The sequence below is a fragment of the Nelumbo lutea genome, chromosome 6, assembly GCF_056320005.1.
Source record: "Nelumbo lutea isolate HS-2025 chromosome 6, American lotus-T2T, whole genome shotgun sequence".
In the NCBI taxonomy this organism is placed as follows: domain Eukaryota; kingdom Viridiplantae; phylum Streptophyta; class Magnoliopsida; order Proteales; family Nelumbonaceae; genus Nelumbo; species Nelumbo lutea.
Window position 1 is genome coordinate 70,401,075 of NC_142689.1, and position 72,089 is coordinate 70,473,163.

General features: G+C 36.8%; 2 protein-coding genes, 1 long non-coding RNA gene and 1 pseudogene across 4 annotated transcripts; 2 read left to right on the top strand and 2 right to left on the bottom strand.

Moving 5' to 3' along the window:
- Positions 1 to 5,510: 5,510 nt before the first annotated feature.
- On the top strand, positions 5,511 to 8,773 carry LOC148849536 (protein FAR1-RELATED SEQUENCE 9-like; annotated as a pseudogene).
- A 1,343-nt stretch (positions 8,774 to 10,116) lies between these two features.
- On the bottom strand, positions 10,117 to 12,043 carry LOC148849537 (uncharacterized). Of its 2 annotated transcripts, XR_016100341.1 has the most exons (3): positions 11,725 to 12,043; positions 11,441 to 11,497; positions 10,117 to 10,465 (listed from the first exon to the last, which is right to left on the bottom strand). It is a non-coding gene; the product is annotated as an uncharacterized LOC148849537 (long non-coding RNA). The 2 variants fall into 2 exon arrangements; XR_016100342.1 differs by lacking the exon at positions 11,441 to 11,497.
- Positions 12,044 to 12,202: 159 nt separating this feature from the next.
- Positions 12,203 to 46,167, top strand: LPA3 (Low PSII Accumulation 3). Its single transcript, XM_088949378.1, has 12 exons — positions 12,203 to 12,680; positions 13,710 to 13,740; positions 26,711 to 26,803; positions 26,885 to 26,947; positions 27,153 to 27,264; positions 36,946 to 37,031; positions 42,747 to 42,805; positions 42,906 to 43,008; positions 43,082 to 43,142; positions 44,243 to 44,325; positions 44,424 to 44,504; positions 45,727 to 46,167. The coding sequence occupies exons 1-12, from the start codon at positions 12,343 to 12,345 to the stop codon at positions 45,784 to 45,786; spliced, it is 1,170 nt and encodes a 389-aa protein (XP_088805504.1). The 5' UTR covers positions 12,203 to 12,342; the 3' UTR covers positions 45,787 to 46,167.
- Positions 46,168 to 50,138: 3,971 nt separating this feature from the next.
- On the bottom strand, positions 50,139 to 54,373 carry LOC148849539 (putative protein phosphatase 2C 27). Its single transcript, XM_088949379.1, has 4 exons — positions 52,885 to 54,373; positions 52,538 to 52,732; positions 51,917 to 52,122; positions 50,139 to 50,920 (listed from the first exon to the last, which is right to left on the bottom strand). The coding sequence occupies exons 1-4, from the start codon at positions 53,080 to 53,082 to the stop codon at positions 50,362 to 50,364; spliced, it is 1,158 nt and encodes a 385-aa protein (XP_088805505.1). The 5' UTR covers positions 53,083 to 54,373; the 3' UTR covers positions 50,139 to 50,361.
- Between the last annotated feature and the right edge of the window lie 17,716 nt (positions 54,374 to 72,089).

Below are 72,089 nucleotides of genomic sequence, written 5' to 3' on the forward strand. Positions count from 1 at the left end.
TTGATACATCTTGAGTGGGTCGGTTTTCACAAAAGGTTAATCAGTTTCATCTGATCAACTACCTAACCTGACCAGGTCAATTTGGTTAGCCAAATAGCCTACGACTGAACTAAACCAACTCATGAACACTCATAATTTTAGATAAATTAATAGTTTCATCTCTGATAAATAACAATAGTTTAATCTCCAATAAATATTGAAAATTTATTATGAAAATACACAATTATTAAAAAATATATTGATAATGAAAAATACAATAATTATAGAAATTACAAAAATATAATAAGTACTAAAAGTATATTAACTTAGATAATAAATAGTATAATCTCAAGTAATATTTTATTCTCTAATAAATATTAATCAATAATTTATAACAAAAACACAATAAATTAAATTTAAAATTTTTAATAATAGTAATTCAATCTCCAATAATTATTGAAAGTTTTCTGTTAAATAACAAAACAAAATAAATTTATAAATAATCATTGAAAATACATTTATCACCATAATTATTTTATGGCGATAAATGATTATACATAATCATTGAAAATAACAAAACAATAAATAACTACTAAAATACAATAAATATTAATTTTAGTGTATATTATTATATAATACATACAGATTAAGAGTTTAAAATTATTATTAATAAATATTATTTTTTTGAAAGTTTTTTTTTCTCGAATTATTACTTGATATAAGTGAAATTAATTATTTACAATATTATATAAACTATTAAATTATTATTAATTTCAATTTTATGTCATAATTATTTTACTACTTTTTAGAATTTTTTAAAATTTATTACATACTTTCTTTATTTTAACTATTTAAAATCTAGTTATGTTAAATATTTTGTTATATAAATAATTAAATAATATGTAAAATATTTAAAATTTAAAATATTAGTTATTTATTGTACTTAATTATCCATAAAATCACAATTTATACTATCATTACATAACTTCATTTATTAATTTTGTAATATTTAAATTATTATTAATTTCAATATTATGTTATAATTATTTTTATACTTTGAAGAAATTTTTTAAATTTATTATTGAATCTATAAAATGTTTAGCTTTTTTGTTTTTTGTTTTGAATTTTATTTATTTAAAGCTATTATATATTATTAAATATTTGAAAACATTTAAATTGATAATCGAAAAAACATAATTTAAATTGTTAGTACATAATTTCGTGATATATTTTGTAAAAACATAAAATTATTTTTTGTTTTCTAATAAATATTTTAAATTTATCATAGAATATTATATAATTCTTAAATTTTTTAATCCAAACTTTCTTTAGATAGATATAGATAAAAAGTATGGGAGAGGATAAATAGGAGTTAGAGATAATTTAGGAGATAAACTCCATACTAAATTAGAGATAATTTTGGAAATAAATAGGAATTAAAGATAATTTAGAAGATAAATATGAATTAAAGATAATTTTGGAGAAAATGGAGGATAGTGGGGAGGTAGTTTAGGAGAATAGATTATTTAGGTTATTGGGAAAGTGCATCTCATTGGTTATCTTAAAAATGGCATGGAATAAAAATAAATAAAAAATTCATAAAAAGGATAAAATTTTTTGACCACTTTGTTTTAATATATATATATATATATATATATATATATAGATCAAAAGAACATGTACTAAAATAAAAACTTCAAAATTGACCAAAAAGTTTAATAAATTATGGCTTTAATAGCCTATTTTTATATGCTTAAACTTTTTTTGAATGTATACATTTCCAAACTTTAAGAATTTTTACAAATTTCAATAGCCGAATATAAACTTTAAAAGTTTTTACCATGCACATGCCCACGTGCAACGCATGTACCCCTTACTAATCTAGATAAATACACTTATTTGGGTAGGTGTTTCTTGAGAAATAGTTAAATAAATGTAACAGAGTCATTATTGAAGGGTTAATGTTGTTTCATCATGCTTTAACAATTTTTTGCATGGACATGAAAGTTATATACCTAAGTCTCATGAGGGTATTATTTATCTAGGTATAGGGGTGCTAACGAGCCGAGCTTTTTACAAGTTGCTCGAACTCGGTTTGGCTCGATTTCAAAAGAGCTCAAGTCCAATTCATTGGCTCGATTATTAAACGAGTTGAGCTCGAGCCTACCAGAGCTTGGCTCGTGAGGCTCGCGAGCCGGCTATATATATATTTGATATATAATATATATAATAAAATTATAAAAATTAATATATAATAAAATATTATAACTATTAATTATTATAATTCTTAATTTTTAATATCAAATAAAAGATATTTTTATATATAATTTTTAATTTTTATAAAATATTTTTTCTCAAAATCAAGCTCAAGCCGAGCTTATAAATTTTTTACTCAAGCTGAGCTCGAGCTCAAGGTTCTAACTCGAACCAATCTCGAGCCTTGTAGAACGGTCTTGAGCCGAGCTTGAGCCTAGTACTATTTGGCTCGGCTCGGCTCAAATCCACCCCTATCTAGGTAAATGAGTTGGGATATTGTTTTTTCCATGAGATCCATTAATATAAACACGAACACGGATTCCTTTTTTTTATATGGGTCCGATCAACTTACCTACCCCCATTTATTGGAAAACAAATGCCCCCTAAGAGTAAACTTCAGTTACCCCACTTATTAATTCTAAGGTAATGTTTGGCATCCATGTTGATTCTTCTTTACTGATTGATTTTTGAAATTAGTTTTTTTTTTTTCAAATACTAGCAAAATTTTGTTATCTTGTATCATTTGAGAAGTGGCTTTGAGTATGTTTAGTATTAATTCTCAAAGGGCCAATTATTTTTTGTATTAGAGTTATTATTCAATGCCATATTGGATGTCATGCAATCTTAAAAAAAAGCCGAAATCAATTAAAAATCAAGAAATCACCAAAATAAGTGATCGTTAATAAGGCTGATTTTGCATATGTTTGGCATTGATGATGTAGATGCAACACCATTTTTTACCGTTTTCTTAGAAAACGGTGCTGCTAATGTGTAGGTTGGAAGTGTCATTTTCTGAGAAAACGATGTTTTTTTTTTGTTTGGAGTTGTTGTTGCTAGGTAGGATGTTTCTTGGAGCAACAACAACTTTTTCTAATGGTACCTATGCTCTAAGAAATGTTTTCAGCACTGGTACCCATTATCCAGTGCCACGCCACTACCACCTCACATCCCTGTTGGCAACAATGAGCAGCAGCTCCAGGAAATGCCAAATTAGGCGTTTCTCCAAGCCATGCCTTCCCGATTTCCAAGGCATGGCTTTGAGCACAATTTTTTATGAAAAAGTGGTTCCAAATAAATGTTCGTATCTCGTGAGGGAACGGGATCTACTCCTCACACATGGGCACCTCACAGGCACATGTGCATATGAGGTCGATGCGAGGTGCCCTGTGTGTGTAAGGAGTAGATCCGGTCTCTTCTGGTGAGTATTTGTGAGAAACCTTAGGTAAAGTAAAGCAACAAAGCCTTTCAGTTCAGCAACTTGCTGAACTTCAGCCATTATTGAGTAGTAAGCATGCTAGGTGAGCACATTAAGTAAGGATCTAATAGCGTGCTAACATTTGGCCCAGCTAAAGCACCTTGCATCCAAACTCCAAACGTTTTGTTCTTCCGTTAGTTATTATTTATTATTTTAATATTTGTGTTAAAAATAAAAAACCAAAAACCAAAAAGGAAAACCTGTCCCATTAATGCATCGGTCTCTCCATCTCCAATTTATTTATTATTTTAATAATTGTGTCAAAAATAAAAAACAAAAAAGGAAAACCTATCCCATTAATGCGTCGGTCTCTCCATCTCCAACCTTCTGCCATTTAGGGTTCTTCCACACCTTTGGACCTTCAATGCCATTGCAACTGGTTAGTTGGGGCAGTAGTTCTTCAAGCCCTCACCTGTGATTTCATCTCAAGAAACCCATTCATCCAATCTCTAGCCATCGTATTCCTCATTCGCGGGTTTTGAACTTCTCCCTCCTCTGTACCTTCAACAATTGGAACTGGTTGGTTGGGGCAGTAGTTCTTGAAGCCCTAACCTATGATTTCATCTCATGAAACCCATCCATCCAAGAAACCCATTCATCCGATCTCTAGCCATCTTATATTCGTATTCCTCATTCGCGGGTTCTGAATTTCTGCTATGGGCATTGCTTTTTAAGGTGCAAAAGGGCAAGAGAACTACAAGATTATCATAAATTTGTAAGTAGAAACACCTGTATTAACTTATGAGTTTGTCAGAATAGTTTATGCATATTCCTAGAAAATTGATTAATGTCTTTTTGTCAAAATTAATTATCTATTTTTTTTGTCAGAACTTTAATAATTTGTTTTTCTCAATAAACAAAAACGACAAGACAAATGCAGTAGCCATTAAAATTCATTTATGCTAGTATCATAAAATAAACAATTTCTAGAAAAACTAGTACTTTACTTAAAAGCTATTTATTTTTGGCGAATGCTCTAATTTTGGAGAATTAATATATAATAAAGTATTACATGTTATAATTTTAGAGAATATTTCTTATGCTCTGACTGAATTCTCTAATTTGCCATTCTTCCTCAACGTAGAGATGTAAATCAAGTTGGGTTTGGGTCAGCTTGGCACAACACGACATGATGGCATGTGGGTTGTGCCAGGCCCAGCACGATGGTCCGTGCCGTGTTGGGCCTAGGGTTTTAGGTCCGTAGGTCAGGCCGGCACAACACAACCGAGTGGGCCATGCCTTCTACGACCCGCATGCTGGCACGGCCCAGCCCACAGCCCGACCCAAATAAAATCAAATTCGAATAATTTGAATATCTAATCAGTTGAATTCGGATATCCTATTCTTACCGAATAATTAATCGGATTCGAATTCGGATATGACCTGATTTGATTCGATAAGTATCCAAATTTGACCTACTATTTAATTCTTATATATTTTATATTTTATATAATATATATAATAATTAAGTTATATAAATAATTTATATATTTATATACTTTATATCAATAAAATATTTATTTTATATATTTACTAATTATCTAAAATAATTAATTAATCGAATTCAAATTGAATCGAATATTTGAATATTTAATTGGATTTGAATTCAAATATTAATTTTCAATATCCGTTAGATATCAAATCGAATTCGGATATCGGATTTTCTAATCGGATTCGAATTCCAATATTGTCTAATCTGATTCAAATTCGATCCGTTTATGCCCCTAGTGTCGTGCCAGCCCGACACAACCCGTTTTACACCTCTACCTCAACATATTTGACATAAAGATAAAACCAATTTTTACTTTATATCAAACTTATTAAACCATGTACTTGAATTTATAATTTTCAAACAAAATGTTCAAGAAAAAACAATCCCATAGTAGCCTATATTATATATTGTTTCTTATTATTATAATTTACCTTCTTTTTGTTAAATTGATGCTTTTTTTCCATTTTTATGTGTTTAATAAGTAGGTAAAATATTTTTGTCATGTCTAATAGAATAGTCAAAAGGAATATGGAGGTTGGTCCTCACTCCAAGTGTAGGCAGAATTTTTTTTTAGGTGGGGGAAAATGTCAAGATATTGACATTACTGATATTGAGGCAAATGATGCAACCAAAGTAGATGAATTATCAAGTCCTACTGAGCTAAATACGGGAAAATATAGTATTGCTAAAGTGCATGAAATTGAAGGCCAACAGATATTTGATGAAAGTATAAAGAAAAGGTTCAAGGAAAAATGTTCCCTTGTTCCTAAAGAGTGGACCCTGAAGATTGACATGGTGTTTAAAACAGAAGAAGCATATGAATTTTGTAATAGGTATGCTGGAAAGGTAGGATTTAATGTTCGAAAAGCCAATAGAATTCTATGCTCTTGGATTGGTAAAGCAAGATTTAGAAAATTTTGTTGGTCTAGAGAGGGGAAGCGTATCCAAGATAAACCTGGATTCATTGCCAAACGACCCCAAGCGGAAACAAGATGTGGGTGTGTGGTAGAAATGAAGATACGCCATCGAGAATATGGTTTCTATCATATGTTTTCTTTTAATGTGAATCATAATCATATTGTTACAACCCCTAAAAAAACACACATGCTAAGATCACAAAGAAGTATTTTAGAGATACAAGCAGCCCATGTTTAAAGAGCTGATGATTCAGGAATAGCTCCCAAAGCAACAATGGAACTAATGGCCAAGGTGGCTGGTGGACGGGAAAAAGTTGGATTCACTTTTATGGATCTTAAGAATTATTTGCATTCATATCTGACTAGGAAGATGGAGAAGGGAGAAGCAGGTGGTGTTTTACAATACTTTCAAGACATGCAATCAAAAGATCCTTCTTTTGTATATGCAATACAATTGGATCAAGCTGAATTAGTCACAAATTTGTTTTGGGCAGATGGTCAAATGATAGTAGGCTATGGTCATTTTGGTGATGTTATATGTTTTGATACAACGTATAGAACAAACAATGAAAATAGACCATTTGCAATGTTTGTGGGGGTGAACGATTATATGCAATCAATAATTTTGGGTGTTGCATTGTTGTATGATGAAACTGTAGAAATATTTGAGTGGCTATTTAAGACTTTCATCAAAACAATGAGTGGAAAACAACCAAAGACAATTCTAACTGATGATGATGCAATTATGGCAAATGCAATCAATTTGGTATTACTAGAAATAAATCATCGATTATGTGTTTGGCATATGTTTCAAAATGCTGCAAAACACCTTAGTGGTGTTTTTGAAAATTTTAAGACATTTTCTAAAGATTTTAGCAATTGTGTTTATGATTATGAGGATGTAAATGAATTTGAAGATGCATGGGAAAAGATGATTAAGAGGTATAACCTCCAAGAGAATGATTGGTTGCAAAAGTTATATGATAAAAGGCATAAATGGGCTTTAGTATTTGGGCGACAAACATTTTCTGTTGGTATGAGCACCACACAGAGAAGTGAGAGCATGAATAGTTGTCTTAAAAAATATGTCAAAATTAAGCATGATTTATCAAGACTCCTTCGACATTTTGAGAGAGTAGTTGCTAATAGGCGATATGAAGAGTTAAAAGCTGAATTTGCAGCAACACAAAACATCCCAACCTTGATTGCAAAGGTGGATATATTGAATTATTTTCTCTTATATATACTCCTCCCTATTTTTTTCCTTGTTTTACAATGAAGTAATGCAACAACTCAATTGTAGTATTGAAGAAGATTATGTTGTACGTGGAACATCAACTAAGTATATTGTTAGTGTGTCTGGAAAAAGTCGTCGGCACACGGTCATTTTTGACTCAGTAGATGGTTTGGTCAATTGTAGTTGTAAAACATTTGAATATATGGGGATCTTATGTGGGCATGCATTGAAAGTACTTGATTGTAGATGCATTAAAATGATTCCCCCATGCTATATACTAAAAAGATGGACTATTGATGCAAAGGTGATAATTGTTGAAACATCTCATGACTCTATTACATGTGTTGATCAAAACATAAAAAGAGCAATGTATTAGAAAGAAATGAATTGTTTGTTTTCCCAAATAGCAAATAGAGCTGCACATTCTAAGAATGCTTACAATATTGTTATGGAGACTATAGAAAAGTTTTTAAAAGAAGTGACAGAATGTTTGAAACATACAACATTTGACCAATCATCTATTTCACTAGAGGACATGGAAGCTGAAATTAATGACAATAGTAGCTCTCCTTCATTACATGTTGATAAAATATGTGGGGATATTGTTGGCAAAAATGTCAATTTTGTTGAAGAAGGGACCTCAACAATAGTGAAAGGAATTAAACACAAGAATGTGCGTTCTTCTAAGAGGCCAAAAAATGCTTTAGAAAAAGCCATAGCAAAGAGAACAAAGTGGAAAAAGAATCATATTGCCAAAGAAAGTTCTACCCAACAACCTATATGGGTATCTTTTTATTTAATTCATCAATTAAAAATATTTTTTATGTCTGACAATTATTTATTAAATTGTTTTGATCTAGGAATATGGAGATGGAGGCAGCCCAAAACATGTGCCTCCAAAGAAGACAAAAAGGACAAGAACACAACAATCTAATCAACCTTTCTCATCAATACAGGTATATCTTTGATTAAATTTATTTAAATAATATATTAATATTTTTATATTAAAATTCCTATTATATAGGAATCAGGGTTCGAGAAAAATAATGAAAATGTCACAATGAGAAATCAACAAAACATTGTTTCACATCACATTCGTATAAGTTACAACTCATCAACTCTCTCATGATTCATACAAACTTATTTTTTCTTGATGATTTAATTATTCTTATGTGATTTTCATATTCAAGATTGGTTTGGAGAATGGTCATGCTCATATTGTACCTTTATTACTTCAGGTAATTATTTTGAATAGTTTATATATCTTAAACATATTCTATTTTTATAATTAGAAGTGTTTATTATATTTTTATGTATTTGTCCTAGCCACAAAACATATTCACATATGGACATGTGAACTCCTTTGCTAATGATCCTAGTATGTCTCAGTTGTTGTAAGTAGCTAATATACATGTTTAAAGAAATACAATAATAGTTTTTCTTATTTTCTATGGTTTTACTATTTGTTTAATTGTCTTCGTATAAGCATAGATATCTGCTACTGCTTTTAGATTGAATATATTCTTAAACATACTTTAAATGATATATACAATTTGTAGGGATCGTTAGAGATTGGAGTATCCCAACAAACAATGGCTTGCAGCAATTTAGAAGATGTAGAGGAAAATAATGACTGATACCCTAGGTGAAAACTCGTATCAATTCATGATATCTAGTGTAGGTAAAAAGTGGAAAAGGGTGTTTCCTCTAGTTAAGTTATCTACGTCATTTAAATTTTATTAAGTATCAGATCTTTTTGTTGTATTTGAATGCAGGAATTGAAGGGCATAGAGATAAAGGAATACAAGAGATACTTAGACAATTCTTTTCTATGAAATCTGATTGCATATAATTGTACAAAAGCCTTGCAATTCTCTTTTGGAAGCATGGCTATGATTTTTGATATAGTTTCTTTCTATACATGCTAAGCACATATTTTATAGCTTCTTTTATTGGTAATTTTTTTATAGTTTCTTTGGTTAATAATATCAGGGTAACCAAGGAAGTAATTATTTTTAAGGATATTTTACTTAGCATGTTTTTATTGATTTTTTCTTCTGTTTAGTTGGGATATGAATTGAGTATTGACCTTTCATTCGATACTAATTCAAGCTTGGAATTTGGAATTTATATCCTTTCAATGAGCTTAGTGTGTTTGGGGAAGCTTTTTCTTGCTACTATATATGCAAAATTTATGGATTTTTTCTTTGTTTTTGCACCAAAAGGTAACACTTAATTTGAGAGGTTTAGTTTGGTTGGGTAGAATTGGAATTTGACTCCAATTCTTGGTGGAATGACATTCCCCCATTCCCCCCTCCCTAGGGAAGAAGAATCCCCTACTAGCTTATTTCAATTTAGGTGGGGGAATAGACCAATTTCGATTTCGATTATGATTATGATCCAAATGGACCCGTAGTTCTTAACTCTCATAAAAGAAAGTATTAATAAAAACTACACATTATTTGATGGGTAATACGAGATTTCATCATTCCCGCAATGGAATGATTTATTAATATTTATATTAATTGGAAATCTAACCATAGTTGCGAAGAGACAATGATTTATTAATATTTATATTAATTGGAAATCTAACCATAGTTGCGAAGAGACAATGATTTATTAATATTTATATTAAAATAAGATATCCATATAAAATAAGATTGTTACATTCCAAGTAGTTATGGTTGAGGCTGTGCTTAGTTTGAAAGAACCAAAATTTGAGGGAAATTTTAAAAAACTCTACTTTAACATGTCAGTCTTTTATTTTCTAGTAAATCAAACATAGCCTAATAAATTGACATAAAGTATGCAACTTAGGAGTCAAAAGAGTTGCAATTAGGGTTCAAATTGCCCATTTGGTATTGACAAATTACTAATTTCCATTACATTTAGTAATACAATCTCATAATTTTTTTTGGTAATCCAATCCCGACCATAAATTTCATATGAACACAACAAGAAGAAAAAAAACTTCGGATAATTTGTTGTCTCAAATATAACTTAGCCATATCTTTACATAATTAATAATACTCATGCTGAAGTCTATTGTTTTAGCCATATCGTCAATAAAATAACAATATTATAATAAGTATAATGCATTTGACATGTTATTAATTTTAATCTATCCGCCAAGAGGGAAACTTGCTTCTCAAAACATTCCATACTACTGTTCTCTTATTGTGATACTTGCGCTTCGAACTACTCCAAAACTTTGCTTTTTGCATCCAACCATCTTCCAAGCAATAAATTTGTCTATCCACTTGATGCATATGCTAATTAAGACATGTCTTGAAAATTGTGTAGGATGCATCAATAAAAAATTACATCTTCTACTCCTCATACAAAAGGCAAAAAAACATGAAAATTAGGTATGAGATAGAATGCAATTAGCACAAAAATGAAAAGCATATTGAGGAGATTTTTTACTAGCCTTGTGTTGCATGTTCTTGTAATATGTTCTTATAAGAGTTAAGAGAAGAAAATAAATTCAAGAAAAAATTTCAAGGACAAATTTCCAACATCTTAATGTTGTTGGTAGCAAATAAAGTTCATAAAGAAACAAGTTGATTCTAAAAAAAACAAGTTGCAGAAACCATAATCTAAGCTAATCATTCTCACAAGTCATCCCAATCAATTGTTTAAATTGTTTTGTTCTATCTATGGACATGTTTTAAAGTTGTTTGTATTTGAGCATTTAACCAGATAGTCCAAGAGCTACTAGTTCTGCACCAACAACTAAGAAACAAACATAACCCTTTTTAATGATTAACCAAGTGATATCCCAACTCAATTCTAATCCAAGTACACCTATATCCTACAATACAAATTGAAGTTGCAAGGGAAAAATGCTGTATATAGAAAAAGTTACAAAGAACAAAGATTTGTATTAGTTACTTTTAACTAATAAGGTTTATTAGTGATGAGGACCATTGTAGATGATTCCATACCAAACTAGTTAATAAGTATGCTAAATCCAATCTTACCAAGCTGTTGAACAACATAACGCCCAAGAAACCCAATAGCTCCAAATACAGTTGCAACAATGCCACTTCCAAATTGAATAAATATTTCAACTTAAACAACAAAATTGCAAATGGACCAAAATGAAAGTTTCTTTTTTGATAGGTAAATGAATGTTTATTCTTTTTGACACTTACCCTTGTAGTCTAATGTCTAAACAAGTCCAAATGCATTAATAGTAATCAAACAGAGCAAACCATCTTTATAGGACTCTTCCAATCAAATTAAAAGGGATTAAATCACTATGTTTCAATTAAAAGAAAAAAAAATGGTAAAGAACATACGCCATAGATGATCTCCCACCAGTACCTTTGCAACAAGATGGGGAGGGTCGATCCATACTGCGAATGATCAGTAACATAATTTGCATTTCCAATCAATATATCATGATTTGAACTTATGGTTACAGAGATCAAATCCCACAAAAATCCAACAAAACCATTCCAAAAAATCAGGAATTTGTGTTTTATTTGAAATCCCATGTTGTTTATGCAAATTCCTAAAGAAATGAAAGTGGGAGATAAATTGAAACCATAAAGCAAGTATAGCGATGATAGACTATAGTCACCTGAGATTTGATGGATGGGTTTCTTGAGATGAAATTGCAGGTAAGGGCTTCAAGAACTGTTGCCCCAACCAACCAGTTGCAACTGTTGAAGGTGTAGAGGTGGGAGAAGTTTAGAACCTGCGAATGAGGAATACGATGGCTAAAGATTGGATGAATGGATTTCTTGAGATGAAATTGCAGGTGAGGGCTTGAAGAACTACTGCCCCAACTAACCAGTTGCAATGGCGCTGAAGGTCCAGAGGTGTGGAAGAACCCTAAGCAGCAAAAGGTTGGAGATGGAGATGGAAAGACCATTATTGGGACAGGTTTTCCTTTTTAGTTTTTAGGTTTTTATTTTTGACACAAATATTAAAATAATAAATAAATTGGAGATGGAAAGACCAAGGCATTAATGGGACAGATTTTCCTTTTTGGTTTTTGGTTTTATTTTTAACACAAATATTAAAATAATAAATAATAACGGAAGAACAAAACATTTGAAGTGTGGATGCAAGGCGCTTTTAACATGCTTACTACATCCGGAACCCGTCGTAACATGTCTGTTATCCAAAGTAAGGACGGGTGACGTAGTCCCACTCTTTTATCCACTAATCGTTTCTCCTCTCTCGCAGAAGTGAGATGGCCACAGCCATGGCCTTCTCGTCATGTCATCTGCGCCCTCTCTTGCCCCCGTTTTCTCAGTTTCGAACGTCTCAACCTGCTCTCCTGCATCTTCGTCCTTCGTTCTCTGTGATCACCAGCTCTCCACTTTTTCAGTTTTCTTTTGTGCGAAGATCTTTCTTGAGCTTCCGCAACTACGTGGTTCGAAGTAGCAGCAAAGAAACTCCAGATTTCGATCCCAAAGCCGGAGTCGCAGTCTATAAGCCAAAATCTTACGAAGCTCTTGTCACAGATGCCGCAAATTCTCTTGTTTACGCTCTCGAAAATGGGAAGAACCGTCTAGAGATTGATTTTCCGTGAGTTTTCCTGTTACCACTTTTTTCCCCTCCTTTTCTAGTTCTTTCTCTTGTTTTCCCTTTTAATTTCTTGTAAATATTTAACACTGATTCATCATTCATCCACTGAGATCCATTTCATTTGAATCTGGGTTTTTAGTGTTTGTAGCCGTATTCATTTAATTATTAGCACCACGAAGCAAGGCAAGGTCTCCACTGCTTGTGGAAGGACTATTAGTTCTACGATGAAATGAAAGCATTTAATCCCAGCTGTGGCTTAGGCATTTGAAGCTCAGTCTTCACTTTAGACTCTCGCATGGATGCATGTACCAGGTTAAACACATATTGCTTGATCACTTGGGAAGTGCGTCTTGCATTACTGCATAAATGGCTGAATGCATGTAATGGTACTCTCTTGGGAAGTGGTCAGGTCATAGCACACAGCTTGACGATGGACAAGGGGACTTCCTAACCCAAATGTTGCTCATAAGGGAGACTGTAGAAGCCGAAGAAGGACATGAAATCTGTAATATTTCCGAGTTCACATTTGACTGAATCAGACCATAATAATGGACTAGTGAACAGAGTAAGCAAGCCTTTTTTTTTTTTTGCATCCAGGTTTCCTCCGACAGAATTTAATGGAGACCTAGATTCTCCTGAGTTCCAACTTCCACGCTCGAGTTTGACTACTCAGACCAAAAGGAATGGATTAGGTAACAAGTTGCCCGTAAAATACTAATAGAGACCTTGGGTTGCACTCAGCTATGGTTTTCTTAATCCTGAACCTTATAGGACCTTTCTTTAACCAAGTTGTGCAATATTGTCGATAGGCTTGGATTTGAGGATAGAGATGCATCATCCCTCTCTCTTTCGCATTGAGGGTTCCAATTATCTCAAAAAGTACATGCTCCTCTAGGATTGGATTCGATATCTATCTATTTATTTATTTTCTGAGATTCCTGATCTCATTTATACATTTGTGTGGGTTCCATTATATCTCTGTTTTGACACATGTTTCTTTTTTCTATGTTTTTTCACAATGGTCGCCAGTCCTTTGCCTACCAACATTTCTTCTTACAAGGTACCTATGTGACTTTTGATCTTCCTCTTCGGATAAGTTAGTACTCTGTTTTGGAAGTAACAATTCACGTTGAGGATCTAATTTACTATTTGTGGTCCAATGATTGATTGATATATGCAAAGAATTTCTGAAATCCTAACTATCATGGCATTATGTGATATGCATGTTCTTACCATTTCTTTGAAGATAACACAAATTGGAATTATCCTTTTCTATACTTTCGTTGACTGAAATAGCATCCAGAATTTGTCTTTTTCTTTTTTATAATATTCACCGACATTTTGTCAAAATTATGTAATCTATAGAATTCATTTTATAGATATTTCATGACCTCTTTAATTGTAAAATTTCATGGAAAATGTCAAGGTAGTTGCATTCCATGGGCTGGTGTTGTTGGATCCTTTTTGTGTATCAGGATCCTCTAGACCTGCGTGTGGTGATTATCACCATAATTATGCATCATGGGTATAAAAATTAGCAAAAGTAAGAGTAGAGTATTTGTAAGTAAATTCTACTTCTAGAGAATGAATCCTAGATACCAGATTCATATTTTTATCCTAAGTATTGTAAATAGACTGGGCCATTCAGTAACATATTAAAATATATATATTTTAGTTATAAAGAACATTAATAATTTATGGAGATCATTTTTTTTTTTGATCAATAACACTTTCATTAACTCATCAAAAGAAGATTTACAATAGGAAGACAAACACGCTTATCTACCAAGAGCAACAAAGAACCTCAAGAAAAGAAAAAAAGAAAGAAAACACACTATAGTTACAACTTAGCCCAAAAAAGTGAATCCCTTTCTGCCCCTTGTTTAGCTAAACCGTCAGCTAGGAAATTAGCCGATCTTTTAACCCAAAGTATCTTAACTTCCATCTCCCGCACCAGCCACTTGAATTTCCTCCTCTCGTTATTGTACTTCCATAAGCCATTGTGATCTTTAATCAGCCACCCTATCACCACCTCTGAATCCTCTTCAATTAAGAGTTTCCTGATGTTCAACTCCTTAGCTTTCTGTACTCATTCCATAACTGCAAAGATCTCAGCTCTAAGGGAGTCACCCACTCCAATTGGGCCTAAGAACATAGCAGAAATGACCCCATTTTCATCCCTAAAAACACCCCCAATCCCCGATTTTCCCGAATTTCCCCTGTTACACCCATCAAAGTTTAGTTTCACGAATCCACTAGGTGGAGGGGTCCAAGTCACAGTCATTACTGCCTTAGTTTGTGTGCAATTTGCAATTTCACCCCACTTCCTCAACATGTCATCCACAGTGTAGTCTGTGAAAAGCTCCAAAGATTTCAGCCACTGTATCGCCCTAATATGAATGATAGCCCTCAAATCTGCTGCTCCTCTCTGAGCTTCTGAGAATATCCTGGAGTTTCTTTCTTCCCAAAGTGTCCAACATACTGCAGCCCTTAGTCCTCTCCACATTGTCCTTCCCCTTTTTATCCGCCACCTAAAAAGAGAAGGGGAAAAAAGGCCTTGCAATTCTGATGGGGTATTCCAACTACATCCAAATAGGGACAAAGCCCATTCCCAAATTGACCTCGCAAAATGGCAAGACACCAATAGGTGAAAACCAGTCTCCCCATCCGCTTTACAAAGAACACACCATTGAGTTGACAAACAAGTATTGGGTTTCTTCTTTTGGAGTAGATCACCAGTGTTGATTCTTTCCAGATAGGCTTCCCAACAAAAACTACCAACCCTAAGAGGTATTGCTCTGCACCAAACCTCATTAATAGGAAAAGGAGGGAAGGTAGGACTGGTGGATTGACTTAAGACTTTGAAGAAAGAAGCACAAGAAAAAATGCCGTTGGGAGAAGGTGTCCAAATTCTAGAATCCGCCCTAGTGGGGTCTAAGACAATGTTATCAAGAATTGCAATAAGGCTCAAAATAATGTCAAAGTCTAAGTCCCTCAAATCCTGTCTTAGACCCAAGTTCCACCCAATCCCAGAAGTGGAAGAGGACGGGGTGGTAAAAGACGAGATTGGCTCATTTTTCAGATCAGAAAGAGCAAACAAAGAAGGAAACTGATCCTTTAGAGGGGCACTTCCCACCCAGGTTTGTTCCAAGAATTTTATGAAGTTACTGGAATTCAAATCATACCTGATATTAGGGGAGAAAACTGCTAGCAGGTCATGAATGGCTTTCCAAGGAGAATTGCTTGTGGTCCTAGCTCTGATTCTAGCGTCTCATCCATTATGCTCCAGCCCATGAATACTTGCCACTATTCTAGCCCATAGCTTCTCCTTCTCCAAGGGGAATCCTCACAACCACTTTCCCAACAGAGTCATATTCCTTCTCCTAATATTCCCAAGCCCCAAACCACCGCATGTCTTACTCCTACAAACTATCTCCCAGCTAACTCTATGATCCCTCTTTTCCTCTCTCGGTTCCCACAGGAAATCTCTCATTAACTTCTCCAATCTATTAGCAACCTTCACTGGGATTTTAAACACTGACAGGAAAAAGATAGGTAAATTAGCAAGCGTGGCCTTAATAAGAGTAATTCTCCCACTAAGAGAGAGGTAGTTCTTTTTCCAAGACACCAGTCTTTTTTCAAACCTTTCCACCACCGGGTTCCAAAAGCTCTCTCTCATAGGATTATCACCTAAATGCAACCCTAAGTAGTTCAAAGGCCACCCTGAGACTTCACACCCCAGCACTTCAACACTCTCCTTGAACTCTCCCTCCTCCAAATTCACCCCCACAACACAATTTTTCCCAAGGTTAACCTTCAAGTTGGATATTTGCTCAAACAGTTGTATCACCGACTTCAAATTCCTGATAAATCTCACATTACCGCCTTCACAAAACAGAATCGTGTCATCAGCAAACTGCAAGTGAGTAAGGGGGGTTTCCACCCTCCCAACTCTCCAGCCTCTAATAAGCCCCCTAGAATATGCTCTGTGAATCAATTTCCCCAAAACCTCCGCAATTAGAATGAACAAGAAAGGAGAAAGGGGGTCTCCTTGTCTTATACCCCTACTGGCTGGAAAGAAATCTACCACTATCCCATTCACTAGCACTGAGTAATGACAATTCCGAACACAACCCATAATCCACTTACACCACCTATCCCCGAACCCAGATTTAGTCAAAACTTTCCTCACAAATTTCCAGCCCACCAAGTCATAAGCCTTTTCCAAGTCCAACTTACAAACCACTCCCTTCTTCTTATCCCTCTTAAAGTTCTCCACACTCTCATTAGCAATTAAAATCTGATCAGTAATTTGTCTTCCATTCACGAAAGCTCATTGGTAGTGTGCAATGATATCTGGAAAAACCTTCTTCAGCCTCAAGGACAACACTTTTGCAATGATCTTATGGCCTAAAATCCTTCGGGTGGAAAGCATCTTTCTTTTTTGGAATTAAGTCTATAAATGTAGAGTTCACACCTGGATTGACAACTCCTCTCCTGAAAAACTCCTCAAACACCCGCAAAAGATCATCTTTCAAAATATCCCAATAGTCCTGATAAAAAGCCATCATGAACCCATCTGACCCTAGGGCTTTTGTTCTATCCATAGAGAATACAGCCTCTTTGATCTCTTCTAAACTAAAGCTTCTCTCCAACCTTCTCTTGTTCTCCACCCCTACATCTGGCCAATCCAATCCTTCTACCCACACCCTTCTACACACATGCCTTCTTAGAATAGATTTGAAGTGCTCCACACAAGCCCCAACAATCTCCTCTTGATGTACTAACTCAACTCCATCTACTACCAGTTTGGATATCAGGTTCTTCCTTCTCCTGCCATCTGCTAGAGAGTGGAAAAACCTAGTGTTTCTGTCCCCCTCTTTCACCCATTTACACCAATATTTTTGCCTCCAGCTAACTTCCTCCTTGTGCAGGCAATCCTCTAACTGTCTTCTTAAATCTCTCCTGAGCTCATTGTCTTCCTCTCCAAGTTCTCCCCTTTCTTCTTTAGAGTCAAGGCTTTCAATCTTATCCAACAGATCTCCCTTTCTTTTTTCTATCCTCCCAAACTCCATCAGATTCCACTCCTTGATTTTTTCTTTCAAAAATTGAAGTTTCTTATGGAATTTCATCCCCTCCCATTCCACCAATGGGTTACACTCATACCACCACTCCCTCACTTCGTTAGTAAACCCTGGGTGGATTAACCACATATTTTCAAATCTAAAGGGGGTAGGACCTCCATGCCTTCTTTCCTCCTTACATAACACTATGGGCCAATGATCGGAGGTCACCATTGGAAGAGCTCTAGAAGCCAAGGTTCCCCAATGATCTTCCCAATTCAGAGAGAACAGGAATCTATCCAGTTTAGAGCAAATGGGTCTAGATTGGAGATTTGACCAAGTAAATGTCTTATGGGCTAGGGGGATCTCTTTAAGCTCAAAGTCATCCACAAAGCTGTTAAACTTCCTCATGCTTTTTGTCACCCTCTGGTTAACCTTATTGGATTCCTTAGAGAATCTAATCACATTGAAGTCCCCACCCATGCACCAGGGCCCATCCCACAACCCTCTAACATCCGCCAATTCCTCCCACAATTCCTTTATCTTTCTGTAGTCATTCGGTCCGTAAACATTTGTGAGAACCCATGTAGAATCACCCTCATGCTGCTTAAACTTCACGGATACCGAGTACTTTCCGATCAACTCCTCCAGGCCTTCAACGACATTCCTCTTTCACATTGTTACAATCCCCCCGGATGCATCCCAAGAGGGGGTAGCCACCCAACTAATCCCCCTGGCTTTCCAAACACTCCGTGCCCAATTGTTATTAAACTCTGTGATAGAACAAGAATTGGAAGAAATTGATGTCTTTCTATTGAGAAAGTAGTACATATATATACATCCTTTAGATACTAAAAAGGAAGAAAATCATACAGCCTTGCAGATACAAAAAAGGAAGAAAACCATATAGCCTTGTAGATACTAAAATAGGAAGAAAATCAAAGAATAATTCCTATAGTCAAGCTATTCCTAATTGGGCTAATACTACATATTTACAGCCTATAATTTCGTAACACTCCCCCTCAAGATGGAGCATAGATGTCAATCATGCCCAGCTTGTTATAAATATAAGAAATCTGAGCTCCATTAAGAGCTTTTGTAAAGATATCTCCTAACTGCTCTCCAGTCTTCACATATGCTGTAAAGATAAAGTTTTGTTGAATTTTCTCACGAACGAAATTACAGTCTATCTCAATATGTTTAGTTCATTCATGAAAAACTGGATTCGAAACAATATGAATCGCAACTTGATTATCGCACGATAGCTTCGCTGGAACAGAGACTTTAAGACCGACCTCAGTTAAGAGTTGAGAAACTCACATAACCTCACACGAAGCTTGTGCCATTGCTCTATACTCAGATTCTGCACTAGATTGCGACACCACATTTTGCTTCTTACTCTTCCACGAAACCAAATTACCACCAATGAAAACACAATAGCCAGTAGTGGACCTTCAATCAATCTTGGAACTTGCCCAGTCTGCATCAGAAAAACACTCAATGTTACTGTGACCATGATTCCGATACAGTATCCCCCGTCCAGGAGCTCCTTTCAAGTAACACAAGATTTGTTCTAAGGTTGCCCAATGATGCACTGTAGGAGAGGACATAAATTGACTTACAATACTAACTGAGTAGGCAATGTCTGGATGAGTCACTGTGAGATAATTCAACTTTCCAACTAATCTTCTATATCGTTCAGGATCATCAAAAGCATCTCCATCCTTTGTGAGTTGCTGGTTAGGAAGCATTGGAGTACTGCATGGTTTGACCCCAGTTTCCCAGTTTCTATTAACAGGTCCAAAACATACTTCCTCTGAGATAGGAAAATGCCTCTTTTACTCCTTGCCACCTCAATCCCCAAGAAGTATTTTAGGTGCCCCAAATCTTTAGTATTGAACTGGCTCTGCAAGAAGGATTTCAAGGACGAGATTCCCTTCGTGTCACTCCCAGTGATAACAATATCGTCTACATATACAACAAGTAGAACGATGCCAAATGTGCACTTCCTCATCCCAAACCTCTCTACTGCCTGACTAAATTTTCCAAACCAAGTTCGAGGACTCTGTTTTAGTCCATACAGCGATTTTCGAAAACGACAAACTTTCCGAGACTCCCCCTGAGCAACAAACCCAGGTGGTTGCTCCATATAAACCTCCTCCTGAAGAATTCCATGCAGGAAAGCATTTTTAATATCAAGCTGGTAAAGTGGCCAATCATATGTAGCTGCTAGAGAAATAAATAATCGAACTGAAGTCAATTTTGCCACAGGGGAGAAAGTATCAGAATAGTCCACTCCATATGTCTGTGCATAGCCTTTATCCACCAGACGAGCCTTTAGGCGAGCCACTGATCCATCATAATTAAATTTGACTGCAAAGATCCACTTGCATCCAACCGCTTTCTTACCAATAGGTAAATTGACCAGATCCCAATTACCACTCTCAATCAAGGCATTCATTTCCTCAAGCATGGCATCACGCCACCCAGGGTGGGATAAAGCCTGGTGAATAGTTTTGGGAATCCCTACAGAATCAAGAGAGGCAATAAACGAACAAGAAGTAGAGGACAAACGATCATAGGTAACATAAGAGGAAATTGGATAAGTACACTGACGTTTACCTTTCTGAAGAGTAATAGGTAGATCAATATCACTAGGCATTGGATTCGATGACGAAGAAGAGATCGGTGCCGGAGTTGTCACATGAGGATTAGGTCGTCGAGAATAGACTTGAGTAATAGGTAGTTTTGGTTGAGAAGGTGGTGGTGGGGGTATTGGAACAACACTAGCGTCTGGACCGATGACATGATACACTAGTAGATCATCATCCTCTTGTGGACACACAGGTGTAGATGGAGCAGTAAAGAAAGGAAGATGTTCATGGAATGTAACATCAGCTGACACAAGATACCTGTTCAAGAGAGTAAAAAAACACCTGTACCCTTTTTGGAGACGAGAGTATCCCAGGAAGACACATTTTAATGACTTGGGGTCCAATTTGGAAACTTGCGGACGAACATCACGAACAAAACAAGAACATCCAAAGATACAAAGTTCAACAGGAAACACAGATTTATTAGAAAACAAAATCTTATAAGGGATCTGATCATTTAGAACAGTGGAAGGCATGCGGTTAATCAAAAAACACGTTGTAGAAACAACATCAGCCCAAAACTGTTTAGGAACATGTGTTTGAAATAAAAGAGCCCTGGCAGTTTCAAGAAGATGTTTATTTTTTCTCTCAGCCACTCCATTTTGAGATGGAGTATCAACACAAGATGATTGATGGAGAATTCCATTCCGAGCCATGTAAGTCTGGAAGGAATTAGAGAAATATTCTTTGGCATTATCACTTCGCAATGTTTGTACAGACACATCAAACTAAGTTTTTATTTCAACACAAAAGGTTTTAAAATGTGAAAGCAACTTAGAACGAGATTTCATTAAATAAAGCCAAGTCATACGAGATAAATCATCCACAAAGGTAACAAAATATCGAAATCCAATCTTAGACATAATAGGACAAGGTCCCCAAACATCTGAATGTATTAACTCAAAAGCATGACTAGCCCTTTTATTAACTTGAGAAACAGACGATAGACGATGATGTTTTGCAAACTGGCAACACTCACAATCTAAAGAAGATACATCATGAAACTGAGGACATAACTTCTTTAACAAAGGTAAAGATGGATGCCCCAATCGACAATGAGCTTCAAAAGGAGATAAAGTACTGGAATAGGCAATGGTCTGAGGTTCCTGGGTATCCAAAATGTACAGACCTCCTGATTCTCGTCCTTTACCAATAATCCTCTTCATCATAAGATCCTGAAACAGACAATGATTAGGAAAGAATGAGATACAACAGTTAAGAGTACGAGTGAGTATGCTAACAGATACCAAATTAAAAGAAAATTTTGGTAAACTCAATATGGATGACAAAGAAAGTGTTGGTGTCGGATTGATAGTGCCAGAACCAAGGACAAAAGAAATACAATCATCTGCTAAGGTGACTCAAGAAGGAAAAGTGTGTGATTGGAAAGTGGAAAAGAGACTAGGATTACCTGTCATATGATCTGTTGCACCAGAATCAATGACCCACTGAGAGGAAGAAGAAAGAAGACATGTATTGGTTTTACCTGACTCAGCAAGGGCAGTGATGGACTGAGAGGAGTTCTTTAATGCCTCTTGATACTGGGTAAATTTCGCATACTCATCTGCAGAAATTGTAATGGTCTGATTTGACGATGGATGAGAAGCATTACTCGTAGTTACAACATGAGCTGACTGAGACCCAGAAGACTTCTGGTTTTTCTTTAGCAATTTCTGGCAAGTCCTTTTAGTGTGTCCTGGTTCATGACAATAGTAGCAAACTACTCCCCCTGTGGCCTGAGTTCCAGCATTCCAACCACTATTACTGCCACCTCTGCTACTATTTTGAGAACGAGACCGGCTAGTTGATCCATCATTCCGACTGACAAGTGCACTAGGTTGTTGTATAGGTGAGGTATGGGAATCAGTATCTGTACGAAGGACCCTAGTAAAGACCTCTTTTAAAGAGGTAATCTCAGGATTAGACAAAATCTGTGACTTAGCACCATCAAATTGAGGATTAAGGCCAGCTAGAAAACTCATAATAGCCAACTATTCACGTTGAGTCTGCTGAACTTTGATATCAGTATTGAAAGGTAACAAGGCGTTCAATTTCTCATAAGTGCGTTTGAAATTCATGAAATAGGTCTGAAGAGACTGATCCTGTTGTTAAGCCCGATAAAATGTCTTGCAAACATAAAAAATATGAGAAATATTTTCTTTACCAGAGAATAGAAAAGCCAAATATTCCATTAGTTCTTTTACAAACTCACAGTGAGAGACATGACCGACGTACTCATTCTCAATAGAATTGCGGATTTGCAAAAACAATTGAGCGTCAATCCTTAGCCATTCAGTGCGGGTCTCATCAGTAGGAGGGTCCTTAGTCAGATGGTTGTCCTTAGAGATACTCCGTAAATACAAACGAACAGTCTTACTCCAGTCTAAATAATTAGTTCCGTTTAGTTTTTGTTCAGTGATCTTAGACAGAATGGGGATAACACTAGGCATAGCCAAGTTCTTTTGTTCAATCGCCATCATAAACATAGGAAAATAAACTTTTAACAACCAGCAAAGCCAATAAAACACACTTAAACAGAATCAGCAGCAGATGCAACACCCAAACAACAAGAAACCACAACTGGCAGCACCGAAATATCAACTGTATAAAAAGAATAGAGAAGAAAGACTTTCCTGATGGGCAAACAAACACCACAGGAGTAACACCGAGGCTGCTGTGCTACTCTTCGACCTGTTGCAGACTTGAAACCTTCTCCCGATCGAAGTGAAGAAGAGATGGGTGAAGGTGGGTAGGACGATCTGAGATTCCGCTTCCACTGGTAGGGGCGGTGAGATGCAGATGTCACTTGGAATGGGTGACCTAGAGATCGCAGCCGCTGCTCACTTGGGCAACGTAAAGAATTCAAAGCTGCTCACTTGGGCAGCAGAGGGAAGAAAACCAGAAATTAGTTTCAGATTGGAATTAGTGTCTCCAGCTCTGATACCATGCGATAGAACAAGAATTTGAAGAAATTGATGTTTTTCTATTGAGAAAGTAGTACATATATATACAGCCTTGTAGATACTAAAAAGGAAGAAAATCATACAGCCTTGTAGATACAAAAAAGGAAGAAAATCATACAGCCTTGCAGATACAAAAAAGGAAGAAAATCATACAACCTTGTAGATACTAAAATAGGAAGAAAATCAAAGAAAGAATAATTCCTATAATCAAGCTATTCCTAATTGGGCTAATACTACATATATACAGCCTATAATTTCGTAACAAACTCCATTCTCTTAGACTCTTGCAACAGCACAATGTCTGGGTCAAACCGTTTTATTACCTCTTTTATTGTCGCTCTCTTCCTTGCACTCCCAATTCCCCTCACATTCCAACTAAAAATCTTCATTCCACTTCTTATTTAAACCCCTTGCCACCTTCCACTACTTTCCCCCTTTCCTCCTATCTCCTTTTACCCCGAGAATCTTGTCTCCTACATTTCTCTTCAATCTCTCTACTTCACTCAATCTCCTCTTCTTTGTTCTGATCTCCTTCTTCCTCTTCTGTAATCTTTCTTTCAACACATTCAAATCTTCCAACCTATAGCCCAACTTCTCTACAAATTCTGCTAACAAGTCTTCTCTCACCGAGTCCTCCGCCCCTACCCTTCCTACAGAAACCCCTCCAACTCTGTCCATCTGCCCGTTCTTCCTCTCCCCTGGTCCCACCTCTGTTCTTTCCTCTCCATCCAACCTCCCTCTCCTATTACCTCCCTCCTTCCCTGTTCCTTTCCTTCCATCTCTACCCTCAATCCTTTCCCTCCTCTCCACTAACCCCTCCCCTCTTCCTTCCTCCCCTTCCCTCCTCCAAATCAACTTTCCTTCCACTTCCTTAAACACTTTTTCAATGATTTCTTGCACTTTTTCACTCCTATAACTTCCTTCCCTCACCTTCCCACTTTCCTTCATCCCCCTCTCCCCCTCCTCGGAGAGCCCGCCTTCTAGCACGACTGCATAATCATGGGCTACAGGACATGGAACAGAAACAAAATCTAGAACCAAAGACACAGGAGACACATTTGTAGCACAAACCGAATTCACTTGGTTACCTGGGATTGATGGACAAACTAGAAAAGGACTGCTCCCGGCCTCCCTCTCTTGTTCCAGAGGTTGGTAAACATCTGTCTCCCTTAGTTGGTTGGGAAGTACTTCTGTCCTTTGGTCAACTTTGTGATCTTTCCCCTTTACCCCTGGTTTACCCCTTCTAATAATCCTTTCACACTCTGTAATCTTGGAAATGAGTTGACCCGATTGCAATCTACCCCCTGAAATAAGCTTGCAATATTCCACCCATCCAAGTCACCACCAGCACAACTCCCTTCGTCGTTTACACTGCCCACGCTAGTACCATCAGCAGAATGGACCTCCGCTTCTTCATCTCCTTCACTGCACTGCGCCCAGCCTTCATCCTTCTCTTCCCTCAGGGAAACCCCTTTGCCCCGACCCACATGATAGTTTAAGTTATCACGTGGGTCCTTCAAATGGATCCCCCTTTCAGAGTTACGCCCACCTGACCCGCCTGCGTGACCTTTTAAGTTGTCACGTGGGCCCTTCCAAAATTGTCCCGGCTCAACCTTCACCCCGCCCGAGCCACCGGCCACCTTCAATGGCTCAGACTAGACCTTTCGGCTCTCCAATCCATCCTGTCTTTTTGCCATGTCAGCAAAGGAAGAGAATCCCGCCATTAAGTTGTTTAATTCAAACCTATTTGAAATATTTTCCTTAAAAAGATTTCTTGTCATTTGGTTTTCCCCAATTGGCTCAGTAACCCCAAAACAACCTTTCATCTGCTCCACCTTTTCAACTCCCAACCTAAGCCCTCCACGTGTCCACCACCCCACCAGCTCATCATCTTCTACCTTAAGAACACCTCCCCACCACGACCATTCAACTTCAGAGGCCACCCACACCTTGTACTAGGCTTCATCCGAGCATATTTCAATGACCCTCAGCAGGTTCTCGTGCCTAAGACCAGCAACCTGTAACTCCACAGCACCCAGAAAACGTTTATCAGCTTTCATCAAGATGCCTCCCAGACAATGCACGATGTGTTCAAGAACAGAGTTCCACTAGAGGTGAAGTGGAAGGCCTACAGGCTTCAGCCGGACACAACCATCTTGGACTTCGACTTCATTGCATAATGGACTCCATTTCTGAACCTGTATCAGAGATCCATCCACCACTACTGCTTTAAAACTTAGCTCCTGGTCGCCTACATCAAGCACGACTTTCGTCTCTGCAAAAGGGAACAACATAGTTTCACTCCCAGATCCTAACTCTCCTGCCACTGTACACAGAACCCTTCTCCAGTCTGTCACTCCTCTATCGGCCACTAACACCCTTCTTTTCTTCCCACTCATCCTTCCCTGCTCCTACCAATAATCTTCGAAGACTAGAAGTGCAAGCAACCACCACTTCAGTCGGAATGCCTTGCACTTCTACGCTCCCAGAGGAACTAATTGAAACTGCCCCCTCCTGAGCTTTTTTACCTTGGTCTTTGGATTTTTGACCATTTCTCTTCACCCTCTCTTCTCTCTTCACTTCCAAGGCTACAAGAAAAGACTGTAGCACCTTCACAAAGTCCATCCACCCTTTCCATAGTCTCCCTTCTGGCACACACAGCAATTGCTTTCCACTTGTTCCAAAAAGCTCCACCACAGAGATAAACCATCCCTTTCTGTTTCTTTTCAATTCTGTTACATATTTCTTACCTGGGACAGCCATTGAATTTGTCCATCCAATCACCTTACCAGAGTTGATAGCTCCATCTATGAAACCTTTCAACCAGACGATGACCTCCTTTGACACCAACACAGTCACCCTGTTATTCTCTCTGATTTTCAAAATGTCCTCACCTTTGATCCTTTCCTCTTCGAACTTGAAAGTCTTGGCTTCGATCAACACCTCAGACCTCCACCTTCCTACTACTCTGAACCTTCCCTCGTTCTCCATTCTCCCTCTCAGTATGCCTATGTATTTTTTCTGGAGATCATTTATCAATGAAAGGTGCTAGAAACTGGAATTTGAGATCATGGTAATACTTTTTTTTTTCAAAAATGGTGAACAAAGGGAAAATGCTTATTGAGAAAAGGGAAAATAGGGTCGATTTAGCTAGACAACCTGTTTTGGGATTTTTTTTTTATTAAATGTTTTCCATATAATCAACTTTCTGATCTTCTGGATTCATCTCCCTTTATTTTTCAGATTTTGTCGAATGTGAAAAAAAAAATACGTGTAACCCAGTGGAGAGTTGCTTTGGCCATTAATACATCGTGTTTTTTTTTTTTTTTTTATATCCTAAATGAGTTTAGGGATCTTCAGATGAGTTCATTGATGCCAACATCCAACTTGCCTTGGCTGTTGTTAGGAAGCTCCAAGAGAGAAAAGGAACCAGGGCGTGCATTGTGAGGATTCTTTTTCTTTCATATCATGATTTATATTCTTCTGTTGAAATATAAGTACTGAAATAATCTATTATAATCCAGGTTTTTCCTGACAAACCAGAAAAGCGCAGGGCTTCAGAGCTCTTCAAAACAGCTTTTGATACGGTATGGAAATGGTCATTTAACTAATTTCTTTTAATATCTTATAACAAATAGAAGTTGGATTAAACTTTTTCTGCAGCAGGTATATAACTATGTATTTAAATGTGGAAGCTTTTTAGAATACATAGTCTTATAAAGATGTCTTATGAACAACTTTCTAAGTGCCACTTCTTTGGTTTTCTAACAGATATATATTTTTTCCTTTCAGATTAATGGTATAACATTAGGATCCCTTGATGATGTTCCCAGTGGGCCTGTTATATCATTCTTCAGGTCTATAAGAGACACCTTGGATTTTGATTTTGAAGATGATAATGAAGGTTAGTTACTGCACACCTAGTCCTGTAGTGTTTCATGCTTTTTGAGAGACACTTCTACCATGTTTGCTTTTGGAGCATTTAAAAAAGGAAAAAATGAACCTGTGCACCTAAGGTTTAAGCTATCAACTTTAAATTGAAAATCCAGAGTCATGTTCTGTTGGGTAGTATATCAGGAGTATTTTCTTTCTATCAGACACAATAATGTTTTAGACTTAAGAGGAATAAAGCATATTTGTAAGTAAAGCAAAGGCTTTCAATAAGGAGCCTGGCAACAGTGGGAGAGAGAGTGAGAGAAAAGAAAATTTTACAGTGAGGCATCTATTGCCATGGAATATTGGTTTAATCATGCTGTAGTTTCATTATATGTTTTCAAATCATTATTGACCTAGATGGTTGAACCATTCAACCTGTCACCCAGCAGGGAAGACAGTTTGGTTTAACCTTAAACCTATTAATTTACAAAAATTTGGTGACTTGTTCAATGAACTGGTGACCTAGATGGTTGAACCATTGATTTGTTCAAACCATTCAATCGATGATGGTTAAGATGGTTGAGATATTTTGGGTAAGAAGGTAAGTGAAATGAAAGAGGCATTAGGCTTCAAATGAATATAAATCATCATCATCATTAAACTTGTTCATGGACTAGGCTTGGGAATAGCTTTTGGCAAAATTTGAATGGGCCCAACCTGAAACCTCAGCCTGAAACAGTGTAAAACTGAGCCCAAAGCCTGGCTTATGAACATGTCTAATCATCCTCATTCAAGTCTTGTCCCAACTCCCAATTGTATGGGGTTGACTACTTGAATCCTGTTTTCACTGTTGGTTCGGCTGTTTTAATTTGTATGTTTATCTTTGTTGGGTCTTGAGTCATTAGTTATTGGGCCTTAGTTACTGGGCCTAATCTTATTTAGTGTTTATTTTGACTAGGTGTCCCATCACTAATCAGGGGCATTCTTGTCTATTTATGTAACATTATGTAATGTCCTTATATATAATAGATTAGGGCTGGCTGAGCATCATTCTGCCGCCCATCTCATTTCTTCTTCTTCTTCTTCTTCCTCTTCTTTTCTCATTCGACAACCCTATTTCAGCAAACATGGCATCAGAGCACTGATCTTTTGACTGGTTACAGCAGCCGCCTCTTCTTCTACTCACAGGTAACTCTCCCATCTTTCTTTTTGGTTGCTGCAAAGAAACCCTAGGGTTGGTCGTAGAACACAGCTAGACCTACATCTAGGGTTTCCCTTGGTTGTAGGGCCCAAGGGGAGTTAGACCCAGAGGCTGATGCCCTAATAGACGCAGTACAGCAGATTGTATCCATTCGGCTAAGATAGATCTGTGTAGAACAGATCTAGGCGGAAGGACTAATCTCAGCAGTCCTAGAACTGTTCATGGGTGAGGTTATAACCTGCGATAGTAGTGCTTAGCACACAGTAGAAGCCAACACAGCAAGTTGCAGGCTGCGGCAGCAGTATTTAGAACACAACAGAAGGTAGCACAACAAAGTATAATCGGTGACAGCAGTATAGGGCACAGTGTGCAGTGTAGTACTCGGTGTTTCAGCTCTGTGTCGGGTTCTCAGGACTGAGTTTACAATGCAGCAAGTTCTGTAAGTGTGAAACAGTTCTTTATATAGTGCGTTTACAGTTTTGACATTTACAAGTAAGTGAAGATGTCTTCCATATCCGGGGAAGTGTCTTCTATAGATGTTAGGGCTTGTGGGAGGTCTCCTAATTAGGAGAATCCAAATCTGCACAGCCTACAGATCACAAGTGTGTTGTTGGATGAGTACAACTTCAGAGAATGGTCTGTCTCAGCCATGCTTTTCATCACATCCCGTGAACTCACTGGTTACTTGGATGGGTAGAAGAAGGAACCAGAAGTGGGGAGTGCTGAATATGCAGCTTGGCGCAAAGAGAATGCTACAGTTATGTCCTGGCTACTTGCCTTAATGACTCCAAGAGTAGCTAGGACTGTTCAACATTTCTCCACGGCTGCCAAGATATGGGAAAAATTTCTAAAACCTATGGGCAAAAAAAGAATAATGCCAGAGTTTATAGACTGAATCAAGACATTGCTGCCTTGAGGCAAGGAGATATGAGTGTTGCAACATATTTTGCTACACTAGAAGGACTATGGGAAGAGTTAGATCACCACCTTATTATTGATTGGGAGAGTGCCGGAGACAAAGAAAAGCATGACAAACAAATTGAAGAGGGTAGAGCATTTAAGTTTCTGGCTGGCCTAGATCCTATATATGAGAGCATAAGGTCCCAAATTCTGGGAAGGGATGAAATGCCAGACTTACATCATGTTTACTACCTTGTGAGGAATGAAGAGGTGAGAAGAAAAGAGATGCAGGTTGATACTCAAACAAAACTAGCTGAACAGTCTGTGGAGCATTCGGCCCTAATCTCTACAAATCAAAGGGGAAACAGGCACTTTGACAAGAGACATCTGAAGTGCACCCACTGTGGAGGGGAAAGGCATGTTAAAGAGACCTGTTGGGTTCTCCATCCGCATCTGAAGCCATCTGCATTGAGGAAAGATAAGAAGCATCTGAAGGGTCAATCTGCAAGTGTGAATTTGGCTACGGGTCAAAGTGATGATGGTTCAAAACACTCATCTACAGTTACTTCCTCTTCCATGGGACAGACTACTAATTCCCCTCGAACCGGGTCCTTGGGTTTTACTGCCGATGAGGTAGAGGTACTTAGCCGGGCCTTAACTTGTCTAAGGACCAATTCTCTTCCATCCTCCTCCCTTGTTAGATCAGGTATTGTCTCTGCCTTTAGTGCAACTAGTACTATTGATCCTGCCTCTTGGATTATTGATTCTGGTGCAACCGACCACATGACACATGTCTTCTCTATTTTCTTCCTATAATTTAATGTCTGGCCATGATAAAATGAGGGCTGCTGATGGTTCTCTCTCTACCATCTCTGGGAAAGGAGTGGTTAACCTAAGCAAGGACCTCTCACTAAAATCTGTCTTGCATGTTCCCAATCTTTCTTCAAATATCTTATCTGTTTCAAAGCTTACCAAAAGTTTGAATTGTAGCATAACCTTTTTTCCTACTCATTGTGTCTTTCAGGACAGATTGACGAAGAGAACAATTGGGAGCGGTCATGAGTGTGGAGGTCTCTACTACCTTGATGCAGACATCAGTTTGGCCTTGCAAACATCTGCTACTTGTAGTCAGTCCAATGTGGAGTCAATAGCTAGGTTACATCTGTGGCATGCTAGGCTAGGTCATTTACCTTTTTCATCATTGGAAGTGTTGTTTCCAGAATTATTCAAAAGTGTTTCAAGTAAAGAGTTAGTTTGTGAAGTCTGTCAACTATCAAAGCAATGTAGAATTGTTTATTCAACTTCAAGTAATGAAATTCGAGCTTCTTTTGACTTAGTCCACTCTGATGTTTGGGGCCCCTCTCCTATTATTTCTGTTGATGGCTTTCGATACTTTATCAGTTTTATTGATCACTATTCTCGATGCACATGGATCTACTTATTAAAAGCACGAGAAGAAGTGCTGTGGGTAACTATGACATTTTGCAAAATGATTGAAACACAATTTAGTACGAAAGTCAAACAATTCAGGTCAGATAATGTTGCAGAATACTTTGAAAGATCCTTGAATCTGTTTATGGAGGATGCTGGAATGATTCATCAGTCATCTTGTGCTAGTACCCCCCAACAGAATGGGGTTGCTGAGCACAAGAATAGGCACCTATTGGAGACTGCTCGAGCCTTACTATTTCAGCACAAAGTTCCAAAAAGCTATTGGTCTCAAGTAATCCTTACTGCATCATATCTGATAAATCGAATGCCATCCAAGGTATTGGGGATGAAAACTCATTTTTCTGTTCTTTGCCCTCATCTTCCTGACTTTTCTCTTCCACTGAGAGTCTTTGGTTGTGTATGCTTTATACATGTCAAGGATCCGAAGAAGACCAAATTGGATCCTAGGGCTACAAAGGGAATCTTTCTAGGGTACTCCCCTACTCAGAAGGGATACAAGTGTTATGATCCAGTCACCAAGAAAAAATGTCACAAAGGATGTGGTATTCTTTGAGTCTCAATCCTATTTTCACTCTTCCCAGAATCCTCTTCAGGGGGAGACTAGTAGGATGGAAGAGGATTCTTCTGTTTCCCCATTCTTTGTACCTCTCTTGACCTCAGGCCTTCCATTTTCTCCTCCCGATCCACCTAGTTGTAGTATCCCGGGTGAATCTAGTGAGGCTCCCATTGTACGAGCTACTACTAGTGGTGTCGCAAATATTACTGAAGACTCCAATAGGCTGCAAAGAGATATCAGAATCACCTATAATAGAAGGAAGAAGGGTCCTCTAACTCATGACAGCGACCAATTGGACTAGGATCAACCTGTCTCAGAAACTTAAGGTAATCCTATCAGTTCCTCTGACTTGGATCTTCCTATTGCCCTTCGTAAGTCTACTCGTTCTTGTACTATCAGATACCCCATTGCTGATTTTGTGTCTTACTCAAATTTGTCTCCTCGTTATTGTTCTTTTGTGTCTGCTCTATCTTTTGTGCATGTTCCTATCAGGTATTCTAAGGCAGTATCTGACCCAAAATGGAAAGAGGCTATGGACAAAGAAATGAAAGCCTTAATGAAAGCAAGGACTTGGGAATTAGTGGATCTATTAGAAGGGAAAGGCACTGTTGGATGCAAGTGGGTGTTCACTGTGAAGCATAGGGAGGACGGGTCCATTGAGAGGTACAAGGGTAGACTGGTAGCAAAAGGGTTTACTCAAAAAGAAGGGATTGACTACAAAGAAACCTTTGCTCCGGTGGCAAAACTCAACATAATTCGAGTTCTATTATCATTAGCTGCAAATTTCTCATGGGAGCTACATCAGTTGGACATGAAGAATGCTTTCTTGAATGGCGACCTGCATGAAGAGGTGTTCATGGATCCTCCACCAGGTTATGGTTTTGGCAAGAAGGTATGTAGACTGAGAAAAGCCCTATATGGCCTTAAGCAGTCCCCTCGAGCTTGGTTTGAGAAGTTATGTGGGGTCATGAAGAAAGGGGGTTACACTCAAAGTGGGGTAGATCATACCCTATTCATAAGGAAGAGAAATGGCAAATTTACGACACTTATTGTCTATGTGGATGATATGGTAATTACAGGGGATGATCAGGAAGAGATTAAAAGACTAAATGAGGTTTTGGTTGCTGAATTTGAGATCAAAGATCTGGGCCAACTGAGATACTTTCTTGGGATTGAAGTTGCAAGATCCAAAGAGGGCATTTATATATGTCAGCGGAAATACATCATTGATCTTCTTCAAGAGACAGGCATGATGGGGTATAGGCCAGCTAATACTCCAAAAGAACAGAATCATGGTCTACAGGTGTCAGTAGGAGAGGACTACCTTGATAAGGAAAGATACCAAAAGCTGGTGGGGAAGTTGATTTACCTGTCCCTCACTCGCCCTGACATTGCTTATGTTGTACATGTTGTCAGTCAGTTCATGCACACTTCTAAAGTACCTCACATGAAAGCTGTGGAAAGGATCCTCAGATATTTGAAGTCTTGCCCGGGGAAAGGGATTATGTTCAGAAAAAACAGTAAAATTGAAGTTGAAGGATATACTGATGCAGATTGGGCTGGCTTTGTTGGGGACAGGAAGTCTACTTCTGGGTACTGTACCTTTGTTGGAGGAAATTTAGTTACATGGAGTAAAAAACAGAATGTGGTTGATAGATCTAGTGTAGAGGCCGAGTACCGAGCTATGGCTCATGGTGTTGCTGAGCTCTTATGGCTTAAGATCTTGCTTGGTGAACTTGGAATAAAGATTGAGTGCCCTCTCAGGTTGTATTGTGACAACAAGGCTGCCATCAACATTGCAAATAACCCAGTGCAACATGATAGAACGAAACATATTGAGATAGACCATCACTTTGTTAGAGAAAGAATTGTCTCAAGAGAACTCTGCATTCCTTATACTCCCTCCGAGATGTAGATTGCAGATGTTCTGACTAAAGGGCTAGCTACAGTGAAATTCATGGACTTACTTGGCAAGCTAAACATGATTGACATCCATGCTTAGCTTGAGGGGGAGTGTTGGTTCGACTGTTTTAATTTGTATGTTTATCTTTGTTGGGTTTTAAGTCATTATTTATTGGGCCTTAGTTACTGGGCCTAATCTTATTTAGTGTTTATTTCGACTAGGTGTCCCATCACTAATCAGGGGCATTCTTGTCTATTTATGTAACATTATGTAATGTCCTTATATATAATAGATTAGGGCTGGCTGAGCATCATTCTGCCGCCCATCTCATTTTTTCTTCTTCTTCTTCTTCCTCTTCTTTTCTCATTCGACAGCCCTATTTCAGCAAACATTCACCATTCTGTTCTGTTCAGTGCTGCATCCATCATTAAATTCATCATCTTCATCATCCATGCCTTATCCTAACTATATAGGATCAGCTACATGAATCTTGTTTCGCCAATCTGTTCTATTAAAAAGCCATAGCCACTATTAAATTATTAGTGCTTAAATCATTTCTTACTACTACCCATGTCCTTTTTTGTCTACCTTGAGCTCTTCTAGCCTCTTCAATGTGTAACAAATCACTTCTTCTAACTAGTGTAGTTGGTGGTCTTTTATGCACGTGCCCAAACCATCTTAGGCTACTCTCTCTCATTTTAACTCCTATTGGAGCTACTCCTAGGTTCCCACAGATAACTTCATTCTAGACATGTTTCTTGACTGCCTGACACTTCACTCCATACAACATAGCTGGCCTTATAACTATTTTGTAGAAATTTTCTTTTAATTTAGGTGGTATTTTCCTATCACATAAAAATCCACATGCATCCCTTCATTTTCCCATTCTGCTTTAATTCTTTGGGTGACATCCCTCTCAATCTCTCCCTTATTATGAATTATTGAACTAATTTCTGATAAACAAATATATATTGAACCAAGGTACTGGAAATGATCACATTGTGTTAGGAACTCAAGTGACAAACCAGTAATTCAACAATTATACTTTAGAAGAAAGAAAAAGGCTGGAAGCCACATCAGCAGAAACCTAAGAAGTTGAAAGCAAGAAACGTTGCAAAATCACCTAACATGTTAAATACATTTGTCAATTCTTTCTCTTGATTGAATAAGCCTATATAAAGTCTGTATGTAATAAGAGGAATAATAGATTTTCCACCTTTGACAATCTCTCTCTCTCTCTCTTCTCTCCCTCTCCCTCTACTCCCTGTGCATTGAGGAGGTTGCACCCCCTTAACACATTGAGTTATCTCTTGGTCTCCAATCCCAAGGGTATCTTGATTTGCACTCCTATTATTACTAAATTTACATGTCATATACTCTGTTTTGATCTTATTTTAAAACCTCTTGTTTCCAAGGCATTTGTCCATAAGCTTAATTTTGCATTTAATCCTTCATCAGTTTCATCAATTAAAACAATGTCATCCGCAAACGACATGCACCATAAACTTCCCCCGAGTATGTTTAGTCAATTCATCTATGATCAATGCAAATAGATAAGGGTTAAGTGTTGAACCTTGGTGAAGACCCATAGTAACTATAAAATCTGAAGTCTCTCCCACTAGTGTTCTAACTTTGGTTGTTGCCCCCTCATATATATCCTTAATTGGGTTTATATTACCTATTTTGAACCCCTTTCTTTTTTGAGACCCACCATATTATCTCTTTAGGAAATCTATCATATGCCTTTTCTAGATAAGTGAGCACCATATTAAGATCTTTCTTCTTGTCTCAGAACTTTTCTATCAATCATCTTAAAAGAAGTATAGCTTTCATGGTTGATCTCCTTGGCATAAAGCCAAATTGGTTCTCTGATACACTTGTTTCAAGTCATAATCTTTGTTCAATTATTCTATCCCAAAGTTTCATAGTGTGCAGCCCGTCATTAAATTATGGACCCTTAAGTCATTTGTTATTACTTCCACTCAAGTCCTTTTTGGTCTGCCCCTAGCTCTTCTAGCCCATTTGATTTGTAATAGATCACTTTTTCTAATAGGTGCTGTAAAAGGTCTTCTATGCATGTGACCAAATCATCTCAATATTCTTTCTCTCGTTTTATCACCTATTGGAGCTATTCCTAGGTTCCTTTGTATGACTTTATTTCTAACCTTGTCCTTTCTACTTTTACCATTTTCCATCTTAATCATAACTTCAAGTAAGTATCACTAATAAAAAAAATCTATTTGCATAATTGAGAGGAGGATGTAGATGTTAGGGCTTCACTTATGGTATGTAAGAAATGGGAAAGGGTTTTCACCATAAAATCATTAATATGCTATAGTCACTTCCACCTTTGATGGACAACTTACTATTGCATTATTTAACCTAAAATCCTACATCTCTCACCAATTTGTGTACGTCAGCAAACCTATAACGTTGCCATCATCACTTCCACCGTTGATGTGTCAACTCACCAGTCATCATTAAACTTAAAGGCCATTGCCACCATCTCCAACAATCCTACCATTGTGTATTTCAAGAAATTGATGAGGGGTGATGCCAACCCACCAATCGAGAAAGAAAAACAATAAACAAGTGGTCATTGGTATCTCTCTCTCTTCTTCTTCTTTCCACCACATCCACTGTGTTACTGACACTATCACTGCGGTTTATCTCTTTTGCTCATTTCTATTCCCATAAGTCTTGTGTATTATGAAACTTCCTAGGGTTTTGAAAGTCTAATTAGGTCACATGTTGAAACATACAAATACAACCTGGATGGTTGAACTGGTGAACTGTCACCCAAAAAGAAAATGGGTTGGCTACCATTCTGGGTTTTAAAACATTGGTTCCATTGGCATTGTGCCACCAAAAGATAACTACTTTTATTTACGTTATATTGAGTTGAGAACCTAGAGTGATGTTTGGTTGGGAAGAGTGTATTAGGAGAACTTTTCTTTCCATTAGGTGTAATGATGTAATCAGATTTAAGAGGAAAAATGGCATATTTTCAGAAAATGAGAGGCTTTTAATGTGGAATCTTGCAACTTTGAGAAGAAAAAAAGGAAAAAGGAGTCCAGTGAGGCATCTATATTTGAACTGCAACTTGTGTTGATTAATGCTGTATACTGAGGCATCTATTGGCATAGAATGTTGATTTATGCATAGCCTAGCTTCATTTTTATTGTGCACTCTGAAGAATACTACTGCATGGGGGGTGGTTCTCATCCACTCAAAAGATCAGGGCGATGAGAAGACATTCTTCCTCATAATTATGATTGTGGTTTATAACGAGGGATTTAAAGAATGTTATTCCTATAGGGGTAAATGGATCTTGTATTTTCTTTTCTATCTTCTTCGGACAAAAAAAAAAAAAAATGAAAGAGGATGCTTCCTGAACTAAAAATGTCAACCAGTTAGTGGATACCATTCTACTACCTTGCTTACCCTGTGCCCATGATTAATCTTATTTGGTTAAAGTCTTTGATGATTATCATCAGAGTCATTGCCAAAAAAAATTCCTTTGTGCTAAAATGAAGAATAATGTTGATAATGAAGCACTATTTGCTTTTCATTTTTTTTCCTTTTTCTCTTTCTTTTTAAATCTCATGTGCATGTGTTGTTTTTTAAAGAATTTACATTACATACTTCAAAAGTTTGCACTTATCTCAAAATTGGAGGTCATTTCTAATTGATGCAGGCCGTTGGGAGTCTGATGAGCCACCATCACTTTTTGTATTTATCAACTGCAGCACACGTGAGCTTTCTATTATAGAGAAGTATGTGGTATGGGATCTTTACTCTAATAGGCTCCTTGAAGTACTGTGTTTTGTGCCTGGAGTGATAACCTGATCCCAGTATGTCAGCTTTATACCTACCAGTAAAAATCAAAATCCTTCCATTGCTTGTATCCCTTTATCAATGTTATGCTAATTTAGGATACAAATGCAGATATGGGAAATAGGCACTTGAGGTTGTCTCTGTTTAAACTTGCCACAAAATCTTGTCAAGTAATTTAAGGGTTGCCAAATTAAAAGTAGGGCATGTGAGGGTACTTGAGCACTAGATTATCTGTTTAATTTATTAACAAAAAATAAACAAAATAAAAAAAAGATAATAAGAGTAACCTGGATACTTTTCGCAGAGGGTTTTTTGCCTTGTTCAGAGTCCAAGTGGCTGTTCTAGATGGTCAGTCCCTTCCAGAGACAACACTAGGTACATTCATCCTTTTCCAGCTGTTAAATCTGAAGCTTAGCTGCATGGGTAATTGGAATTCAGACCTGAACTACATAACAGAAGCTGCTGTGGATGTGCATCTGGCAGATTGGGGCTCATTATTGCTGAGTTTCTCAAGGCCCCAATTTGCAGGATGGACAACATTAGATCTGCCCCATCTCTTTTTTGATTGTAAAATAAGAAAAAACTTCATTGAAGAAAAAAACATGATACAATTACAACATATAGTGTGATGAGATAGATTCAGTACTAAAAGTATTACACTCCTAACAACCACTGGAAAAGGGAAAAGGCATCTCAAATGCATCCATTACTAAAAATCTGAGGATAAGATTCAGTATAAAAGTTGGAGTCAAAGGAGTCTCTAGAAGCCTCTTAAAACTCTATCAAAACCAATTGATGCAAGAGAAAAGAATCCAAAGGTGAAACTTTTTGAATTTTTATGTATTTTTGTATTCTTAAACAGCAGGGTATTTTGGACATTTTATGTATGTGGGACCCAGGTCTAATTGCTTGATTTTTCTAGTCATAGTTTAGTTGGGTTTAGAATTTTAGTCATTGGTAATTAGTGGAGTTATTGAGTTTTCTTATGATAGTGGCAATTCTGTAATTTTTCCTAGTTCTAGTAGGATTGGGCACCCCAATATATATATATATATATATATATATATGTGTGTGTGTGTGTGTGTGTGTGTGTGTGTGTGTAAAGTGAAAAACGTGAAGATTATGTATGGATGGAGTTTATTTAAGATTTTACATCCTATGCCAAGCAATGTTTTAAAAGAAATGATACCGCTTTTCCCTTTGGGTGGTGGGTAAGTGGTTCAACTGTCTGGGTCAACTTATGAGTTCAAATGCAAACAATCCAGAGTAGGAAATAGGGTTATGAATCCTATTATTAACAATGGATATAGCATTAAACAAGATGGAATGGTGAAACAAGATTCATGTTGCTGATCCCATATGGTTGGGACAAGGGTTTGATGATGATGATGATGATGATGACTCATTTCTTAAAATAAAGAACAAAGACATGAATACATAACTCTTCATTTCTAAGCATGCTAGTACCATGCTTTAGTTATCTTTTATATTTATTTGTTTTTAAGCTAAGTATGGCTTTCAATACTTACATCCCACCATTTCCATATTGGTAATTTGGTATTGGTGTCATAGTGTGAATATGCTAAGTAGGTTTGACGACCAAGGTGTCATAGGTGTTAATTATTTATAAATATGTTCCTTGATTCATCTAAATGAGCATACTATTGATTATAACATGGAGTGTTACATAGGTCTGTTGCCTTGCTTAATCGCCAAGATATTTTTTAAAGGCTTCTCTTGGATACTTTTATATTCTTAATTTGAGATTATAGTAATAAAATAGATATTATTAAACTAAATCATTTGGTTGGAATACATGAAACCATTCAAATGGCTGGTGAAAGACATGACAATATCTATCCAATGGGGTGGCTGATTACTTTGCAAAACGGGGGGGGGGGGGGTGCATAAGTCTGAACTATTTTGAGCTTGGTTGTAATTCTGTTTCTGGATGGGGCTGCATCTCACACTTCTGTTGGATGTTTATTGTAATTCTTTGATGTAACCATTCTCTTTGTAATAAATATTTTATCATTTATCAAAAAAACTAAATCATTTAGTTTAAGTTAAAATACTGATTTCTTTTTATTACTTTTTTTTCATTTGTTAGGGTCCAATCGTGTATACTGCCTTGAACTCTCGAAGACTTCAAAGCATGAGCTGATAAACAATGTTTAGGAAACCAGACTGGACTAGCCAGTTGGGCCGGTTGAACCGTGACCCAATCCCTAGCCAGTTTGGTCATACCCAAAAAACCAGTCAAAACCAGCTGACTGGTTGGTTTTACTAGAGAACTGATGAACCGGTCCTTGTTTTATATAACTGCCCAGGTCACTAATTGAGTGGAATTTTCAAAATGTTAATGTCAAGATTTGAACCCCCGATCTTTTATTCATATATGATGTCTTTGTTACTATTAAGCCATTCCTTTGTGCTTATTTATGCCTTTTTAATGTATATATTGCTTTAATACATACATATTTTAAAGAAAATCTTGGTTAAAGAGGCTTGAACCCTAGTAATTTGCTTTAAAAATTAAGGAACTAGCCATCTGTCCACCACATTCAAGTGTGACTATTATTTGTAAAATATAGTGTATGTAGTATTTAACTATTGATATGATATATTACTTCATCATGGTTTGGCCTCCGGTTTGACCATGGTTGAGCCTCTGAACCATGAACCTTTCCTTTCTCCAGTTCTATGCCTAGTCCTGTTTTCTGAACATTCTGATAAGCATGGAAGAACTCAAAATTTTATTCAATCAACACATATTGATTATTTTGATCATCATCATCATCATCGTTTTGTTCTTCTTTTCTCCTTTTCCTAGGACAAAAATAGAGGCTCATCCCCTCTATTTTTTCTGAAATTTCTTTTCTATTTTCCATTATTTTTCATGAAATGTTGTTTTTCTATGTTTCAAATGATGCTTATACATTTTTTATGAAGATTACAATTAATAGTGAAAGATGGTTACTGCTTGCTATGGAACCTAAGGAATTACCCTAGGATTTATAGTTTTTACTCAAAAAAACCCATCACCTAGGCAACTAGGCAACAATTGATAGTGAAAGATGGGTTTTATTCAAAAAAAGCCCCATCATGGTATCACCTAGATTTGCCTTGACACCTTGAAACAAATGCCTCTGGGGTCCACTCCCTTTGACAATCAGGAAATGCAAAGATAGCTTAACATGTGGAGCGATGAGTTCACATGGTCACAACACTTTCCTTTCTTCTAACCCTCCAATAAAACATGACTTATTACAACTAAATGAAAAACCAAATCACCTAGTAAGTGTTTACCTGGGTGATTTGGTTTAGATGTGTTCACATGGTCACAACGCTTGTGATCCTTTGAACACAAACATATTATTAATCAAACGAAAAACCAAATTATTCAATGGGTGCACCGTACTGTTGCTACCCCAAATAACACACTAACAACCCATAAAATATGCAAAAAACAAAGATTGCCTCTAGGGTCTACTACCTTACTATGGCAATTTAGAAATATCAAGGTGGCGAAACACATTGAGCAATTACTTCAAAAGATCATGGCACTTTCATGCAACCCTCCAATAAAACACAAACATTATTAAATAAGTGAAACCAAATCACCTAGTGAGTGCATGCTTGGGTGATTTGGTTTTGATGAGTTTACATGGTCACAAACACTTTTTTGCAACCTTACAATAAAACACAAAAATGCTACAAATCAAATGAAAAATTAAATAACCCAGTGATTACATGCCTTCTTCTACCCTAAATTATACAAAAGAAAATCCACTAAATACAAAAAATAGAGGTAGTCAATAGAAAAATCAAATGACCTAGTGAGTGCATGCTTGGGTGATTTGATTCCGATGAGTTCATGTGGTCACAACACTTTCTTACGACCTTCCAATAATTCATGAACATGCTAATATTCGAATTTAAAACCAAATTACCTTGTGAGTAATTGCTTAGGTGATTTGGTTTTGATAATTCCACATGGTCACAACACTTTTTTGCAACCCTCCAATAAAACATAGACATTCTATCAATCAAATGCAAGATGAAATTACCCAATGAGTGGATGCTTGTTGCTACCCCAAGTGATACATGAGCCATCTGCTATCATATGATAAAATGGAGACTACCTCTAGGATCCACTCTACCTTACTAGGAATATCAAGAAATATGAAAATAGCCTCACATGTGGAGCAATGAGTTCACATAATCATAACACTTTCTTGTGGCATCTAAAAAAACCTAGACATGTTATAAGTCAAAGGATAAACCAAATCACCCAGTGTGTGCATACCTAGGTGATTTGGATTTAATGAGTTCCGCATAGTCACAACAATTTCGTGCAACCATCGAATAAAACGCAAACATGCTGTTATCAATCAAATAAAACCAAATAACCTATCGAAGGCATGTCTACTATTGCTACACGAAATGATACAAGAACAACCCACTATCATATAAAATAGAGACTACCTCTAGGATATCCTACCTAACTGTGGTAATCAAGTAATACCAAGGTAGGTTAAAATGTAGAGTGATGCCTAGCCTATAAGGTGCTCATGGAGGGTTGCCTCACTTAATTGCCAAGATATGCTTTTTCATGGTGCTCTTGGATACTTTTATATTCTTAACATTCTAGATTATAATAAAACATACATTATTAAACTAAATTATTTAATCCAAGTTAAAATACTAGTTTCTTTTTAAAATACCATAGCAATGCTCTTTGACATATGAAAATAAATTTCAACTCTTGGAAAAACATATCTTAAAGAAAATAGCATTTCAAGTCTATTACTTTCACTGTTTCAAATACAATACTATAATATAATTGTATTTAATAGAAGGGTTGCTTGTAAAAATATTATTGGAAACTAAAGAAGGCCATGGTTTTATGTTAATAAAAAATTTAAGATAGATGCTAATGAAATTATGAAAAAGAGAATAATTAGGGGTGGAGCCCCTGTTATATCTAATATGCAATGTTAAGAGAATGTAGTTGCAGAAAAAGGAAGCAACCTCTTTTATTCTTCTCCTCTTTTTATCACCGTCTCCTCAAAGCCCTTGGATCTTTTATGCTTTAACAGTAAAACCCTAAAAAGATACTCAAGTAAAATATTTTACATATGATAGTACAGGCCTTTATAAAGTCCATATATGTCAAGGTTTGGGGTTTAAGGTAGATCTTTGCCCTAGATCCATATCACCCACAGTAATGGAGCAAAATTCTTTTTATTTGTATTGCTCTAGAAAAGACACATCAGGATCCATGTTGTTGAGAGTTTGTCAAAAGTTTTAGTGCCAGCTGCCAACCTGATTTGTATTGCTCTAGAGAATTAGTTTAAACTTATGTGCCTAATAGAATTGGTTTATTTGCAACTTAAGAGCTTAGCATTTTTTATGTGATTGCTTCTGCCAACCTACATAAACTTTCTTGTTCAACTTGCCAGTCTACATAAGTTTAAACTTATGTGCCTAATATAATTGGTTTATTTGCAACTAAGAGCTTAGAATTTTTTATGTGGTTACTTTTTCTAGTCAACATAAACTTTCTTATTCAACTTTCTTAATTGACTAAGTTGTTTAATTCATGCCTATGTCCATAATAGATCTCTTGTCAATTGATTCTATGCTTGGAATATGCAGGAAAGTTTTGCTAAATCCACCCCTGTTCTCCTTTTCAATCTGGAACTTGATACACTGCGGTATTATTATATTACACTACTAGAATTTTCAGGAAGAAATGTATCTTCATATAATTTACATTGTTTTTGTTCATACAATATAGCTACTTAAATTTTGCAGTGCGGACTTGGGACTTTTGGGATTTCCATCCAAGGATTTGCACTATCGGTTTCTTTCTCAGTTTGTCCCTGTTTTCTATATTCGGATAAGAGAGTACTCGAAGGTACTTTGTGTATTATTCTCACTCACCCTTTTCAATATGTTGATTAATCCCTTTGTTTATCTTAATGCTGAAGACAGTTGCTGTTGCACCGTATGTTGTAAACTACAGTGGAGCTCTATTCCGCCAATATCCTGGTAAGATATGGATATTTTTACTTGAAAACTGAATCCACTATGATAATCATATGGGCTCTAATTCCAAATCCTAATTTCAGACATTGTCAGTATGTTATCCTTCACCGGGAACGATCACCCAATAAAATATACTTCCATTCACTCCTTGCATAGCTAATGCATTAGGTAAACTATTGGGTGATTTCTGTGTCCATATAAAAGTAACCCACAGTTCCCTAGTCATATGTACTGTTTATACACACACTCTCTCTCTCTCTCTCTCTCTCTCTCTCTCTAATGCATTAGCTAAGGAGTGAATGGAAGTATATATATATATATATGTATGTTATGTATGTATGAACTATATCTACTTATTGTATGTTGCCTGGACCTTGCAATGACAAAAATCCTTGTATAATTTGATCCATTATGAGATTTTTTTTTTCCTTCTGTTGTTATATTCATGTCATATTATTAATGTCATATTATTGATAGAGACAAGTCTTTTTTTTCTTTAGTTGCTGTCTCTTCTCTCCAATTCTTTCCTTTGCTATTTGCAATATTGGGTTTTAGGTCCTTTATGGTTGAGAATCAAGACTTTAGTTGTGTTTCAGTTTCCTTTTGGGGGGTGTTCTTTTTTTTGATTTGGAGAGGGGGAAAGTTGGTCAATGGGATTTTGGTTCCCACTGACCAAGAATCCCATGTTCTTTTTTCAGCTTTATGTGGGGACCAGGGAAAATTTATTTTCCTGGGTATCACTTACCTGGGTAAGTGATACCCATCTCCTAGGTGGGTAAATAACTTTCCCACATAAAGGGAAAGTTGTCAAGACTTGAATGGGACAAAAATGCCCATTTTAATAATGGATTTCTATGGCTAAAATGGCCATTGCCTTATTTACCTGAGAAACAAAAGAACATGAGTAAATGCACTTACCTGGGTAAGTGTTTCCCAGGAAAAACTTACCCAGGTAATTGTATTTACCCGGGTAAGTAACTTACCGAAAAGCGAATGGGGCCTTGGTCTAAAAGATCTCTTTCCTGTAATTGTTTTCTGTTGTGGTCAATCTATATTCGCATATCCAATTGCTTTGACCCCTAAATCACCTGGTACTTGTGCAGGACCTTGGCAGGTGATGCTTAAACAAGCAGATGGTTCCTATGCTTGCATAGCAGAAAGTGAAACCCGTTTCACATTGGGTGAAGTAAATTTTATTCTAACCTAGCTGATCCAATTTCTGCCTCCAGCTAATGAATTTTCATTTGTTCTTTATTTACTATATGTCATCCTTTATGCTGTTAGACAAAGGAAGAACTGCTGAGGGTTCTTGGTCTACAAGAAGAACAGGGAAGTTCATTGGAATTTCTCCGAAGGGGCTATAAGGTCTCTCTCTCTCTCTCTCTCTCTCTCTCTCTTAATTCTTCCTTATCTATGTCATGTCTATCATTTGAGACAGTTACTGAATCATTCTTTTGACCTTCTTCATTGGTTTCCAATAGCAAATATGGTGTCTTCACGTCTTCACATTTGCATCTGAGGTTTCTAATATTCATATAAATCCTGATTTTTGTTGATGTTTATGTCTTACTACTTAGTATTTGTGCTTTTGCTTTGATATCTTGCTTGCAGCCCATTTTGAAGCAAGTATCAGTATAGGGAAAAATTCTATCAAGGATTGAGGTTCAAGTTCACTAACAGCATTGTTGTATATGTATCATACATGACAAAGTAGTCGCATTCAATGGGTTTGACCTAGGAGATCCCCACTCATAAGAAACTCTCTCAATTGGATGGTTGCAATAATCTCATGTATAATTTTGTTTTGACTGTTCATCACATTTTTTCTTTTCCTCAGAAAATTTGTCATATGAGATCATCTAATTGAGTTCAATATGGTAGGTTAGATTACTTAATCTTTTACCTATTAAATGGTGGATGTTGACCCCTTGGATGTGCACCATGTAAACAGCTTGCTGTTATGCAAGGTTCAATTTTTTTTGATAGATTGCAAGGTTCAATATATATATATATATATATATATATTTGATAGATTGCGAGGTTCAAAATATTGCAATGCATTATACCATATTGCATGACAAATATCAGTTTTTGAACCTTGGGATATGCTAAATACTAGGAATTAGGGACTTCTGTCAAGTTTAAATAGTATTAGGTGTTAAATAATTGTGGACAGATGGTTACAAACTGAACAGAACGGAATGGCAAAACAGGATTCATGTAGCCAACATCATATAGTTGGGACAAGGCTTAGGTGGTGATGATTAGATGGTTATTAACTGAAAAGTTTATAAAACTCTTGAGTATCGATGCTTTCATTATCTAGCATATCGATATTTTGAACCGTGCTGTAATGTATATTTAACATTTAGAAGCTCAGGTACAAATTCCTTTAAATTCTGCAAATGTGCATGTGTTGGTTTTGCTTGATATGTCATTTCTTATATTGGTTAACCAATTGGTCACTCTTCGGGAACTTGTATTTCATTTTGGAGCATTTACAATGTATAAAGTTTCAAATTTTAAATACATATGTCACAGTTGCTTGAAAATCCACCTAGTTTTACCATGTAATCTGATATTACAGGCTTCAACATGGTGGGAAGAAGATGCCGATTTGGAGTTGTCTTCTGCATGGCGTAGTTGAGCTCATCAGCTAAAAACTGAAGAGGAATAAGATCTTGGGGTGTAAGGTTAAAGACAAGGTATCTTGACGTCCAAAATATCAGTTGCCAAATTGGAGCGAGGTCCAAGGTTCTTGGACTTATTTCCAGACAAGCCAGTTAGCCAGACTCGTGTCTTCCATGTGTTAATTCTTTATTCATTCAGTATTTATAGTATTATTAATTATTTCTCAGTGTGTATATACCTTTTTTATGCTTTGTATTCTCGTTTTTCCCTTCCATTTGATGAATTAACTAATATGCTTCTAATGCCAAAGTCCCCCACCCCCGAAGAGTAGCCTGTAAGTTCTATACCTTGTTTCTTGGTTTCGTATATTCTGGGGAATTCACTATTTGCATTCTCATTATTATGCTCCAGTTAAATCTCTCTCTCTCTCTCTCTAACCTATTTTAAATCCTCAAGGATCCACTGTGAGCCAAATCTCAACTTTACGGAGCACTTTCTGTCAGAAAGTGAAGTTCCTTCAGCAGTAACATCTAAGCGTGTTTAGAGTTTCGTCTCTATTTTTTTCATTCTACCAAGTTTGACTATAATTTATCACCTGTGACTGAGGCATAATTCACTAATTCAGCAATGCATCATCACCTGGCTTGGGAGGCACGTTTATTTACTTATATTTTTTTCCTTTGATATGCATTATGTTTATTTACTTATGTTTCTGGGGTTTTTCACCGAATACAATTTCATGACTTTCTGCGTGGGGTCTACCTTACAATGCTAGGGTTGGGATCTTGTCAAATTTTGAATGGCCCAACCTGCCCGAATCCAAAGCAGTGTAAAATTAACGCCAACCTGCACCCCTACGTGATGCCCAGAAATTATGGATAAATCTAGTAATCTACAACACAACTGAAAGTCTGAAATAGTGACCACCACCGGGCCGGGCGTAAAAGGAATTGTACTATGAATTATGAAAGACATCTTACCAAAATAGAAATTATGAAAGACAGACAACCCAAAATGGTTTAAGAACATTGCACCAGCCGGAAATCGAACCCGGGTCTGTGCCGTGGCAGGGTACCATTCTACCACTAGACCACTGGTGCTTGATGTTCAAAGGTATCATGTTAGATTATAAATTCAATATAAATTCAAGCAACACTGTTACCATTATATTATTCACACTCGAGCATTAAATTTGCTATCGTCCATTATCTTTGGCTTTTACTGTAAAAGGGGTTTTATTATACAGACGATAAAATAAGAGTACAAGACAAAAAAAAAAAAACGTGCTATGGCATATGGTAGGAATAAACTTTCTTTTTTAGCTTTTTTTAATCTAACACGGAATAGATGATCACCCACGTTCTTCTCATTGCATAAATCTACTCGTTTCTGTGTGTTTTCCATGCAAATAACCAAAGCTTATATTTGTACGTTAAATCTATGACATGGGGAGAGTTTTGACCAATAAAGCATCTTCGTCAGTTTTGATAAATACCATCTGATGATTAATCACCTCTTTTGGGATATAATTGATCGGCCGTAAATTTTTTCAGTATTATGTCTTTTTTTTATCATAGTTGAACTCATAAAAAGAAAAGAAAAAAAAAAGAAAAAAATGAGAATGCAACACTTTGTTTTTAAAAACTGCCTATACGGCTATACCACTGAGCTAATTACAAGTGGGTTTCGACTTGTGGAAGAATCACAGGGATCAACACCCTTTTGTGCGGTATCGTACCATCATATAACTTTAATTCATTTTACCTGGCAAGTCATTACAATTTTTTTGGGTTATTATCTAAAAATTCCTTTAATTTTTTCTTCCATCTATTAGCATATATTAAAACAAAGGTAGTCACGCCAAATGATCTCTCCCTGCTCCCTTACCCCAATTCTGCAATTCTACATGGTGTTTGGAAGCGTGGGCCTTTGGGACCAATTTTCAAGAAAAAACCCCATGCTTCTAAAACCTGTTTTTCATAAAAAAAAAAAAAAAACATTTCTGCCATGTAGGCAATGGGCAACAGTATGTTGTTTGGTAAGGTGATTTTCATCACCGTTTTTCATGTATGTGTTGACAGGTAAGCACCACATAGGATGCACATCAGTCAACCATTGGGGGAAATGGCTCACCAATGCTGGTGTTTCATGCATCGGTGGGGTCCTGATTTTTCAATAATCGGCTGAACCAAATAATGAAATGCATGGCCGTTTGTTAAAACACCTATGTAAATTCAACATGGCATCGTTTTTTTCTGAAAAACTGCCACAGTTCCAAACATCCCCCTAGAGGGTCTTTATTACTCCCTTTCCAAACCTCTAGAGTTGTTGCCACCTCAATAGGATCTCTTTGCGATTATAACCCCAATTCAATCTTGGTTCTACCATGATTCCACAAACGTGATAGAGATGGAAACTATTCAAAACAACTTAATGTTTCTGAATCATGATTGGGATGGAAACTATCCGAAAAAACATCCCTTCATTATGGAAACCTCTATTCCTCCTATCGCTTTCTCAATTCTATAATTGTCTCAAACCTTCCTTTTGGACATCAAAACACCATCACCAAGGGTTTTTCTTCTTCCTCCTTTCTATTCAGTTTTTGAATATTCATTTTATATACAAAAACAGGGGCTTTGTCCCATTCTCTCAACCTATTAAGTTTTTTTTTTTCCTATGGCTCAGTTTGGAAAGAATACTATAAAAACAAATATGTACAGTATAAAAACATGCAAAATAATAAAAAATATAAGATTTTAACTCTACAAATTTGCATTTATACTCCTTTCAAACTGAGCTTATGAGATTCATTGCATACTTTGTCAAAGATTTCATATTTTAATCTCCCATCTCTTCTTCAACCTCTTTTAATGGAAGCACATCTGATTTTATCATTATCACTACCAGTAATGCATCTTTTATTATCAATGCTTTCCATGAAAACAATCTCTCATAACCTTAGAGTGAAAATAAGCTTCAGCTCTTCTATATTCAAGGGTTTTTAATTTTCTAATGGTTTGAAGTAAAGGTTGCAGAAAGATGGATTTACCTAGCGGTGTTGGGATTAGGCTAAAGTTTATGATGCAGAGTTCAAGAAGAATCGGTGGGGAGCAACCCATAAAAAATAATGATTCGAATTCTTGGAATGGGTGATTGACATTAATTCGGATGTTTCAGGAGCTTTGGTGATGTTGAAAAGTGAGAGTAAGGACATTCTGCAAACATGTTTTTCAAAATGGGATCGGATCAGACGGTCAGATTAAAAAAACTGGTAACTGATCTTTTATTTTACCCCAGAATTGATATTTTGGCAAAAAACCGTTGATTTGGTTAATAAATTATTGATCCGGGCAGTCAAACGAATTGTTTGAATCGTTTATCAGTTTTTAAATTTTTTTAAATTTTTTAATTTTTTTATTAGAATAAACCATCCATTCGGTTTGAACCATCAGACCGTTTGACCCAGAAACTGGACCCCTAAACAGTTCCGATCAATGCTTTTCTATTTGTGGTTCATCGTTTTTGGTTTCCGAACAAAGGAGGGAATGGACTGAGCCCTATTAAAAGGGATTCGCTGAACACGGTTGTGGAATTCTCAAACAAACCTCCGAGATCCACATTACTAACAGCGGTACTATGGATATAAGGAGGTTCCTTATGGATGTAGTGACGACGGTGAAAAACATTATTTTTCACCGCGGAATAAAAATTCAAATCCATATAAGTTTCATTTAAAAATAACAAATTTTCCCAAACATTAATAGGAAATTAGTAAAACTTAATAACTTAATAGTTTTAAAATAATTTTTGATTAATTTAAAACTCCACTAAAAATAATGTACTTAATATATGTATTAATTTATAAATAAAAATTAAAATTTTGATGAATTTATAAAAAAAATAAATAAATAAATAAATTGACTGCTATCACTAGAGGTGCAACTTGGATTTCAATTGATAAAATTAATGCTCAATTCGGACTTGAATGGACTTGGCTCCATTGAAAACGTCAAAGGGAGATGTTCTCAATGTGGGATTGAATTGTCTGACCGCCCAGTTTGAATGGACAGCCTGTTCTGACTTAAAAATTAAATAAAATAAAAAACGATAAAAAATCGTTGTTCAGTTAGGCTGCCTGGGTCAGTGGGTTACTGATCAAATCAACAGTTTTTGGAAAAAAAAAAAAAACAGTTTTAGGGTGAAATATAACCAGTTACTTGACTGGTGAATGGATCAACCGGTCCAACCATCCAGTCCGATCCGGCTTTCAGAACCATGGCTCATACTCAAAACGATCCTAATATATTTACGTTATGTAAATAAATACTGTGAATGCTCTAAGGTCTAAACTGCACACACACACACTAGAGCAATTGATGCTTTCAATTGATACAGAAATTCAATCTCGGATGTACAAAAGTGGCATACTCCAATTTTCTTTTTTTTTTTCCTGTTATTATTTCCTGAATGAGACTGAAAATTGGTCACGGCCAAGGGCAACAGCAGCTTGGCAAAAATTCACTACCATGTTCATGTAACCTCCAATTTCTTTTATTCAGGCCGCTACTCGTCATCATCACCACCATTTTCATACATTGCTATCCAAGAACCCCTTCAGAAGAAACAACCCTTCATCTGATATACTCCTCCGCACTCGAGTTTTGGAAATCTCTATTCGAGGTGGTGGATCAGGGGAGAAACACACTACAACAACTGTCAGGTTATCACATGTGTTGCGCTTGAGCGCCTCTCTAACCAGCTCCCTTGAGCATCTTTCAGGATCATTGTGCACCATCAGCTCTTTCCTCACCATTGTCACTGCACACTGGCTGCTCATCACATCCCACAGCCCATCACACCCCATTATCAAAAATTCATCTTCCTCGCTCAGCACCGTCTCTTTCAACTCTGGCTCTGCACTTAACGGGCAGGCAGAGCCTTTTGGTCCCTTCATGTGCCAATCTCCAAGGGCCCGTGCAACTGATAGTTGGCCATTAAGATATCCATCATAAATGATTCCTCCCAGTTTCTCAATTCTCAGTCTTTCAGAGGTGCAGTTGGGTTTGTGGTCATTGGACAGTTCAATTGCTCTTCCTCGTTTTCCCAACACAGCCCGGCAATCCCCAGCATTGGCAATTAGCATGGTCCTGCGTCTCAGAAATATGGCAGAAGCAAACAAAATATCAAACATTGACTGAAAAAAAATGCCAAACCATTTCATGCTTCCACCCAAAAAAGAAGATGAAGAATGGGGATGATGATTACATGATGTCTACCATTAAGGGAAAAATATAAAGGAATACAATAAAAACGTATGGTGGTATATGCCCAATTAACTTTGTCAGCAGGCAATAAGGGCCAAAATTAACAATCTGACCAGATGATCCCGTCGATTCAGTCTATGTTCTATGGTGAAGAGTCTAAGTTGGATGGTTACATCAACCAATCAAGATATTTCTGGCATGGAAGTATTCTATCTAGTAGAGGGTGGTAGTTTCTTATAATCTGCCAATGCTTGTGATTTGTGAAGATACTCCAGGAGAAGAAAGTCATGGTGAACCCTAAGTGCTAGGGACAGCACTAGAAAAGTTGCAACTAAGGTCATGCTAAAGGTGCTCCATAATCCAACACCAGGAGGATAGATGGTTATATACATACTGACCAGATCACGGACAACAGAACCCTGGATAATAAAAGTAGTGCTTTTCACAATAATATTTGAAATCCCCTTCATTAGAATTGTTCACCAAAAGCCACAGAAGCATCCATGTTCATCCATGGCCTCAACCACTATATAGTGTAGCAAACGGGGCCATTACCCAATGCTGGCCCCTGCCATCCAGGTCTTGGGAGGGATGGGTTGAATAGTGGATACAGACCTAACCTCCATTTTTAGCAGAGTGTCCACTCTCAGACTTAAACCAGCATTGTCATGCATGTCAGCCCAAGGTTTATTAATTAATTTATTTTTCTTCTGTGACAAATTATGGAAACAAAACTACATCATCAGGCAAGATTTCACCACCAGAACAAGCAGAATGCACTAATTTTCATCAATTTGAAGAGATCCAAATGCCCTTAAAAGTCCAAGCTTATGCAATAAAAGAAGGAAGAAAAAATAAAAAAGTATTTGTGTTCCTCACCTTCCCAAAATAAGAGCAGTTAGAGCTGTGGTGCCAGATGTTTCGTCAAGATAATGGGCATCTGCAAATGCATGATCAACTCTTACAAATGCACTCTTAAGAGCCTTTTTCACACAAGTAGGGAAATGTGAGTCCTCAACTATAAACTTAAGAATGTTCTTTCTGACAAATGATGCCGCATCTGAACCGCCATGGCCATCAAATACCTGGGAAAAAACACTGAACCTCAGTCATGAAAAGAAAGAATGCTATGACAGAAAAGAACGCAAGATCACCAGCACATACTCATTCTCAGCCAGTTGGGATTGGACACTACTTAGATTGTACATTGCCCAGATAAAATTGTTAGGGGGTTTTAACCATCTAATGATGCACCCATCTACAACTGATAGAGTTTATGCATTTATGACAAACGGTCTAACAGGACTGTGATTGGATTATTAGGTGGTTACGGGTCTCAGAGTATTCTGACAGTTTAAGTGGAGACTGGATGGTACCAAAATATAATGGTCTTCATATATAAAAATCGTGATTAAATTGAACATTAGAAGATTATTAGTTAGTAGATGAGGATAAACATAATTCAATTTAGCAATCAAACCTTAGCTGTAACTTACATACCCCATAGAAAGCCCCTGGAGAAGGGAAGTCGACATTTGTGTCAAGATGTTCAAGGAGATTATCTATACAGAGGTGTTCATCTTCCATGTATTGCTTTGGTCCAATCTCAGAACAGCTTCCTGAACGAAAGAAAGGTAAAAAGCCAGATTTTCCAGTTGATGGTGACTTTACGCCAAAAGCTCCAGTTTCCAATTCCTGGACAGAGGGGCGAGAAGGAGATTATGTTGAAGAAATAGATAAAACATGTGCATTACAGAAGAAAGGTAAGAAAATAAATGAATGCAAGTTTGGGCTCAAAGTAATGAATAAATGACATAATATAAAATGTTAAAAGCGTGATAACTCACTTCAGCGTTAGGAGCCAACCGAGCGGAACTAATGCAATGTCGCATAAGAGAAAGGTTCCGTGGAGGTTTCCCGATATTCGTCTGTTTTGGGCTCTTCATTGCTTCGGAATTCTTATCTTCCAAGGAAGATGCATTGTCCTTACTGTACCCACCCTCTAATACTGTGAATGTAGGTGACAAATCAGTCCCTGCAGCCATGTTCCCTTCCTTAACATAAATTTACTTCCTTAAAGCAAAACCCAAACCCAAATACCTTATTGCTGAATCCTATAATCTCTACTGTCTCTTCAGTTATGCCCCTCAAAATCCTGGAAGACCTAATTCTACCATAATTTGAATGAAGAAGATAAACACCCCAGACAAGGGTTCAATTCTCTTAATCTCAATCTTTTTGAAATGCAGCTCTTTTGGAGACCTAATAATCATTAAAAAAGTGTGTATTCTGAAAAAAGAAACCAGGAAACCGTTGACTCAAAATTGGTCCTTCGATACTCTCCCGAATTCTTTATGAAACAACTTCAAATTTGTTCAAATGCCTTGGCAATTCCAGACATCCTAAACTCATGAAATCCAGAATATAAACATAGATCGCATTTCGTAAATACCATATCCTTCCTTCTGTTCCACTCCCGCTCCATCAGACAGCCTCCAAATGATAAGAAAACCAAAAGAAAGTTTCGAACTCCCCACATAAAAGACTAAATGGTCATCCCCGTCCAAGCTTCAACCAAATTCAGGTCATAATTCACAAAATTCACCAAACCTCCTGTGAGAAGCGAGAATTCACGGATATAAAACGATATAATCCGAAGCAGAAAGGCAGAGAAGCCTAGGTAACCAATAAATGGGGATCCCTGCATAAAGCTACAGACCACGGGAAGGCAGAAAAATACTAAATATCCACAGATCAGCGCGACAGAAATTATACGTAATTGACCCTTTTTATCCCTGCCAGGAGCATAAGAAACCCTAACCTAAATGGGGATCCCTGCATAAATTTCGAAGAGAGAAAGAGAAGGGGGGGGGGGAGAGAGAGAAACGCAGAAATCGAAGCTTTAGAGTAGGAAAAATGGAGGATTAGAGAGAAAATACCAAAAACGAAAAAAGCCGACTTTCTTTTATATGATTGGCGACCGGGGATACCAAGTTCTCCGCTGGCTCTCGTTGCTGCCGAAGGTTTGATTACGTACCGAAACGTGTCAGTTCGTTAGTGGAGGATCCTCTAGTTGACCGGATTGCCTCCAGTTAGTTAATGGGGTCAGATTTCGGATGTGGATCGGAGTCGGCGGACGGCGAAATAGTGTTCCTCGCCTTTTCCCGCTTCAAATAAAACAGGAAGAAAAGTGGTTAACGGCCGTTAACGACGTTAAGCAACGGATTTCTCCGGGAGACCGGAGACATTTGGCATGCAGAAAGAAATTGGAAGAGAGGATTTTGTGCCTCAGAGCTTATCGTTTCTTCTGCTTTTCAACTCAACAACGAAGGAATTCACATCTGCCCCTACAGAATGCGCCCCAAAATCGTCCCACAGTACATCTTAACAGTGCATTGGGAACATCTACCATCTCTCCAATAACAAGTACGGAAGATGTTTTCAATGCACGCCATATTGGAAGATTTTAGGGCGCGTTCTGTGGGGTCAGATGTTAATCTAACGAAGACCCATCAGGCATTGATTTTGACGATAATGACGAGTGTCCCGAATAGAATTGTAAATTTACAGGATCATATGATTCGATCCGAATTCTGATTTTATTTTGTTGGATTTGGATATTTTTATTTTGGATTTTTGTATCGATAATATGATTCAATTAAAAGTCACATTAAATTTAAATCATCCTTATATATATATATATAGTAAGTGTGTATGTGGTTTGCATATGATAATTCTAAATGATGATAATAATTATAAAATATATCAAAATTTTTTATAAATATGTATTTTTTATTTTTTATTTTTATATTTTAGATTTTTATTATTAATCATATGTAGATTGTAAAATCTAATTTTGATTATATAAACACCTCATTCAAATATGTGATAATCAAATTAGGTTGTGAAATTTTAAGTATCATTAATAGGGCTACCTATTTGGCTGGACCATTCTTTTTGTAATATTTTATCTTTTCTTTTTTATTTATCAAAACAAATGTAAGATTTAAATAGAGGAAATTGAATGAAGTAAAAAGTAGCAATCAATATACAATTACCTTACAATTAAATAGGGATTAAATTCAAAAATGAGTATTTTAGTCAAAAGAAAGTTCTACAATCTTATTCATATTTTTAATATATAGTAGTGTAAATACAAAATTATAGATGTATTCATTTTTTTTTTGTATTTTTGTCTGTAAAAATAATTTTGATATGTTAAATTTACTTTTTGTTCAATATAATAAATATATGATATTATACATGTGTTTGAATGTTTTTTTTTGCAAAAATTTATGTATCATTTTATTTTTATTTTTTTTGTATTTTATTAATCTTTATTATGTATTTATGACATTAAAGTTAACACATTTAACCCAAAAGTTGAATTATTTATTATTAATTTTTATATTTTATTTTTGGTTTATTCTAAATTGTGCATTTCATTTTCATTATCAATAAAAATAATTCTTATTTACTATACTTAATAAAAATATCATAAATGTGTCTAATTTTTTCTATACTTTTTGTAATATTTTATATTTATTTCTATTTTAAAAAGGAAAAATCTATGCTATGGAAAGAGTTATCTCAGGTAACCAGTTTTAAAACCAAGAATTTAAATCACATTTCAAAACAGAAATCCATTTCAAGATAAGAAAGATGTTAAAGTCCTCACAGTCACCCTCCCCCTTCTCTCTTTCTCTCCAAATTCCAACCCCCATGCCTTGCATGGCTGCACCATTCTCTCATTTCAAAAGCAACTGCCTCAATCGTTCACTTTAACTTCATGGCAGTTGTTCCTATTTCAATTCCACATTTTAGGCAAATGCAATTGCCCACTGGCAAAGCATTGTGAAAAGCCTGAATAGTTACTTGAAGACTTTGAGAGCTAATTAGGTGAGTTCTGTATCAAAAATGATATTCCCATTGTATTACTTGGTTTGAACTTTTCAGTTTGGCATTGACTTTATCTCTTGGTTTGGTTGGTGGTCATGCAGGGCTATCTGATCTACAATCACTATCAGCAGTTTTGGGAAATAAGCTTTTCAAGTTGGGGTCCTGCTACGCATACTTGGTCATATCCTTTGTGTATTATGAAAGAGAGGAAATTTTGGTGCTTCATTCATTAAGTGCTTTGACAAAAATCTCTCTTTTAATGCTATATAACCCCTTCTACCCTATGCTGCCTTCATTTATCAGTCGTGCATTATCATCTAGTTCTGAAAATGTGAAACGAAATAAACATGTTAATTACTAGTCCTGATCATATTGTGACAAACAGGTTAAGATGCTGGTTGATGTAATTAATCACATCTTATTTGCCTTGTCGTTGCTCTTTTTTCATAAAGGAATCTACTGGAGTGTCAGATGAAGATTTTATTTCATAAGTAAATGGCGTGAGTTCTGGGATTCCCTCATAGGAGGCTGCTGCAGGACAGCCCCCATCCATATCTGGAGCACTGTCCAAGTAGTCTTTTGTCTTACCATCGCTACAGTAACAATTCACCCGCTTAGAGTCCTATCTTGAGAGAGAGAGATGTAAATAAGAAACAGAAAAGGGCTAGAGTTTGAAGTTTTCCTTGTCGCTTTTTTTGGTTGCTTGTAATAAGTTATCAGACTCTTCATTAACTGTGAGGTTGGAATTTTACAAAAAATTTTCTTGGTCTCTGCTTTTTCCTATGCTAGACTAAAAGTATATATACATATATATATTGAAATGTAGATCTTTAGCCTTTTACCTTCTTTTAAAAAGCTTTTTGTGGTCAGGACTCAAGAAATAACTTATTCAAGAGATTTATTATATAGTGTGGGCAACCATTCTCTTTCCCCCTTCTTACGTTGGGGATGATAGGGTAATTGGGTTGTCTGTTTCTGACATGACAGGAGAAGGCAGTTCTATCATTTAACATCTATGCCAGCTTTGAAGTTATCCATGTGGTAAACTAATTTCTTCCGGTCTCGGATTATGAATGGAGGCTGGATGATTCCATGGCTCATTGACTTACCTTCGGTGTCCGATGATGGAATGATGGATCGCACCCCCTAAATGACTCGTATAAACAAAGTTCTCCACATCAGACAAGCACATTGATAGATATTAGCCTCATAGGGTCCTCAAATGCTAATTCAGTCAATGGAATAATGTGCTAGTTTGGGTTTCTAGACCTTACTCATCAACATCGAGCAAAGCATTAGATAGACCATCGGGCACATGGCTTTCATCCTTGAGCTTGCACGCTACAGCATGTGCATGTCTTTTTGTCAAGGCATGAGGGACCCCAAAAACCCTTTCCTTTCTACTTCCTTGCTTAGCAGATTAACTTATCTTTTCCACATGATAATCGACATCATATGAACATTAAAAATGAGAAAAAATAACATTTCTCTTTTTTTTTTTTTCTTTAGTTTTGGACAAAATTTCTTCCTACTTTTGATAGATAACATCCAAACATTTTTAACTAAAAAAATAACAACAAAAGAGTTGATGTTCAAAAAAGTGTTGTAACAATCTGAAAAACAGAACTATAAAAAAGCAACAATAGGTTTTATATCTGTGGGAAAATGGGATCAACAAAAGCATTTTGCATGGGATCCAAAAGCCAGAGTTTAGCTATATGATGATGAGAAGAGGTAAGCTTGTGAATTTCTTCCATGAGCCAGATGGTGGCTTCATCTTTACAAGGATGGATTATGGTATCCAGTGGGCGATGTCCATCTTCAGCACCGATCCTTGATTGGTCTCACTGTTTTAGGAGAATATTGGTCAGATAATGTAGAGGCTTCCCATATAACTGTTTGATGGATCTGCCTAGGCCCTGCCATGAGGTGAATGGAATAACTGATGCACGTTGAGAAGGAACTTGGTATCTGATTCATGTATTCTTGATACATTTTTGCTCGTATGATCATAGCACCTGCATCAAGGAGTATGTCTTACACTGCCTTCAAAATAGTTGTAACAACAAAAAGTAATTTAATGAATAAGCTAATTACGCAGACAGCTTAGGATGTACCAACAAGGTTCCATCCAATGGTGCAAGGAAACCAATAGAATGTGAACTGTTCATGAAACAGGAGAAACTGTTTTAAATATTGGAAACTCGGTTTAAGGTATCAAGTTTTACTTCTAAGAAGCAGAAACTTACCAAGATCCAATGCACCTCTTGAATGCTGTACGATTTCAACATGAGTAAGAGAGGGAGAACTTCGACTAGAAGAGGAAACTGAAGAAGATAAGAATGGGTAACGGAGGAGTTTTAATTAACATACAAAAAAATAGTTACCGGTTACTTAAATACATTCAGTAACTTCTATATAAGTGGCAGTAGTAGACGTTTTTGATATGATATAGTTTTCCATATCATAGTTCGACCCTTTTAAAAAAATCTATTATCTAACTATGATTTCATAGGTTGATCAATTTGATTCGAATGTTTGAATTGCTTAACCACCACTTTGATAAATAATGATTTTGTTTTAAAGTCAATCTTAAAATATATGGGATTATATTGTTAAAAATATTGACATAGATCTAATTAGTAGAATTTATTAGTGAAAGATAACTTAAATATAGGATTTAATATGAGAAAATAAGATTTAGTAGCTTAAGTATGAGACTTAATGAGAAGGGATTAAATAAGGTGGAAAGTAATAATTGAAGTTACATTTTCAACAATACAATTAGAGATGAATTAAATACATAAATGTGGGCATTTTAGTAGCCATAAAAACTGGCATTAAGGCTATAATAAAATAACTTTTATACCCTTTCTCAAACAAAGCAATAGAGGATAATTTTAGTCCAAAAAAAGTTTCACACTACATCCACACTTTATATAGTAGAGATATGTGTTATTTATATAATATTTTTGTAATTTTTTATTTTTTATTTTTTATAAAAATATGTACATATATGATGAAAATAGTTTAAAAATACTTATATTTTTTGTTTTTTATTTAAACTATTATAATTTCTTTTTCTTTTAATAATATATTATTTTAAAAAACAATTAAATTGGATCAAATAAATAGTCACTCCTATCCAATCCGATTGAATTTGGATACTGCATTTTTACATTTTTTCTATAAAAAAATACATGTATATATTAATATGTATGATGAAAATAGTTGATAAAATACTTGTATTTTTTATATAAACTATTATGTTTTTTCTTTTAATAATTTGCTAAATGTTTTAGAATTGAAATAAAATCGGATCAGAGTTGAATACCTGATTCTTAACGGATTCGAATTTGAATAATTGTTTACGAGATCCAATTGGATCGGATGTCAAATTTATATTATTGGACCAGATTCAAATATACCTCGATTTGAATCCAATCCAATCCATTTGCATCTTTAATTTATGAGATCTGATCGGATCTTCAAATTGGATCTACATTTTATAGTATCGGATTGGATTCAGATATACCTAGATCTGATTCAGATATACTCAGATTCAAATATGATATGATTTGTTTGCATCCCTAATCTAGAATTGATATTTAATTACTAAAAGTCCCCTAAAATTTTAAACTTATCAAGACAAACTCCAAGATACTTCCACACGAATGATTGTGGGGGTGTTCCACAACATGGTTGGTTTTGCTTTCCTTGTATTCATATATGTGGATTATACTATGATTTGGAGAGACGTGATACTTGGAAAAATTACAACCAATCAACTGGCATCATAAAAATAGGAGTCAATAAGTGGTCAAAGCCTTTTTATCATGTCTTTCCAGCATGATAGATTTTCCCATCATCTAGTTCACAAATATAGCCAGCTTTTTGTATGTCATTTGTATATCATTGCTGGTCCTAGAACTAGCAATTCATGGTTTTATATCAACCAGATCTCCTACCCACACCTATTGACAAGATACAACACAACTGACTTACATCGAAACATCGTCCATGAATGATAACATATAAATACGAGAGATGTTTTCAATGCAAGGACGTAGTGCCTTGTAAGTAAGTGTGGATAGGAGTGTCAATGGACCAGTTTTGGGTTGGATCACATCCAAATCAAAATCAATTTGGACAGATTGGACAGACCAATAAGAAATAATGAATTGGACCGATGCAAACTTAATGGTTCAAAGTATTTACCGGATTAGATTGGACTGATCAACATATAATGGATTTATGTTGGATTGGGTCAGATTGAACCAATATCTGGTCCATTGACAACAGATAAGAAAACAATTGCCAATGGAGCAGGTTTAGATTGGAAAAAATCTAAATTAAAACCAATTTGAACAGATTGAATGGTCGGTAACATTGAATTGGACCAAGTCTAAAATAATCCGAAGTATTCATCGGATTGGATTGGACCTAATCCATTTGTAATGGGCTCATATTGTACTAGATCGAATTGAACCAAATCCAATAAAATTGACACCCTTTGTAGATAACGTTCTTGTGGGTTGAAAATCCAAGTGCAGCTAACCAAGAAAATAGTCTTTTTTGAATACAACTTTTTTATATAAATTTTCTCAAGAAGGAAATATGTGCATCTTCATAAATTTCACTTTAACAAAAAACGTTCCTTGTAATATTAAAAAATTGTAATTACCTCCTTTCATTCATTGTCTCAGTAATAGTAACTTGAAATTTATTAAATTGCCCTTCTCATCAAAGACATCTTTGTATATACAAAGTGCCAGATTTGCCCTTCCAGAATTCACTCTTTCATTCATTGTCTCAGTAATAGTGACTTGAAATTTATGTGCCCTTGTCATTAAAGACATCTTTGTATATACGAAGTGCCAGATTTTCCCTTCAAAATTTCACTCTGCTTGATGAATTGACCTATGAAACCTTTTTAGTTAAAAGTTCAAAATTCTTTTAGAGTATTAAATTTTAATAAATATTTATATGAATTGATAGGCATACAGGTAAAATGGGTATTTATAGAAAATTAATGTTTCCCATATGCGACAATATATGATGAAAGGGAAAGTGATTGCAGGTTTTTCAAAATTAGAAGGGAGGTTTTTGTTAAAATGAAACCTTAGGTGATGTTTTTATGATTATCAGAAACCTCTGGGGAATTTAATCTTTTATCCTTGGAATTTTTTGTTTGAAGTTTAGCGTCCATGGTTTTGTAATCTACACACTAGTGGAGGGCTCTTGCGTTGCAGTGGCTTGCAAAAGTTAAACTATTGTACAGAAAAAATGAAATTGCAAAAGGATTTACTTAAAATAAGTATAAATTTATGGATAATAATACATTTAATTTAATAAAATAAAACAATAGATAAATAAATAAAATTTTTAGTTTTTAAGTCAATTTAATATAAATAAATCAATTTTGTTGTTAGATAAAGAATACAAATCTTTTTTTCTCAATTTTCTAGCTGGGCTTTGGGCTTTATATGGGGCTAGAGCTTGGGCTCAAGATCTAGGCCCAATGGTTTGGTCATGCTCAGGTTTGGGCCTGAATATGTTCCATTGATATAAAGGAAAAGCCTAGCATGGCCTATGAATAGGTTTAATCCCAACCTCAGGGTGGAGATAAGGGGACCTCAAGGAGCAATGGCCCCCTATGACCCAACAAATCCCCACTCTTCATGTATATTTTCCCAATCCCCCACTCCCAACCGTAATGGTTCCCCCCCAATGGCCATTCATATTTATTCCCCTACCTCCTAATCCACTTAGATTTTGGCACTTCTCATAAAAAAATTCCTAGCTCTGCTCCTGCCCAACCTAGACCTAACATATTGATAGCCCTAAATTACCCCCCCCCCCAATCCACTTAGATTTTAGCCCCCCTCATAAAAAATTCCTACCTTTGCCCTTACCCAACACAGACCTAACCTATTAATAGCCCTAAATTATTAGGTTCGAGGAGAAAGAGAAATAATTTGTTAGTAAAATAAATTATTAACTAATTGAATGATTTAGTAAATTAAATAAATAGAAATCTATGGATAATAATTTACTTAATTTTGTAAAATAAATAAATCAATTATTTATTGTAAAAAAATAAATAAGTAACTATTCATTTATTATTGGGACATGATTGGTCCAAGTTATCTAGAACCAAACCCGACCCATTGACAACCCTAAATATTGGGTGTATGTTGAATTAAATAAAAATTATGGATAATAATATATTTAATTTAATAAAATAAAACAACAAATAAATAATTAAAATTTTTACTTTTGAAGTCAATCTAAAATAAATAAATCAATTTTGTTGTTAAATAAAGAATACAAATCTTTTTTCTCAATTTATTGGTTGAGTTTCGAGCTTTATATGTGGGGTCGGGCTTGGGCTCAAGATTTAGGCCCGATGGTCCAATCATGCTCAAACTTGGACTTGAATATGTTCAATTTATATAAAGGAAAATGTCACATCCTGACATGACTTGTGAATAGGTTTAATCCCAACCCCAAGGGTGGAGCCAAGGGGACCTCATGGCCTCCCATTCCACTTACATTTTGGCCCCCCTCATAAATATTAGGCTCAAACCTACCTATTGATAGCCCTAAATATAGGATTGTCAATGGGTCGAGTCTAGGTCGAAACCAGTTGAAACCAGAATCAACCCAACATGAAATGTTGAGGACCCGAATATGGACCTAGACCCGATAGGGTTTGTAATTTTTGGACCGGAACCAAATCGATCAGTTTTGAAGACAATCGGGTCTGACCCGACAAACCTGATTATAATAAATAAAAAATAAATATTTATGTATAATATATATTAAATATTCTATATATAGTATATGCATAATATATATCTATCTATCTATCTATATATATATATATTCCAAAACGATAGTAATTGGGACCCTATATCAGGACCTAGAATCGACCTGTTGGTTCTAGTTCCAAGAATTAGAAATGGCCCAATCGGTTCGGATCCATTAGGTCATGGGGCCGAACCCGACACATTTACAACCCTACCTAAATTATTGGTCTCAAGGGGAGAGAATAATTTGTTAGTAAATTATTTCTAAATAAATAAATGATTGTTTATTAAAATCTTTCTCTCAATGTCAAGTCTCCTTTATTTTACTGATTTATAAATAATTTATTTACTTTTATTAACCAAATAAATGCTTAGATAATAATAATAATAAAATAAATAAATAATTTAATAACATAAATAAATGTCTATTAAAATCTTTCTCTCAATGTCAAATCTATTTTATTTTATTAATTAATAAATAATTTATTTAATTTTGTTAAATAAATAAGTGCTTAAATAATAAAAAAATAAATAAATGAATAAATAAAAGTTGAGATAAAGAATAGGAGGAGAGAGAGAAGATGGATGACATTTTACTTTGTAGGAAGGCATAATCATAAATAATTATATATGGTATTGTTGTAATTTTCAAATATCATAGATGCATTGTTGTAATTTATCTTATATGTGGCATTCCTATAATTTTTGAATGCCTTAGAGTCAATTATATTAGAATGTTTGTTTTATATATGCTAGTCTTGTAATTTTCAAATACTATAGAGACAATTGCACAAGTAATTCAAAAAAGCAACTACTCCTGTTGAAATAGCTCTGAGTTAAAACTGAGACTTACGATCCTTGATCTATTGATGTGGCTTCTGTTGGGGCCTCACAACAACCATCCACAGTATAAAATAAAATTAAAACTTTGATAATAGTTTTATGTTGTAAGATAGAGATTTCTAGGACATGTTACAAATTGAATGGACTAACCACCCAATTAAGTGATAAAACTGTGATCCATTGAGCACTCTGTTTTTTAGCCCGGTCCAGTCTTACAACATTGGTCCAATCGGACTTTAAGACATCAACTATGCATGTATAACAGTAGATGCTCGGAGGCTTAGATATGGAGCAAGGAGAAAAAAGAAAAATTCTTTCACACTTTAATAGTCTAGAAAGAATTTGCTGAACTTCGGCTGTGAAACCAATCATTTTGTTTCATTATTCGAATCCGAATTCAATGTGGTAAGAACGGGAATCTGGATACCTCTCTTTATCCTAACAAATTGGATGGGATTAGAAAAGTTATTCCATTTGATTAATGAATTGAATTCGAATATACTCTGATTCAATCTGGGCCATATATAATTTGATTCAATATGGACGATCAAATTGTGTAAATTGGTTGGGCTGATGATCTCCCTTATAAACACACAAAAGAAAAAAAGAAAAAAAAAAGCAGATGAAGGGAATTATAGCATGTGCAGTATTGGGCCCGTGGGCCGAAGATATCATTCGAAATTGTTTGGATCGACCAAAGCACTGGGATAGTGGGCTGAAGATGCTGGAAAATTGATTTTCGTTATCAGAGCAGATCAACTTCAAGAGCGTCCGTTGGGCCCATCCGAATGGGCCTACCAAATGCATCGTCTTGTTTATTCCCTTGTACAACCTCCTCCATCAAACCATCAAATCAAAGATGAGGTTTCTTCCAGTAGGAGGATGGGAATTGATATTAAACATTGCTTAATTGGAACCCTTGATTACATGCAATTATGTGTTGTGGCCCCACTTACTGTAATATGTAAAAAGATTGCTATATGATGGTGTTTAGAAATAAAGCCTTACAATCTTTAATATGAAACTATATGTATTCTACCAATCACGCCTAATTAATCTAAGGCTGTCCACGCAAGGAGACGAATGACAAATGGCTAATTGTCTAGTTCCCCAAAACACACCACACACCACACCGTACGAGTTAGGACGATGTAGGGATGGCAACGGAATGGGTTTGGAGAGTTTTTTTAAATTGTTCATCTAAATCCTTCAACTCTTACCTTCTTCAAAATTTATAGTAGGTTGGATTTTCAAAATCCAAATATCTTTTATGCAAGGAATACACAAATCTTCCCGGATCCTATCCTCTCCACATTTGAGGATGGGTGGGTCAGGTTGGCAAATTGGGTTTATAATTTACATTTAATTTTCAATTATTTCTTGTCATATATAAATAATAAATAAGTATAATAATATGAACAAATATATAAAAAAAATCAATTATTTGATTGAAATATGTAGATAAAGCACGAGTTATTGATTCAAAGAATTATTAATTTCAACATATTATAGGCATTAGGGGTATTTTAGTAATTGCAATGTATGAATCAGGAAGAATTGGGTTTATTCTAATACCATACCCTATTCATACCTATAGTACAGGTTATAAAATCCCAAAACCTATCCCCACCCCAAACCCTACTCTTCAAACAAAAGTCCACCCTAGCAGGGTGATATAAAATGTAATTTTGGTTGAGTGCAGATTAGCTGCATTTAATATCAATGTTAAAGGCCGTGTAACTATAATGATGCCCCAAATCAGCTTATAATGTCAGGAGAACGGATCCCCGCCAAATGTAATGTGTTGTAGGGATGAAACCCCAAACAGGCGCTAGCCCACAAGCCCAGATTTCCTGCTCACTTTTTCTATCCACCGTGAATAGCGACCACACATCTCTAAAAATGTGTGTAGGAAAAGTAAATAGGAAATCTCGAGTGACCTTTTCCACACACTTCACGTTTCCGTTTAGCTCAAGCGAAAGAATATGATAAAAAGAGTAGCATAAATCTGTAAATGAATTCAGCAACAAGCCTTTGAAGCAAAGCCCTCTGTCAGACATCCTTTTGATGAAACCAAAACAAATGGCTTTGGTGCCGCTGAATAAACCATTTTATTTGTTTAATGTTGCCCAATCACTTCTGCACCGGGTCAGGGTGACCAAACTGAGTAAGATGGGTTTCCAAAACAGAGAACACCATCACCATCAGATTTAGGCAACTGACTGCTTCTTGGTTCCTTCCCATGCTTGTTCTATTGTGTGGAATGTTAAACCACTTAAAGTTCGAAACAGACCTCATTATTAGATAGGAGAAGATAAGGCTTACCCAACCAGAATCAGGATTGTGATAGAATTTGAACTGTATTAAAATTAGTTTTCTGAGATTACCCTATTTTACCTTTATCTTGAATAAGGAGAGTTCCATTCAAACTCTTCCTCTTTACTGTATTTAAACCTCAGCAATGCAATTTACGTTGCTGTGTGTTGTTTTTTTTCACTAGCTTAACTTTGTTTTATGGTATCAGCGCTGCAGATGGCGTCTTGCAACAGCAACAACAACCCGTCCTCACCTTCTGCCACAGCTATGACAACTGGAGGAACTCTCTCTGTTTGCATGCCATCTTCAACATTGAATTTTGGTCAATTTGTAACAGTAAAGTTGGACTGAAATAATTATTTGATCTAGAGATCACAGGTTCTTCCTGCTCTCTTTGGGTCTGATTTACTTGGTTATGCAAATGATACCTTCCCTTGTCCTTCTCAAGCCATTCAAGAAGATGGAAAAAATATTCCCAATCCTGCCTACATACAATGGAGAAAACAGGATCAACTCTTATTGAATTGGATGCTCTCAACAATCTCAGAAAGCATTCTAGGGCAAGTAATTGAATGCAACACCACTCAAGCTGTTTGGCACAATATGGAAAAACTCTTTGCCTCTCGTTCTAGAGTTAGAATCATGCAATTGCACACCGAATTTATGAATCTGAGGAAAGTCAATCTCAGTATGAATGAATGTCTCCATAGAGCCAAGGCTATTTCAGACAAACTATCAATGGCTGGTCAATCAGTTTCGTATTATGATCTTGTGATTCGCACTCTTACCGGACTCGGTTCAGATTATGAATCTTTTATCACATCTGTAAGTATTCGATCTGAAGAAATTTCCTTTGATGATTTACAAGATATGCTATATAATCATGAGATTAGGTTGGAAGCCTTGAAGTTTCGCCCTGAAACCAACATTTCCAATGTCCACGTTACTCAGCATGGACAACGACAATAAAAGTCAGGATACAATATGAATAAAGGGCAAGGAAATAAAGCACAACAACAGAAGAAGCCTCAATTTGGTGATGGCAACATGGGATCCTCTCCTATGATTTGCCAAATTTGTAAGAAGAAAACCCACACTGCAAGGAACTACTACTTCAGATATCACAATGATGGAGAAAAATTTGAGAAAGCTGCAAATTTTGTCAATATGGCCCCCTCTATTAATGATGGAAGTTGGTATCCAAACTCAGGAGCTACAAATCATCTTACATTAAATCTTTCCAATCTGAAACTTCATTCTGAATACACAAGAGCATATCAAATTCGCATTGCAAATGGGACCTGTTTGCAAATCAAGAATATTGGTTCATCTACTTTACAAACCCCTTCACGTTCTCTTGTTCTCAAAAATGTTTTACATGTTCAAGAAGTTACAAAGAATCTTTTATCTGTAGCACAATTTTCAGCAGATAAGAATGTGTTTTTTGAATTTCATCCTCACTTCTTTCTTGTGAAGGGATAAGAAACAAAGAAAATTCTTCTACAAGGGTCGAATAATAATGGACTCTATCAGTTGCAACTAGGAAACTAAAGAACTTTGCTTTTGTTGGGGAACGTGCAACCATTGATATATGGCATCAACAATTAGGACATTCTACTCCAAGTATAGTGCAACAAGTGGTTAATGAAAATAGATTACTAGTTAGTTCAAATAAGTTAATGGTGTTTTGGTAGTTCTTCTATATCATCTCCTTTACAGTTAGTATTTGTTGATCTTTGGGGACAGGTCCTTGTTACCTCTTGATGTAGCACGATCTGGCTACTCCCTGTTGGAGGATGATCTGGCTTCCAATCAGGCAACAAGCTAAGTGAATCTGCAAGATAGGATCAGAGAATCCAGGGTGGCTAACCCGGCGAGGTCGCTTTGATGCTTAAGTCAATAAACTGATGCGAGTTGAAAAAGCTTTGAGAGCTTAGAGAGCTAGAGAGCTAGATAGTAGAAAAGTCACACATACCTTGTGTTATTGGGGTTGGCGCCTTTATATAGTTGAGCCCTCGTGGGTTTTGCGGATCAGTTCCGGGATCTTCATCCTGATGGGATCTGTTTCCACTTTAATTGGGGAGTAACGTTATCAACTAATAAAGATTATCAATTCCGCCTGATCTGGGCGGGGAGAGAATTAGGCTTGCCGTTATGCGGCGTGATCCCATGGGGTTTGGAGTCTGTTGGAGAGACTTTCAGGATTGTTACGTGGCGGTCCGGGTTGGTAGCCCCGAGCTGATACCTCGGTATTTTAGTTCCGAACTGGATTGGATGCCGAGGTGACTCTGCACCGAGGTGACCCTGTGCTAAGGTGAATGGATACCTGAGCTCAATTGTTGCGAACTAGGCTTGTCGGTCTAAGCTGTCATCTCTTAGTCAGGTCTTGTTCACATGTCCCCTTCTCACTAGGTCACGCCAAATAACCCTTCATCAATTGCCCCCCACTCCTTGTGCCAGGGGTCCCAACCTGGTGCGAGGAGTTCATTGACGATCTAGGTTGATTTGGTGCAGGGTCTGACAATTTGAAGTGCGAACCGTTGGTCGGGCCTATTTAACCGCTTGGCTCAACCACAAAATGACCCAGATCATGTCCCGGGTACACGCGGATGCCACATTGTTTATAAACTCCGCGGACGTCAAAGAACGCTCTCAACCAATTTTGTCCTCGGGTGTTGTGCAACCGGTTTTCATGAGAGCCATTGGATCGAACAAGTCTCAGCCATTGATCGCCACGTGGTGAGCTATAAATAGGGGAACGAGGGCCCCCTCTTCTTCGTCGAGCTCTCTTGAGGTTGTGTCGGAGTCCTTCAGCTCGCCACTTCTCCCCTTGTGTTCCGAGGTTGTTTTCGTCTTTTTGGTGAGTTCGTCTTTTCTTCCTTAGTTTGTTCTCCTTTCCTATTCCTGTTTCAATATGTCTAGTGCTAGTATAGATTGGCTTCTTAGTGACTCTAGTGGCCTTGAGGGTGCCAAGGTGCAGCCCTCGGCTCCTGTTGGCGAGGTCAGCTCCTTGCTAGGTGGTTCTCCCCCTTGCCCCTTAGGAGAAACCTCCTTACTCGAAGTCGGGCCATCTTGACTTGAGGAACCTGTAGCTCGGGAGGAGGGACCGCCCTCCAAAGAGGGAGTCCCGTCTTCTTCTCGGGGTCAGGATCCTGATGACTTCGGGCCTTCACTATGACCATGGGCAGACTACTGTCCTTGGTAGCCCGTTATCGTCTTCCCGATAACTTAGTTTTCAGTATTCCTTTAGGTCGGTACCCTTGGGTTCATGGTCACCATGAGCTCATGGTTTTTGAAGAGCAGCTCATGGCTGGGCTACGCTTCCTGCTCCACCCATTCATTATAGAAATAATTAAGTTCTTTGACATCACCATCAACCAATTACACACATACTCCATCTTAACTATAGTAAGTACCATCTCCCTATTCCACAAGTACAACTGACCTCTGTCCTTAGAAATTTTTAGCTCAATCTGCTCAATAAAAGAGAACTCTGCTTGCTTACGCGGGGACGTTCGATAGAGCTACTACATCTCTCCTCACCCTATGTTCAAAATCCTGTTCAGCAACTCGAACAAAATATCGGCGTAGAAGAGGAGATACATTTTTGTCTGGAACCTCGAGGGGTGGACCTTCCTGACTCACTGGCGGGTGGCTATTAAAGACCCTGGGGTGAGGCTAGATGCGGAGACCAGGGCGGTCATTAACTCCTGGAGGGACCTCAGCCTAGAGATGAGAGATTTCTTGGCCCAGGAGAAGCTTGTGTGAGTTGGGCTGAGCCCTCCTGGTAGGCCTCCACCTTGGTGCTCATATTCTTTTTTACTTTGAATTTTTCTTTAGTTCGCGACTAACCTTTTCTTTTTCTCTTGCAGTAGCCATGCCGGAGGTTGATGCGGAGAACCTTCTGAAGAGCTTCTAGAGAGGGAAAAAGAGGAAGGCCTCAAAGAAGTCTTGGCAGGAGGCCGGTCCCTCTGCCCTCGTCTCGCTCGAGCTTCTGGAGGAGGAGGTTCGTCCCGAGCCTCCTATCGTGGACCTGGACGAAGACTAGGATGAAGAAGTTCCACCTCGCAAACCAGAGAGCACTTCCGTGCCCAAGCCTCAACTCTCGAAGCAAAGCATAATGACCCCTCAGCATAGGCTCCACAAGAGTAAGGACACTGTATTTCCCACCGAAGTCGCGGAGTGGGCTAGCATGCCCACAAGCCGGCTAAGAGGCCAAGGTGCTAGCTACTGTATGGTGGTGAGTATTTTACCTTTATACTTCATTTCCTTGTTCGCTTTTTAAGGGTACTTACCTCTACTTTCTTTTTGCCAGGTGTACTCTGCCATTCACTTGTTGATCTACCAGTTCGAGGTCCGCCTGAAGCAAACTCGGGAAGCCGAGGAGAACGCTCGAAAATTTTACCGTGAGTTGGACTTAGCTCAGGGTGAGGTTCTTTGGGCTAAGAAGGGAGCTCAGAGTCAATAGAAGCTGATCCTGACACTGACTAAGGAGAAGGAGAAGCTCCAATGCTAGAACGAGAACCTCGATGCGATGATCAAAGAGAGCACTGAGATCTTTGAGACTGCCATTAAAGAGGCGCGAGCTGAGGAGAGAGAGCGCACCATCGAAAGCTTCAAGGAATCTCCGGAGTTCCATAATCTCCAGGTCGAGTATGGATCGAGCTCTTACCGATCTGGCTTCAAGCTATGTAAATATCTGATGCGGTAGAAGTTTCCCGAACTAGATCTCAAAGTTGTTTCTATGTCTGACCTCACTCCCGAGGTGGTGAAGGTGGCCAACAAAGAACCCGGCTCTTCTAAAGAGGAAAATGATGGTGAAATCCCCAAGGCAGGCCCGTCAGGTCGAGAGGATGCGGAGGAGGATCTCATTGAGACCGACCTGCCTGGTAGTTCGGATACATGAGTCTTGTCTTTTTTCTTGGGTCTTTATGATGTATACCCCGAGCCTCCAAGCTCCGTTCATAGTGAAAGTTTCTCTTTTTTTTTCTTCTTTTTGTACTCAAAACTTTACCTTAATGAAATACAAGTATTTTGGCTCTCTTTATGCAAAAATTTTCTAAGTGTAAATAACTCCTGAATTGGTGAAATAAACCAAATAGGAGATTTTTTTCTAAGTGTTGGTTACCCTGAACTGTTGATCTAACGAGCTGGACTCCGAGTAGGGATAACTTCGCATTATTGTACGCTGAGGTAGGTGGACATTGTAGGGTATATACCTGCCTGTCTACACACAGGCTACTCGCTTAGTTGTCGGTTATCCCTCAATGCCGAGCCCTCGGGCCTGACTTCCAATGGGATTAACCTATCATTATATGCCGAGGTGGGCTAGACATAGTAGGGTTTGTTACTAAACTGTCTATGCCTTATGCATGAGAACTGATTTGCCTATGCCGAAGAGGCGATTGGGATTTATCCACCCATGCCGAAGAGGCGATTGGGACTTATCGTAGTGCCTAGGTCTTATGTCAGCTCAGCATCATGGCCCTTGGGGTTTTGGGAGTGACTCGTAGTCCTCTCTCCAGTTTGGTGATCACAAGTAATATCTTCTTTGGTTGCCAATGTTCCACACTTGAGGTACTTGCTTCCCCTCTAGAGTCTCGAGCTCATACGTATCTTCCCTAAATACCTGTCTTACTCGGTACGGACCTTCCCAATTCGGTCCAAGCTTACCGATGTCGGGCTCAGGTACCATAACCTTCCGAAGAACCAGGTTGCCGATGCGAAAGTGTCACCTTTTAACCCGGGCGTTATAATACCAAGCTACTCTGTGTTGGTAAGCTGTAGTCTGGATGTATTCCAGGTCTTGTACTTCTTCCACCAGGTCCAGGTTAGTACGGAGCTCGTCATCATTCGTCTCTTCGTCGAAGGCCTCCAAGCGCATAGTGTAGGCACCTCAATTTCAGCTGGGATCACCGCTTCTATGTCGTAAGTGAGGTTAAAAGGAGTCTCACCTGTGGCAGTCTTGATGGTAGTTCTGTAGGCCCAAAGTACACTAGGCAGTTCGTCTATCTACAATCCTTTGGCTCAAGCTAAACAGGCTTTCAGTCTGCGAAGTATGGCTCTGTTGGTGACTTCCGCTTTCCCGTTCGCCTGGGGGTGTGCCACCGAGATGAAATTTTGTTGAATTCCCATTTCGGCACACCAATTCTGAAACTTGATATGCTCAAATTGTTTCCTGT

Bases quoted from the DNA above. Each gene is read 5' to 3' on its own strand.
- LPA3 (XM_088949378.1), top strand. From the start codon at position 12,343: ATGGCCACAGCCATGGCCTTCTCGTCATGTCATCTGCGCCCTCTCTTG. The intron at 37,032-42,746 runs GTATGGGATCTT...TGGAATATGCAG, and splicing joins CTATTATAGAGAAGTATGTG to GAAAGTTTTGCTAAATCCAC. The intron at 44,505-45,726 runs GTCTCTCTCTCT...CTGATATTACAG, and splicing joins TTCTCCGAAGGGGCTATAAG to GCTTCAACATGGTGGGAAGA.
- LOC148849539 (XM_088949379.1), bottom strand. From the start codon at position 53,082: ATGGCTGCAGGGACTGATTTGTCACCTACATTCACAGTATTAGAGGGT. The intron at 52,733-52,884 runs GTGAGTTATCAC...CCCTCTGTCCAG, and splicing joins GGTTGGCTCCTAACGCTGAA to GAATTGGAAACTGGAGCTTT. The intron at 52,123-52,537 runs GTATGTAAGTTA...GTTTTTTCCCAG, and splicing joins CTCCAGGGGCTTTCTATGGG to GTATTTGATGGCCATGGCGG.